At 46.5% G+C, this 72,089-nt stretch overlaps 1 protein-coding gene across 3 annotated transcripts; it reads left to right on the forward strand.

Annotated features, from left to right (window-relative positions):
• Positions 1-35,490: 35,490 nt before the first annotated feature.
• Positions 35,491-56,497, forward strand: LOC120990598 (zinc finger protein OZF-like). Of its 3 annotated transcripts, none has more exons than XM_040419517.1 (7): positions 35,491-35,545; positions 39,686-39,830; positions 39,914-40,002; positions 51,976-52,061; positions 52,549-52,669; positions 54,028-55,311; positions 55,814-56,497. In XM_040419517.1, exons 3-7 carry the CDS (start codon positions 39,933-39,935, stop codon positions 55,939-55,941), a joined length of 1,689 nt encoding a protein of 562 aa, XP_040275451.1. In that variant the 5' UTR covers positions 35,491-35,545; positions 39,686-39,830; positions 39,914-39,932; the 3' UTR covers positions 55,942-56,497. The 3 variants fall into 3 exon arrangements, with proteins under 3 accessions (XP_040275451.1, XP_040275453.1, XP_040275454.1); XM_040419519.1 differs by having other exon boundaries at positions 54,028-55,309; positions 55,811-56,497; XM_040419520.1 differs by having other exon boundaries at positions 54,028-55,302; positions 55,807-56,497.
• The last annotated feature ends 15,592 nt before the right edge of the window (positions 56,498-72,089 follow it).

The raw sequence follows: 72,089 nt of genomic DNA on the forward strand, positions 1-72,089 counted from the left end.
TCTTAGTTTGTGATCAAGCCAGTCGGATGTTTATTTTTGAGTTCCAGCTTTCTGCAACACCATCCGTGACACTTTACAGTAAGAGCAGTGAGACTATGGACTCTGTACTGTAAGAGCAGTGAGACTATGGACTCTTTACTGTAAGAGCAGTGAGACTATGGACTCTTTACTGTAAGAGCAGTGAGTCTATGGACTCTTTACTGTAAGAGCAGTGAGACTATGGACTCTTTACTGTAAGAGCAGTGAGTCTATGGACTCTTTACTGTAAGAGCAGTGAGACTATGGACTCTTCACTGTAAGAGCAGTGAGACTATGGACTCTTTACTGTAAGAGCAGTGAGACTATGGACTCTGTACTGTAAGAGCAGTGAGACTATGGACTCTTTACGGTAAGAGCAGTGAGACTATGGACTCTTTACTGTAAGAGCAGTGAGACTATAGACTCTTTACTGTAAGAGCAGTGAGACTATGGACTCTATACTGTAAGAGCAGTGAGACTGTGGACTCTTTACTGTAAGAGCGGTGAGACTATGGACTCTTTACTATAAGAGCAGTGAGACTGTGGACTCTTTACTGTAAGAGCAGTGAGACTATGGACTCTTTACTGTAAGAGCAGTGAGACTATGGACTCTTTACTGTAAGAGCAGTGAGACTATGGACTCTATACTGTAAGAGCAGTGAGACTATGGACTCTTTACTGTAAGAGCAGTGAGACTAAGGACTCTTTACTGTAAGAGCAGTGAGACTATGGACTCTTTACTGTAAGAGCAGTGAGACTATGGACTCTTTACTGTAAGAGCAGTGAGACTATGGACTCTTTACTGTAAGAGCAGTGAGACTATGGACTCTTTACGGTAAGAGCAGTGAGACTATGGACTCTTTACGGTAAGAGCAGTGAGACTATGGACTTTGTACTGTAAGAGCAGTGAGACTATGGATTGTTTACTGTAAGAGCAGTGAGACTATGGACTCTTTACTGTAAGAGCAGTGAGACTATAGACTCTATAATGTAAGAGCAGTGAGACTATGGACTCTTTACTGTAAGAGCAGTGAGACTATGGACTCTCTACTGTAAGAGCAGTGAGACTATGGACTATATAGTATAAGAGCAGTGAGACTATGGACTCCTTACTGCAAGAGCAGTGAGACTATGGACTCTTTACTGTAAGAGCAGTGAGACTATGGACTCTTTACGGTAAGAGCAGTGAGACTATGGACTCTTTACTGTAAGAGCAGTGAGACTATGGACTCTATACTGTAAGAGCAGTGAGACTATGGACTCTATACTGTAAGAGCAGTGAGACTATGGGCTCTTTACTGTAAGGGCAGTGAGACTATAAAACTCTTTACTGTAAGAGCAGTGAGACTATGGACTCTTTACTGTAAGAGCAGTGAGATTATGGACTCTATACTGTAAGAGCAGTGAGACTATGGGCTCTTTACTGTAAGAGCAGTGAGACTATGGACTCTTTACTGTAAGAGCAGTGAGACTATGGACTCTTTACGGTAAGAGCGGTGAGACTATGGACTCTATACTGTAAGAGCAGTGAGACTATGGACTCTTTACTGTAAGAGCAGTGAGACTATGGACTCTTTACTGTAAGAGCAGTGAGACTATGGACTCTTTACGGTAAGAGCGGTGAGACTATGGACTCTTTACTGTAAGAGCAGTGAGACTATGGTCTCTTTACTGTAAGAGCAGTGAGACTATGGACTCTGTACTGTAAGAGCAGTGAGACTATAAAACTCTTTACTGTAAGAGCAGTGAGACTATGGACTCTTTACTGTAAGAGCAGTGAGATTATGGACTCTATACTGTAAGAGCAGTGAGACTATGGACTCTATACTGTAAGAGCATTGAGACTATGGACTCTTTACTGTAAGAGCAGTGAGACTATGGACTCTATACTGTAAGAGCAGTGAGACTATGGACTCTATACTGTAAGAGCATGGAGACTATGGACTCTTTACGGTAAGAGCAGTGAGACTATGGACTCTTTACGGTAAGAGCAGTGAGACTATGGACTCTTTACGGTAAGAGCATGGAGACTTTGAAACTCTCTGCCTGAGGAGGTGGTGATGGTGAGTTCACTATAAGAGTTCAGGAGGGGCCTGGATGTATTTCTGGAGTGTAATAATATTACAGGTTATGGTTACTAGAGGGGGTCGTTGATCCAGGGAGTTATTTTGATTGGAGTCGGGAAGGAATTTGTTTCCCCTAAAGAGGGGGAAATTGGCTTCTACCTCACAGTTTTTTTGCCTTCCTCTGGATCAACTTGCAGGATAACAGACTGCACTGGATGGACAGATGTCTGTATTGTAGCTGCACTATTTGTCAGCACTGCACCCGGTTTAGGCTACTTTCACATTAGCGTTTTTTGCGGATCTGTTACAATAATACAACCGCTTGCATCCGTCCTGATTGGACCCGGTTGTATTTTGTCTTCTATAGCCAAGACGGATCCATCATGAACACCATTGAAAGTCAATGGAGGACGGATCCGTTTTGGACCGCTCGCCCATGACGGATGTCAAAAACGGAAACCAAAACGCCAGTGTGAAAGTAGACTTACACAGAGAGATGTGCGGCCGAAAAATGACGATAATAGGCGCCGGATGAATATACGATTATACCACAAATGAGTGACTGCAGCATCTTTACACCGGGCAATTATCAGGAACAGGCGATCGGACAAACATTCATTCCTGATAATTGTCTCCATCCTCAGCCTTAGGCCTCTTTCACACAACCGTATGGCTTTTTTAGTATTTTGCTGTCCGTTTTTCACGGATCCGTTGTTCCGTTTTTTGTTTTTGTTCTGTTTTTCCTTTCCGTATGGCATATACAGTAATTACATAGAAAAAATTGGGCTGGGCATACAATTTACAATGGATAGTTCCGCAAAAACAGAACAGATATGGAAGATATACGGAGTGCATTCTGTATGTGTTCCGTTTTTTTTGCAGATCCATTGACTTGAACGGAGCCACGGCACGTGATTTGTGGGCAATAATGTTCTATCTTTCAACGGAACTGAAAAACGGAAATACGGAAACAGAATGCGTACGGAGTACATTCAGTTATTTTTTGCAGAACCATTGAAATTAATGGTTCCGTATATGGACCGAATACGGAACACAAAAAACGGCCCATATACGGAACGCAAAAAACCTCTGGGACCTCTGAATCCACCTTCTCCATCCAGTATCACATACCTGTGGTGACATGGACTGGAAGGTCCTCCTCCACCTCACTCTTACACGGGGGATCGCCCATCATCCGCTCTTCTTCATCCTCCACTTTAATATCAGTCACATCTTCCTCCTGATTTGTCATCTGTAACAATTCAGTACAATACAGCAGACAGTGGGAAATCTAACAGATCCAAGTAAGAGACCCCCACCATCTATGACCCCTCTATGACTGCAGGAGCCCCCTATATAGATGTGTATAGGGCTCAGCTCCATCTACCTGATGGTTCTCTGGGAGCTTCTCCTCTGGACAGTCCTGGGAATACAGAGGACGGGGACATCTCTCAGGGGGATTTCTCCTCCTGGATTCATCTGTGGGACAATGAAAGAAGAGAATAATTAAATGTGATGATCGGATGGTGGTAGTAGTATCTAAGTGACCTTCAAAACAGACATGACAGCCCCCCTCCTTACACTGCTGATCGGTCCATAAATCCATCTCCTCTTCTGCTTCATCTTTAACCTCATCCTTAATATCAGCTCCATCTACCTGATGGTTCTCTGGGACCTTCTCCTCTGGACAGTCCTGGGAATACAGAGGACGGGGACATCTTTCTGAAGGATTTCTCCTCCTGGATCCATCTGTGGAGACATAAGCACACAGTGACTGAATACATGGCCTCCTGTAGATCTGTCTATAGATCAGACACTTCTCTCAGCTCCTTCACCTCTAGGTTTAGTGATTGGGGCCTAGATAACAATGTTCTGCTCCTCACCAGCTGAACCCCAAGCTAATCACCCACATGAAAACCGCAGTCCTAGAGCTACTCTTCCATCCAGAGACTTGGCTTTCCCTCCTTCCTCAGTGTAGAAGTCATGTCCTAGGATGGGGGGTCCAATGAGATCAGGAAGGAGGGAACCAAAGAGAAAACAGCAGGAGAACTGCCAATTCAGACACGTCCGATACAGTCTGTGTAGGAGGAGCTTAGTGTCTGGAGGAGGGGTACAGCCTGTGTAGGAGGAGCTTGGTGTCTGGAGGGGAGGTACAGCCTGTGTAGGAAGAGCTTAGTGTGTGGAGGAGGGGGTGCAGCCTGTGTAGGAGGAGCTTAGTGTCTGGAGGAGGGGTGAAGCCTGTGTAGGAGGAGCTTAGTGTCTGGAGGAGGGGTACAGCCTGTGTAGGGGCTTAGTGTCTGGAGGAGAGGTACAACCTGTGTAGGAGGAGCTTAGTGTCTGGAGAAGGAGTATAGCCTGTGTAGGAGGAGCTTAGTGTCTGGAGGAGGGGTCCAGCCTGTGTAGGAGGAGCTTAGTGTCTGGAGAAGGATTATAGCCTGTGTAGGAGGAGCTTTGTGTCTGGAGGAGGGGTACAGTCTGTGTAGGAGGAGCTTGGTGTCTGGAGGAGGGGTACAACCTGTGTAGGAGGAGCTTAGTATCTGGAGGAGGGGTACAGCCTGTGTAGGAGGAGCTTAGTGTCTGGAGGAGTGGTGCAGCCTGTGTAGGAGGAGCTTAGTGTCTGGAGGAGAGGTATAGCCTGTGTAGGAGGAGCTTAGTGTTGATAACCAATAACATTACCAGAAAGGGGAGTGACATGTTATACTGTGTAATCTCCATACATTACAGTATAGAAGTATTAATCTGTGTACATTATACACATGACTGTAATAACACCCCCCCAGTGCCAGCCTGTGTCCATATATATATATATAGACTCCTCTTACCCGTTAATGTGAGGGGTCGGTGGTCCTCCATCATGGCGTCCTCATACCAATCCTTGTGTCCTTCTATATACTCCCACTTCTCCATGGACATCCTGACACCTTAAAGGAACCTGACAACACAATGACACCATCATCACCCAGACCCCTCCAGCGCTGTCACAGAAAGTCCATAGTCTCATTGCTCTTACAATAAAGAGTCCATAGTCTCACTGCTCTTACAGTAAAGAGTCCATAGTCTCACTGCTCTTACAGTAAAGAGTCCATAATCTCACTGCTCTTACAGTATATAGTACATAGTCTCACTGCTCTTACAGTATAGAGTCCATAGTCTCACTGCTCTTACAGTATAGAGTCCATAGTCTCACTGCTCTTACAGTATAGAGTCCATAGTCTCACTGCTCTTACAGTAAAGAGTCCATAGTCCCACTGCTCTTACAGTAAAGAGTCCATAGTCTCACTGCTCTTACAGTATAGAGTCCATAGTCTCACTGCTCTTACAGTATAGAGTCCATAGTCTCACTGCTCTTACAGTAGAGTCCATAGTCTCACTGCTCTTACAGTAGAGTCCATAGTCTCACTGCTCTTACAGTATAAAGTCCATAGTCTCACTGCTCTTACAGTAAAGAGTCCATAGTCTCACTGCTCTTACAGTAAAGAGTCCATAGTCTCACTGCTCTTACAGTAAAGAGTCCATAGTCTCAATGCTCTTACAGTAAAGAGTCCATAGTCTCACTGTTTTTACAGTAAAGAGTCCATAGTCTCACTGCTCTTACAGTAAAGAGTCCATAGTCTCACTGCTCTTACCGTACAGAGTCCATAGACTCACTGCTCTTACCGTAAAGAGTCCATAGTCTCACCGCTCTTACAGTAAAGAGTCCATAGTCTCACCGCTCTTACAGTAAAGAGTCCATAGTCTCACTGCTCTTACAGTAAAGAGTCCATAGTCTCACTGCTCTTACAGTAAAGAGTCCATAGTCTCACTGCTCTTACAGTAAAGAGTCCATAGTCTCACGGCTCTTACCGTACAGAGTCCATAGACTCACTGCTCTTACCGTAAAGAGTCCATAGTCTCACCGCTCTTACAGTAAAGAGTCCATAGTCTCACCGCTCTTACAGTAAAGAGTCCATAGTCTCACCGCTCTTACAGTAAAGAGTCCATAGTCTCACTGCTCTTACAGTAAAGAGTCCATAGTCTCACTGCTCTTACAGTAAAGAGTCCATAGTCTCACTGCTCTTACAGTAAAGAGTCCATAGTCTCACCGCTCTTACAGTAAAGAGTCCATAGTCTCACCGCTCTTACAGTAAAGAGTCCATAGTCTCACCGCTCTTACAGTAAAGAGTCCATAGTCTCACTGCTGTTACAGTGAAGAGTCCATAGTCTCACTGCTCTTACAGTAAAGAATCCATAATCTCACTGCTCTTACAGTAAAGAGTCCATAGTCTCACTACTCTTACAGTAAAGAGTCCATAGTCTCACTGCTCTTACAGTAAAGAGTCCATAGTCTCACTGCTCTTACAGTAAAGAGTCCATAGTCTCGCTGCTCTTACAGTAAAGAGTCCATAGTCTCACTGCTCTTACAGTAAAGAGTCCATAGTCTCACTGCTCTTACAGTATAGAGTCCATAGTCTCACTGCTCTTACAGTAAAGAGTCCATAGTCTCACTGCTCTTACAGTAAAGAGTCCATAGTCTCACTGCTCTTACAGTAAAGAGTCCATAGTCTCACTGCTCTTACAGTAAAGAGTCCATAGTCTCACTGCTCTTACAGTATAGAGTCCATAGTCTCACTGCTCTTACAGTAAAGAGTCCATAGTCCCACTGCTCTTACAGTAAAGAGTCCATAGTCTCACTGCTCTTACAGTATAGAGTCCATAGTCTCACTGCTCTTACAGTAGAGTCCATAGTCTCACTGCTCTTACAGTAGAGTCCATAGTCTCACTGCTCTTACAGTATAAAGTCCATAGTCTCACTGCTCTTACAGTAAAGAGTCCATAGTCTCACTGCTCTTACAGTAAAGAGTCCATAGTCTCACTGCTCTTACAGTAAAGAGTCCATAGTCTCACTGCTCTTACAGTAAAGAGTCCATAGTCTCACTGTTTTTACAGTAAAGAGTCCATAGTCTCACTGCTCTTACAGTAAAGAGTCCATAGTCTCACTGCTCTTACCGTACAGAGTCCATAGACTCACTGCTCTTACCGTAAAGAGTCCATAGTCTCACCGCTCTTACAGTAAAGAGTCCATAGTCTCACCGCTCTTACAGTAAAGAGTCCATAGTCTCACTGCTCTTACAGTAAAGAGTCCATAGTCTCACTGCTCTTACAGTAAAGAGTCCATAGTCTCACTGCTCTTACAGTAAAGAGTCCATAGTCTCACGGCTCTTACCGTACAGAGTCCATAGACTCACTGCTCTTACCGTAAAGAGTCCATAGTCTCACCGCTCTTACAGTAAAGAGTCCATAGTCTCACCGCTCTTACAGTAAAGAGTCCATAGTCTCACTGCTCTTACAGTAAAGAGTCCATAGTCTCACTGCTCTTACAGTAAAGAGTCCATAGTCTCACTGCTCTTACAGTAAAGAGTCCATAGTCTCACTGCTCTTACAGTAAAGAGTCCATAGTCTCACCGCTCTTACAGTAAAGAGTCCATAGTCTCACCGCTCTTACAGTAAAGAGTCCATAGTCTCACCGCTCTTACAGTAAAGAGTCCATAGTCTCACCGCTCTTACAGTAAAGAGTCCATAGTCTCACTGCTGTTACAGTGAAGAGTCCATAGTCTCACTGCTCTTACAGTAAAGAATCCATAATCTCACTGCTCTTACAGTAAAGAGTCCATAGTCTCACTACTCTTACAGTAAAGAGTCCATAGTCTCACTGCTCTTACAGTAAAGAGTCCATAGTCTCACTGCTCTTACAGTAAAGAGTCCATAGTCTCACTGCTCTTACAGTAAAGAGTCCATAGTCTCACTGCTCTTACAGTAAAGAGTCCATAGTCTCACTGCTCTTACAGTATAGAGTCCATAGTCTCACTGCTCTTACAGTAAAGAGTCCATAGTCTCACTGCTCTTACAGTAAAGAGTCCATAGTCTCACTGCTCTTACAGTAAAGAGTCCATAGTCTCACTGCTCTTACAGTAAAGAGTCCATAGTCTCACTGCTCTTACAGTATAGAGTCCATAGTCTCACTGCTCTTACAGTAAAGAGTCCATAGTCTCACTGCTCTTACAGTAAAGAGTCCATAGTCTCACTGCTCTTACAGTAAAGAGTCCATAGTCTCACTGCTCTTACAGTAAAGAGTCCATAGTCTCACTGCTCTTACAGTAAAGAGTCCATAGTCTCACTGCCCTTACAGTAAAGAATCCACAGTCTCAATGTTCTTACAGTAAAGAGTCCATAGTCTCAATGCTCTTACAGTAAAAAGCCCATAGTCTCACTGCTCTCTGATTAGGGTTTGTCCGGGGTCAAAATGTTTTTTGATTTAAGTGTACTCAGTGTTATCAGGTGATTCTAGCCCCCCCCCCCCCCCCCGTTTATTTTAAAGTATTTTCGCCATTACTACACGGCTCCGATGGTCCCCCGCGCACTGTTTACATCTTGGTTTATGTCTTTGTCTACCTTCCTGCCGCTCTGCATTGTGGGTCCTAGTGCGGCATCACGTGCTTTCAGACGGCTCTCATCTCCGCTGTGACACCGCCCCCTGCCGCACAGCGCCACGTCCTCCATGTATCCGCCCCCTTTAATGATATTCCGCCTGCCGCCGCACAGTTTCGTCCCTCTTAGTAGCGCACCCTCCGGGCTCAGTCCGAGTATTGCTTCTATCTCCAGTCTGCCAATATGCCAGATTCCCTTACATCCTAACCAGTGGCACAGATGGGGTATTCCGCCCCCCGTGGACTGGTAGGACAGGTGGAAATTTTATTGACACTTAATAATTAAATGATTACCTAGACCCTCCCACCTCCAATAAAAGAGGGGGATCACCCCCAGTCCCCTTGTGTTTTTTTCTGTCCTCCGGACAGGTTTGGACTGGTGGAGATCCCCCTCTGGGGATCCCTGTTCTATTGAACCCGACACTTACCCCTTTGGGGTTAACTCGGCCATCTCTGGCGGCTGTCCCCAGTGTAATCTGAGGATGTCTGTGTTCGGCCCGCTCGTGGAGCGCTGGGAGCTAGGGATCGGCGGCCCCACGTGTTTCCTGTGGGTGCCGCCATTTTGGGAGTGACGTCTCCGGCTGTGACGTCACTTCCTGTTTCTTAGGAGGAAGTGTTTCCCTCCTTTAGAATGTATTTTTATCGCCGGTTTTGGCGAATTAAGTTATTAGTGGCTCCCCCTTTAGCCTTGTACTTGAATTTTTCTCTCTTTTTAGTCATTTTTATTGATGATTAGATTTTAGCACTAGCTCCTCTCCCTTTGGGCGGAGCCAATTTTTAGGCGCCAAGGTTGCTATTTAAATCCTGCACCAGCGGTCATTCGGCCTCCTGGAGCGCAGGTGTATGGGTATCCTATACTCTGTCTTGGATATTGGTGAAGCTTCCCTTCTTCCAAGCAGTTTTACTTTGATCAGCTAGTGCTGTCCTTTGCTATTTGACCGTTGCGGTTTTGCTTGAAGCAGGTCTCGGTTTTTCTGGGTAAAAGCCTAATTGCTTGGACTTCCTTTCCTCCTTCCAGACTCAACAGTTAATTCTGTTAGTTTCTTGCAGCCATGTCATCTACAGGGGACGGTGATCGGGACCTGGGCAGGAAGAGTTCTGGCAAAAGACTCCATCTTCAATGCCACAACTGTCAAATTGTCCTGGAGGATAATAATTTATTCTCGCGATATCCGCCCTGTAGAGCGAAGCTTCTTCCCCAGCAAGAACCTACAGTTCATGATGTAGTTGACTGGGCTACATGGAGTCCAACATGAACCAGGTGAACTCCTCCATAGAGGAGCTGAAGCAGGCCTTTAGATCTAAGCGCCAAAGACCTTCCTCTCCTCATCGGGCCATGGAGGTATCGGGGGCTCAGGATGCTAGAGATGGATCTATCTCCTCTTCCGAAGATGAGGATTGGTTTTCCAACTTCTTCCCTCCCGAGAAGGCCCAGCGGCTGCTGAGATCCATCGGTCGGGGGACCAGGATGTTGATCAGGGTGAAGCCTCTACCTCCGCCTCTAAGGGGCCCAGGGCCTTTAAAGCGAACGATTCCCTCCTGTCATTAATGAAGACGGAGTGGAACAAACCAGAAAAAGGTCCTGTGCTGACCAAAAGATTTAAGTCTGTCTTCTCGTTAATAGAAGATGTATTGTCCTCTTGGGGGCCAGTACCAAAAGTGGATATGGCCATTTCCAAGCTTTCCAAGAGGACGGATCAAGTCATCAGGATCTGATGGACCGCAAGGCTAATTGTGCCTTTAGGCGCATTTATTCCTATGCTTCGGCTTCTGCCTCGGTCCCAATAGCGTTCTCTGAAGAGGCAAACTTTCTTAAGGCCAGGTTCGCCCAAGTTCAGTCTGACCTGGACCAGGGGGTCTCTAGGGATAACATCTTGGCCTCTTGTAAGACGGCCGGTCTGGCCATTGATTTTTTGTGTGACGCTGCTCCACAACAACTAAAATTGACTTCCAAGACCATGGCGCTCTCAGCCGCAGGCAGGCGTCCGCTCTGGCTAAAACCCTGGAAGGCTGATACAACTTCCAAGCATAATCTCAGCACCATGGCATATGAACCCAGCAAACTTTTTTGGACAGAGCTTGACCATATTATGGAGGGACAGAGAGATTGGAGCTCCCGTAGAGGGGGCAATCCTCCAGGGCCTCTAATCATAGATCTGAGATATTTCAATCAGTTCATCAAACGCAAGCATTTCCGGATGGAAACTATCCAGTCAGTGACCAATCTTCTATTGCCAGGAGATTTCCTGGCAACCTTGGATCTCAAAGATGCTTACCTCTATATTCCCATCCATCCTGGGTCTAGAAGATTCTTAAGGATTGCGGTGCAGGTCAGGGGAGTCCTAAAACACTTTCAGTTTGTGGCCCTCCCGTTTGGAATTTCTTTGGCCCGGCACACATTTACCAAAGTGGTGGTTTCCATGGTGGCAGCTCTAAGACTTCAGGGTCTGAGCAACATTCCATACCTGGACGACTGGCTCTTCAGAGCTCCTTCCCAAGCGACCCTGTCCCAACACTTTCAATGGGCTGTAGCCTTCCTCCACCAGCTAGGATGGATAATCAACAGAGACAAGTCGCATCTCCTGCCAGCTACCTCAGTGAAGTTCCTGGGATTCGTGGTTGACTCAGTGGAAATTACTATTCATCTTACTCCCGAAAGAAGGCTATCTGTTCAGAATTTATCCCGCTCTCTCTTAGTACCTCAGAAAGTAACCATCCGTACTTTGATGAGAATGTTGGGACTAATGTCTTCAACCGCAGAGGCGGTTCCTTGGGCATTATGGCACCTACGTCCGCTACAATCGGAGGTACTAGCCAAGTGGAATCACAGTCCGGAGGGACTAAATTCTGTGCACTCCCTGTCTTACTGTGCCCGCTCCTTTCTAAGGTGGTGGACCCATCTGGAGGACGGCAAGTCCCTGATCCAACCCACTTGGATCATACTTACCACAGATGCATCCCTAGTAGGCTGGGGAGCACAAATTCTGGACAAGACAGTTCAGGAGATGTTATGGTCATCGAATCTCCTAGAAATCAGGGCGATCAAACTAGCCCTTCTTCATTTCGCTCCCTTCATTCAAGGCAAAGCGGTGAAGGTACAGTCAGACAGCATGACCGCTGTAATGTACATCAACAAGCAGGGAGGCACAAAGTCACCTGAGAGAGATAGGTGTGATATTGGATTGGGCAGAATTGAACCGTGGGAGTCCACAATATGGAGTCCACAATATTGAACCGTGGGAGTCCATCATATTCGTGGAGTCCACAATATGATTGCAGATCGCCTGAGCCGAGGTCTTCCAACCGGAGAATGGTCTCCATCCAGATGTCTTCAAAAAGATAACGCTCAGATGGGGCATGCCAGAGATCGATCTCATAGCAACAAGGTTCAACATCAAGGTGGAGAGGTACTGCTCCCTTTACAGGGAGGACAACCCGGTGGCAATAGATGCACTGTCAATTGCATGGAGGTTCAGGCTGGCCTATATCTTCCCTCCAATTTCCTTGATTCCGAGGGTATTGATGAAAATCAGGCAGGACCAAGCGTCAGTCATCGCCATCATTCCATACTGGCCGAAAAGAGCTTGGTTTACCCAACTCATTCAAATGAGTTGGGGTCAATTTTGGAGGCTTCCACCAGAGGGAGTACTGGTGTCGGGGGACACTCAGATCTCCTCAAATCTTCAAATGTTCAACCTGACAGCCTGGAGGTTGATCAGTCCCTTCCAAGAATAGAAGGGCTATCAGGGTCTGTCTTGAGAACCCTACAGCACTCCAGATCTGAGACTACTAACAGATCTTATTCAAGAATTTGGAAGATTTTCTCAAATTCGTGTTCCAGTCGTCAACTGTCATCCACTGATGTGTCCATACCTACCATCCTACAGTTCCTGCAGGATGGTCTGGATAAAGGGTTGTCACCTTCGACCCTCAGAGTGCAAGCTTCTGCGATCTCGACCTGTCTCAACAGCTCCATTTCTCAAGAACCCCTTATCAAGAGGCTCCTTAGGGGAGCTTCAAGGTTAAAGCCTACAGTAATCAGACTTATCCTGGTATGGGATTTAACGGTCGTGCTCAGGGGGTTATCATCCCCCCCCCCCCTTTGAGCCTTTAGAGGAGGTGGAGTTCAAATTTCTTGCCAGGAAAATTACTTTTTTATTAGCTATCACTTCTGCAAAACGAGTTGGGGAACTCCAAGTTTTTTCTGCTTTTGAGCCGTACACCAAGTTCCTGCAAGACCGGGTGCTGCTCAAGTTTCTACCGACCTTTATTCCAAAGGTGCCTTCATTCAGCAACATCAACCAGGTGATTTCTCTTCCAGTTTTGGCTCCTCTCCCCTCAGAAGAAAGAGGGCTCCATACCCTCGATGTCTCAGGATTTACTTGGAATGGTACCCACAAGGGTAGGAAAGCCTCTAAGCCCTCCATCAGTCGATGGATCAAAGAGGCAATTCAGGAGTCTTATGTGTCTCAGGGTTCGGAGCCTCCTGAGTTTGTGAAGGCCCACTCTACTCGAGCGGTGGCTACTTCCTTTGCAGAAAGAAGCTTGATTCCTTTACAAATCATTAGTCAGACCACACCTGGAGTACTGTGTACAGTTCTGGGCTCCAGTGAACAAGGCAGACATAGCAGAGCTGGAGAGGGTCCAGAGGAGGGCAACTAAAGTAATAACTGGAATGGGGCAACTACAGTACCCTGAAAGATTATAAAAATTAGGGTTATTCACGTTAGAAAAAAGACGACTGAGGGGAGATCTAATTACTATGTATAAATATATCAGGGGTCAGTACAGAGATCTATCCCATCATCTATTTATCCCCAGAACTGTGACTGTGACGAGGGGACATCCTCTGCGTCTGGAGAAAAGAAGGTTTGTACACAAACATAGAAAAGGATTCTTTACGGTAAGAGCAGTGAGACTATGGACTCTTTACGGTAAGAGCAGTGAGACTATGGAACTCTCTGCCTGAGGAGGTGGTGATGGTGAGTACAATAAAGGAATTCAAGAGGGGCCTGGATGTGTTTCTGAAGCGTAATAATATTACAGGCTATAGCTACTAGAGAGGGGTCGTTGATCCAGGGAGTTATTCTGATGCCTGATTGGAGTTGGGAAGGATTTATTTTCCCCTTAAGTGGGGAAAATTGGCTTCTACCTCACAGGGTTTTTTTGCCTTCCTCTGGATCAACTTGCAGGATAACAGGCCGAACTGGATGGACAAATGTCTTTTTTCGGCCTTATGTACTATGTTACTATGATTCCGCTGGATGTCATCTGTAGGTCGGCTTCTTGGAGCTCTCACTCCACTTTTATCTCAAACTATAGAGTAGGTTCAAGGATAGATAGCAATTCCTCATTTGGCAGGAGAGTATTATCTTCCGCCAGGCATGAGGGCCCTCCCTTGGGGGGTTTCTACTTGCTAATCCCCATCTGTGCCACTGGTTAGGACGTAAGGGAGTCGTTAATGTCTAACGATAATTTGTTTTCCCTTAGTCCTAACAGTGGCACACAAATATCCCCCCTCCCCTTAGTTATTGGTTGTTATACATTATTGTTGCCTATTTCTACTTGTAACTACACAAGGGGACTGGGGGTGACCCCCTCTTTATTGGGGTTGGAGGGTCTAGTTAATTATTCAATTATTAAGTGTCAATAAAGTTTCCACCTGTCCTACCAGTCCACGGGGGGCAGAATACCAGTCTAAGCCACTGGTAGGACTAAGGGAAAACAAATTATCCTTAGAAATTAACGACTCCTATACCTTGCCAGAATGATATACCGGATGTGAGGCGGACGCACCGGAATCGGCTTGAGGAGGGTGTGTGCTATGTGGTGTCCCCAATATCCCGCACTCAGCTCTGCCGTGTGGTGACCCAAATATCCCGCACTCAGCTCTGCTATGTAGTGTCCCCAATATCCCGCACTCAGCTCTGCTTTGTTGTGTCCTCAATATCCTGCACTCAGCTCTACTATGTGGTGTCCCTAATATCCAGCACTCAGCTCTGCTATGTGGTGTCCCCAATATCCCGCACTCAGCTCTATGTGGTAACCCCAATATCACGCACTCAGCTCTGCTATGTGGTGACCCCAATATCACGCACTCAGCTCTGCTATGTGGTGTCCCAAATATCCCGCACTCAGCTCTGCTATGTGGTGTCCCAAATATCCCGCACTCAGCTCTGCTATGTGGTATCACCCAATATCCCACCCTCAGCTCTGCTATGTGGTATCCCCCAATATCCCACACTCAGCTCTGTATGTGGTGTCCCCAATACCCCGCACTCAGCTCTGCTATGTAATATCCCCCAAATATCCCACACTCAGCTCTGCTATGTGGTGTCCACAATATCCCACACTCAGCTCTGCTATGTGATGTCCCCCAATATCCAGCACTCAGCTCTGCAATGTGGTGTCCTCAATATCCCGCACTTAGCTCTGCTATGTGGTGACCCCAATATCCAGCACTAAGCTCTGCTATGTGGTGTCCACAATATCCCGCACTCAGCTCTGCTATGTGGTAACCCCAATATCCCACACTAAGCTCTGCTATGTGGTGACACCAATATCCTGCACTCAGCTCTGCTATGTGGTGTCTGCGATATCCCGCACTCAGCTTTGCTATGTGGTGTCCACAATATCCAGCACTCAGCTCTGCTATGTGGTGTCCTCAATATCCCACACTCAGCTCTGCTGTGTGGTATCCCCCAATATCCAGCAGTCAGCTCTGCTATGTGGTATCTTCCAATATCCAGCACTCAGCTCTGCTAGGTGGTATCCCCCAATAACCAGCACTCAGCTCTGCTATGTGGTGTCACCAATATCCAGCACTCAGCTCTGCTATGTAATATCCCCCAATATCCAGCACTCAGCTCTGCTAAGTGGTGTCCACCAATATCCAGAACTCAGCTCTGCTGTGTGGTATCCCCCAATATCCCGCACTCAGCTCTGCTATGTGGTGTCCCCCAATATCCAGCACTCAGCATGCTATGTGGTGTCCCCCAATATCCAGCACTCAGCTCTGCTATGTGGTGTCCCCCAATATCCAGCACTCAGCTCTGCTATGTGGTGTCCTCAATATCCCGCACTCAGCTCTGCTATGTGGTAACCCACAATATCCAGCACTCAGCTCTATGTGGTGTTCCCCAATATCCAGCCCTCAGCTCTGCTATGTGGTGTCCACAATATCCCGCACTCAGCTCTGCTATGTGGTGTCTACAATATCCCGCACTTAGCTCCGCTATGTGGTGTCCCCAATATCCAGCACTCAGCTCTGCTATGTGGTGACCCCAATATCCAGCACTTAGCTCTGCTATGTAGTGTCCCCAATATCCAGCACTCAGCTCTGCTATGTGGTGACCCCAGTATCCAGCACTCAGCTCTGCTATGTGGTAACCCACAATATCCCGCACTCGGCTCTGCTATGTGGTGTCCCCCAATATCCCGCACTCAGCTCAGTATGTGGTGACCCCAATATCCAGCACTCGGCTCTGCTATGTGGTGTCCCCTAAAATCCCGCACTCAGCTCTGTTATGTGGTGACCCCAATATCCAGCACTCAGCTCTGCTATGTGGTGTCCCCAATATCCCGCACTCAGCTCAGTATGTGGTGACCCCAATATGCAGCACTCGGCTCTGCTATGTGGTGTCCCCTAAAATCCCGCACTCAGCTCTGCTATGTGGTGACCCCAATATCCAGCACTCAGCTCTGCTATGTGGTGTCCCCCAATATCCCGCACTCAGCTCTGCTATGTGGTGACCCCAATATCCAGCACTCAGCTCTGCTATGTGGTGTCCCCCAATATCCCGCACTCAGCCAGCTATGTGGTATCCCCCAATATCCAGCACTCAGCTCTGCTATGTGGTGAACCCAATATCCCGCACTCAGCTCTGCTATGTGGTGTCCACAATATCCAGCACTCAGCTCTGCTATGTGGTGACCCCAATATCCTGCACTCAGCTCTGCTATGTGGTGACCCCAATATCCAGCACTCAGCTCTCCTATGTGGTGACCTCAATATCCAGCACTCAGCTCTGCTATGTGGTGTCCCCAATATCCCGCACTCAGCTCTGCTATGTGGTATCCCCCAATATCCAGCACTCAGCTCTGCTATGTGGAGACCCCAATATCCCGCACTCAGCCTGCTATGTGGTGTCCACAATATCCAGCACTAATCTCTGCTATGTGGTGACCACAATATCCCGCACTTAGCTCTGCTTTGTGGTGACCCCAATATCCAGCACTCAGCCCTGCTATGTGGTGTCCCACAATATCCCACACTCAGCTCTGCTATGTGGTGTCCACAATATCCCGCACTCAGCTCTGCTATGTGGTGTCTACAATATCCAGCACTCAGCTCTGCTATGTGGTGTCCCCAATATCCCGCACTCAGCTCTGCTATGTGGTAACCCACAATATCCAGCACTCAGCTCTGCTATGTGGTGTCCCCCTATATCCAGAACTCAGCTCTGCTATGTGGTGTCCACAATATCCCGCACTCAGCTCTGCTATGTGGTGTCTACAATATCCCGCACTCAGCTCTGCTATGTGGTGTCCACAATATCCCGCACTCAGCTCTGCTATGTGGTATCCACAATATCCAGCACTCAGCTCTGCTATGTGGTGTCTACAATATCCCGCACTCAGCTCTGCTATGTGGTGTCTACAATATCCCGCACTCAGCTCTGCTATGTGGTGTCTACAATATCCAGCACTCAGCTCTGCTATGTGGTATCCACAATATCCAGCACTCAGCTCTGCTATGTGGTGTCTACAATATCCCGCACTCAGCTCTGCTATGTGGTGTGTACAATATCCAGCACTCAGCTCTGCTATGTGGTGTCTACAATATCCCGCCCTAAGCTCTGCTATGTGGTGTCTACAATATCCCGCACTCAGCTCTGCTATGTGGTGTCCACAATATCCCGCACTCAGCTCTGCTATGTGGTATCCACAATATCCAGCACTCAGCTCTGCTATGTGGTGTCTACAATATCCCGCACTCAGCTCTGCTATGTGGTGTCTACAATATCCCGCACTCAGCTCTGCTATGTGGTATCCACAATATCCAGCACTCAGCTCTGCTATGTGGTGTGTACAATATCCCGCACTCAGCTCTGCTATGTGGTATCCACAATATCCAGCACTCAGCTCTGCTATGTGGTGTGTACAATATCCAGCACTCAGCTCTGCTATGTGGTGTCTACAATATCCCGCCCTCAGCTCTGCTATGTGGTGTGTACAATATCCAGCACTCAGCTCTGCTATGTGGTGTCCACAATATCCAGCACTCAGCTCTGCTATGTGGTGACCCCCAATATCCAGCACTCAGCTCTGCTATGTGGTATCCACAATATCCAGCACTCAGCTCTGCTATGTGGTGACCCCCAATATCCAGCACTCAGCTCTGCTATGTGGTGTGTACAATATCCCGCACTCAGCTCTGCTATGTGGTGTCCACAATATCCAGCACTCAGCTCTGCTATGTGGTGACCCCCAATATCCAGCACTCAGCTCTGCTATGTGGTGTCTACAATATCCCGCACTCAGCTCTGCTATGTGGTGTGTACAATATCCAGCACTCAGCTCTGCTATGTGGTATCTACAATATCCAGCACTCAGCTCTGCTATGTGGTGTCTACAATATCCCGCACTCAGCTCTGCTATGTGGTGTCTACAATATCCAGCACTCAGCTCTGCTATGTGGTGTGTACAATATCCAGCACTCAGCTCTGCGGTGTCTACAATATCCCGCACTCAGCTCTGCTATGTGGTGTCTACAATATCCCGCACTCAGCTCTGCTATGTGGTGTCTACAATATCCAGCACTCAGCTCTGCTATGTGGTGTGTACAATATCCAGCACTCAGCTCTGCTATGTGGTGTCTACAATATCCAGCCCTCAGCTCTGCTATGTGGTGACCCCAATGTCCCGCACTCAGCTCTGCTATGTGGTGTCTACAATATCCCGCACTCAGCTCTGCTATGTGGTGTGTACAATATCCAGCCCTCAGCTCTGCTATGTGGTGACCCCAATATCCAGCACTCAGCTCTGCTATGTGGTGCCTACAATATCCCGCACTCAGCTCTGCTATGTGGTGTCTACAATATCCAGCACTCAGCTCTGCTATGTGGTGTGTACAATATCCAGCACTCAGCTCTGCTATGTGGTGTCTACAATATCCCGCACTCAGCTCTGCTATGTGGTGTCTACAATATCCAGCACTCAGCTCTGCTATGTGGTATCCACAATATCCAGCACTCAGCTCTGCTATGTGGTGTCTACAATATCCCGCACTCAGCTCTGCTATGTGGTGTGTACAATATCCAGCACTCAGCTCTGCTATGTGGTGTCTACAATATCCCGCCCTAAGCTCTGCTATGTGGTGTCTACAATATCCCGCACTCAGCTCTGCTATGTGGTGTCCACAATATCCCGCACTCAGCTCTGCTATGTGGTATCCACAATATCCAGCACTCAGCTCTGCTATGTGGTGTCTACAATATCCCGCACTCAGCTCTGCTATGTGGTGTCTACAATATCCCGCACTCAGCTCTGCTATGTGGTATCCACAATATCCAGCACTCAGCTCTGCTATGTGGTGTGTACAATATCCCGCACTCAGCTCTGCTATGTGGTATCCACAATATCCAGCACTCAGCTCTGCTATGTGGTGTGTACAATATCCAGCACTCAGCTCTGCTATGTGGTGTCTACAATATCCCGCCCTCAGCTCTGCTATGTGGTGTGTACAATATCCAGCACTCAGCTCTGCTATGTGGTGTCCACAATATCCAGCACTCAGCTCTGCTATGTGGTGACCCCCAATATCCAGCACTCAGCTCTGCTATGTGGTATCCACAATATCCAGCACTCAGCTCTGCTATGTGGTGACCCCCAATATCCAGCACTCAGCTCTGCTATGTGGTGTGTACAATATCCCGCACTCAGCTCTGCTATGTGGTGTCCACAATATCCAGCACTCAGCTCTGCTATGTGGTGACCCCCAATATCCAGCACTCAGCTCTGCTATGTGGTGTCTACAATATCCCGCACTCAGCTCTGCTATGTGGTGTGTACAATATCCAGCACTCAGCTCTGCTATGTGGTATCTACAATATCCAGCACTCAGCTCTGCTATGTGGTGTCTACAATATCCCGCACTCAGCTCTGCTATGTGGTGTCTACAATATCCAGCACTCAGCTCTGCTATGTGGTGACCCCCAATATCCCGCACTCAGCTCTGCTATGTGGTGTCTACAATATCCAGCACTCAGCTCTGCTATGTGGTGTGTACAATATCCAGCACTCAGCTCTGCTATGTGGTGTGTACAATATCCCGCACTCAGCTCTGCGGTGTCTACAATATCCCGCACTCAGCTCTGCTATGTGGTGTCTACAATATCCCGCACTCAGCTCTGCTATGTGGTGTCTACAATATCCAGCACTCAGCTCTGCTATGTGGTGTGTACAATATCCAGCACTCAGCTCTGCTATGTGGTGTCTACAATATCCAGCACTCAGCTCTGCTATGTGGTGACCCCAATATCCCGCACTCAGCTCTGCTATGTGGTGTCCACAATATCCCGCACTCAGCTCTGCTATGTGGTATCCCACAATATCCAGCACTCAGCTCTGCTATGTGGTGTCTACAATATCCAGCCCTCAGCTCTGCTATGTGGTGACCCCAATGTCCCGCACTCAGCTCTGCTATGTGGTGTCTACAATATCCCGCACTCAGCTCTGCTATGTGGTGTGTACAATATCCAGCCCTCAGCTCTGCTATGTGGTGACCCCAATATCCAGCACTCAGCTCTGCTATGTGGTGCCTACAATATCCCGCACTCAGCTCTGCTATGTGGTGTCTACAATATCCCGCACTCAGCTCTGCTATGTGGTGTGTACAATATCCAGCACTCAGCTCTGCTATGTGGTGTGTACAATATCCAGCACTCAGCTCTGCTATGTGGTGTCTACAATATCCCGCACTCAGCTCTGCTATGTGGTGTCTACAATATCCCGCACTCAGCTCTGCTATGTGGTGTGTACAATATCCAGCACTCAGCTCTGCTATGTGGTATCTACAATATCCAGCACTCAGCTCTGCTATGTGGTGTGTACAATATCCAGCACTCAGCTCTGCTATGTGGTGTGTACAATATCCAGCACTCAGCTCTGCTATGTGGTGTGTACAATATCCCGCCCTCAGCTCTGCTATGTGGTGTCTACAATATCCCGCACTCAGCTCTGCTATGTGGTGTCTACAATATCCCGCACTCAGCTCTGCTATGTGGTGTGTACAATATCCAGCACTCAGCTCTGCTATGTGGTATCTACAATATCCAGCACTCAGCTCTGCTATGTGGTGTGTACAATATCCAGCACTCAGCTCTGCTATGTGGTGTGTACAATATCCAGCACTCAGCTCTGCTATGTGGTGTGTACAATATCCCGCCCTCAGCTCTGCTATGTGGTGTCTACAATATCCCGCCCTCAGCTCTGCTATGTGCGCCCTCAGGGGTATGGAGATCTGATGGAACATTTCGCACGCGCGGTGTACGGTTTCGCACATGAAGTAGGTGCTTCTTCTCCTGCAGTGCAATTATCTCTGGGAACCCAGTGGGTGTGCGCTTGCGCAGTTCCATTCCCCCTCCTCCAGCTGATTCCGGTGCGTCTGCCTCACTTCCGGTACAGGAGTCTGGCAGAACCCCGCCCCATGGGCGTTCACTATGCTAATTATCATTGTGAACAAGGCCCTGCCCAGTGAGGTCACCGTTGCGGAGGGGCGTGGCTCAGCGCGATCTGTTGCCCCCGAGGCCCGCTCTGCAGAAGGGACCGGTACGTCACTGACTTCCTGCAGAGAATACGGGGGGCGGTATGTAGGAGACAAGCCCCTCCCCCCGTCCTGTGTACTGCGCGGACTGCAGCCACACTCACCTGGCCGGGATCTTCTCTGCAGCGCCCAGATCATTAGCTGTGAAGGACCTGTGGTGGTGATGTCACAGTCATGTGATCAGTCACATGAGGGGGCGGAGCTCTGTGATGTCACCGGTTTGGGCTGGTCATGCAGTTAACCCCTCAGTGACCTGAGTCTCGGTTGCAGAGTTCCTGGCAGTCGGCGAAGGACCCGGTGTCGGTGGGATTAGTGCTCAGACACGTGATCAGCATCTCTAGGGCCGCCTCCTTCCCCAGGACACACCCAAAGGGGCGTGGTTGTCATGATGGGGCTCCTAGAATTAATAATGCCCCCCCCCCAGTAATATTAGTGCCCCCAGTAATAGTAATACCCTCATTAGTGCCCCCAGTAATAGTAATGCCCCCATTAGTGCCCCCCAGTAATAGTAATGCCCCCATTAGTGCCCCCCAGTAATAGTAATGCCCCATTAGTGCCCCCCAGTAATAGTAATACCCCCATTAGTGCCCCCCAGTAATAGTAATGCCCCCATTAGTGCCCTCCAGTAATAGTAATGCCCCCATTAGTGCCCCGAGTAATAGTAATGCCCCCATTAGTGCCCCCCCAGTAATAGTAATACCCCCATTAGTGCCCCCAGTAATAGTAATGCCCCCATTAGTGCCCCCAGTAATAGTAATGCCCCCATTAGTGCCCCCCAGTAATAGTAATACCCCCATTAGTACCCCCAGTAATAGTAATACCCCCATTAGTGCCCCCCAGTAATAGTAATACCCCCATTAGTGCCCCCCAGTAATAGTAATACCCCTATTAGTGCCCCCAGTAATAGTAATGCCCCCCCCAGTAATATTAGTGCCCCCAGTAATAGTAATGCCCCCATTAGTGCCCCCCAGTAATAGTAATACCCCCATTAGTGCCCCCCAGTAATAGTAATGCCCCCCCCAGTAATAGTGCCCCCATTAATAGTAATGCCCCCCAGTAATATTAGTGTCCCCCAGTAATAGTAATACCCCCATTAGTGCCCCCCAATAATAGTAATACCCCCATTAGTGCCCCCCAGTAATAGTAATACCCCCATTAGTGCCCCCCAGTAATAGTAATACCCCCATTAGTGCCCCCAATAATAGTAATGCCCCCCCAGTAATATTAGTGCCCCCAGTAATAGTAATGCCCTCTCAGTAATATTAGTGTCCCCCAGTAATAGTAATGCCCCCATTAGTGCCCCCAGTAATAGTAATACCCCCATTAGTGCCCCCTAGTAATAGTAATGCCCCCCAGTAATATTAGTGCCCCAGTAATAGTAATACCCCCATTAGTGCCCCCCAGTAATAGTAATACCCTCATTAGTGCCCTCCAGTAATAGTAATTCCCCCATTAGTGCCCTCCAGTAATAGTAATGCCCCCATTAGTGCCCCCAGAAATAGTAATGCCCCCAATAGTGCCCTCCAGTAATAGTAATGCCCCCATTAGTGCCCTCCAGTAATAGTAATGCCCCCAATAGTGCCCTCCAGTAATAGTAATGCCCCCATTAGTGCCCCCTAGTAATAGTAATACCCACATTAGTGCCCTCCAGTAATAGTAATGCCCCCATTAGTGCCCCCCAGTAATAGTAATGCCCCCATTAGTGCCCCCCAGTAATAGTAATGCCCCCATTAGTGCCCCCAGTAATAGTAATACCCCCATTAGTGCCCCCAGTAATAGTAATGCCCCCCCAGTAATATTAGTGCCCCCAGTAATAGAAATGCCCCCATTAGTGCCCTCCAGTAATACCCCCATTAGTGCCCTCAGTAATATTAGTGCCCCCAGTAATAGTAATGCCCCCATTAGTGCCCCCAGTAATAGTAATACCCCCATTAGTGCCCCCCAGTAATAGTAATGCCCCCATTTGTGCCCCCAGTAATAGTAATACCCCCATTAGTGCCCTTAGTAATAGTAATTCCCACATTAGTACCCCTCAGTAATAGTAATACCCCCATTAGTGTCCTCCAGTAATAGTAATACCCTCATTAGTGCCCCCAGTAATAGTAATGCCCCCATTAGTGCCCCCCAGTAATAGTAATACCCCCATTATTGCCCTCCAGTAATATTAATGCCCACCAGTAATATTAGTGCCCCCAGTAATAGAAATGCCCCCATTTTTGCCCTCCAGTAATAGTAATACCCCCATTAGTGCCCTCCAGTAATAGTAATGACCCCCCAGTAATATTAGTGCCCTCAGTAATATTAGTGCCCCCAGTCATAGTAATGCCCCCATTAGTGCCCCCAGTAATAGTAATACCCCCATTAGTGCCCCCAGTAATAGTAATGCCCCCATTAGTGCCCTCCAGTAATAGTAATGCCCCCCAGTAATATTAGTGCCCTCAGTAATATTAGTGCCCCCAGTAATAGTAATGCCCCCATTAGTGCCACCAGTAATAGTAATACCCCCTTTAGTGCCCTCCAGTAATAGTAATGCCCCCCCAGTAATATTAGTGCCCCCAGTAATAGTAATGCCCCCATTAGTGCCCCCAGTAATAGTAATACCCCCATTAGTGCCCCCAGTAATAGTAATGCCCCCCCCCAGTAATATTAGTGCCCTCAGTAATATTAGTGCCCCCAGTAATAGTAATGCCCCCATTAGTGCCCCCAGTAATAGTAATACCCCCATTAGTGCCCCCCAGTAATAGTAATACCCCCATTAGTGCCCTCCAGTAATAGTAATGCCCCCATTTGTGCCCCCAGTAATAGTAATACCCCCATTAGTGCCCTTAGTAATAGTAATGCCCACATTAGTACCCCTCAGTAATAGTAATACCCCCATTAGTGTCCTCCAGTAATAGTAATACCCCCATTAGTGCCCCCAGTAATAGTAATGCCCCCATTAGTGCCCCCAGTAATAGTAATACCCCCATTAGTGCCCTCCAGTAATAGTAATGCCCCCCCCCAGTAATATTAGTGCCCCCAGTAATAGTAATGCCCCCATTAGTGCCCTCAGTAATAGTAAAACCCCCATTAGTGCCCCCAGTAATAGTAATACCCCCATTAGTGCTCCCAGTAATAATAATGCCCCCATTAGTGCCCCCAGTAATAGTAATACCCCCATTAGTGCCCTCCAGTAATAGTAATGCCCCCCCAGTAATATTAGTGCCCCCAGTAATAGTAATGCCCCCATTAGTGCCCCCAGTAATAGTAATACCCCCATTAGTGCCCTCCAGTAATAGTAATGCCCCCATTAGTGCCCCCAGTAATAGTAAAACCCCCATTAGTGCCCCCAGTAATAGTAATACCCCCATTAGTGCTCCCAGTAATAGTAATGCCCCCATTAGTGCCCCCAGTAATAGTAATGCCCCTATTAGTGCCCGCAGTAATAGTAATGCCCCCATTAGTACCCCTCAGTAATAGTAATACCCCAATTAGTGCCCTCAGTAATAGTAATACCCTCATTAGTCCTCCCAGTAATAGTAATGCCCCCATTAGTGCCCTCCAGTAATAGTAATGCCCCCCCCAGTAATATTAGTGCCCCCAGTAATAGAAATGCCCCCATTAGTGCCCTCCAGTAATAGTAATACCTCCATTAGTGCCCTCCAGTAATAGTAATGCCCCCCCAGTAATATTAGTGCCCCCAGTAATAGTAATGCCCCCATTAGTGCCCCCAGTAATAGTAATACCCCCATTAGTGCCCCCAATAATAGTAATGCCCCCATTAGTGCCCTCCAGTAATAGTAATGCCCCCCAGTAATATTAGTGCCCTCAGTAATATTAGTGCCCCCAGTAATAGTAATGCCCCCATTATTGCCCCCAGTAATAGTAATGCCCCCCCAGTAATATTAGTGCCCCCAGTAATAGTAATGCCCCCTTTAGTGCCCCCAGTAATAGTAATACCCCCATTAGTGCCCTCCAGTAATAGTAATGCCCCCCCAGTAATATTAGTGCCCCCAGTAATAGTAATGCCCCCATTAGTGCCCCCAGTAATAGTAAAACCCCCATTAGTGCCCCCAGTAATAGTAATACCCCCATTAGTGCTCCCAGTAATAGTAATGCCCCAGTTAGTGCCCCCAGTAATAGTAATGCCCCCATTAGTGCCCCCAGTAATAGTAATACCCCCATTAGTGCTCCCAGTAATAGTAATGCCCCCATTAGTGCCCCCAGTAATAGTAATGCCCCCATTAGTGCCCCCAGTAATAGTAATGCCCCCATTAGTACCCCCCAGTAATAGTAATGCCCCATTAGTGCCCCCCAGTAATAGTAATACCCTCATTAGTGCCCCCAGTAATAGTAATGCCCCCATTAGTGCCCCCCAGTAATAGTAATGCCCCCATTAGTGCCCCCCAGTAATAGTAATGCCCCATTAGTGCCCCCCAGTAATAGTAATACCCCCATTAGTGCCCCCCAGTAATAGTAATGCCCCCATTAGTGCCCTCCAGTAATAGTAATGCCCCCATTAGTGCCCCGAGTAATAGTAATGCCCCCATTAGTGCCCCCCCAGTAATAGTAATACCCCCATTAGTGCCCCCAGTAATAGTAATGCCCCCATTAGTGCCCCCAGTAATAGTAATGCCCCCATTAGTGCCCCCCAGTAATAGTAATACCCCCATTAGTACCCCCAGTAATAGTAATACCCCCATTAGTGCCCCCCAGTAATAGTAATACCCCCATTAGTGCCCCCCAGTAATAGTAATACCCCTATTAGTGCCCCCAGTAATAGTAATGCCCCCCCCCGTAATATTAGTGCCCCCAGTAATAGTAATGCCCCCATTAGTGCCCCCCAGTAATAGTAATACCCCCATTAGTGCCCCCCAGTAATAGTAATGCCCCCCCCAGTAATAGTGCCCCCATTAATAGTAATGCCCCCCAGTAATATTAGTGTCCCCCAGTAATAGTAATACCCCCATTAGTGCCCCCCAATAATAGTAATACCCCCATTAGTGCCCCCCAGTAATAGTAATACCCCCATTAGTGCCCCCCAGTAATAGTAATACCCCCATTAGTGCCCCCAATAATAGTAATGCCCCCCCAGTAATATTAGTGCCCCCAGTAATAGTAATGCCCTCTCAGTAATATTAGTGTCCCCCAGTAATAGTAATGCCCCCATTAGTGCCCCCAGTAATAGTAATACCCCCATTAGTGCCCCCCAGTAATAGTAATGCCCCCCAGTAATATTAGTGCCCCAGTAATAGTAATACCCCCATTAGTGCCCCCCAGTAATAGTAATACCCTCATTAGTGCCCTCCAGTAATAGTAATTCCCCCATTAGTGCCCTCCAGTAATAGTAATGCCCCCATTAGTGCCCCCAGAAATAGTAATGCCCCCAATAGTGCCCTCCAGTAATAGTAATGCCCCCATTAGTGCCCTCAGTAATATTAGTGCCCCCAGTAATAGTAATGCCCCCATTAGTGCCCCCAGTAATAGTAATACCCCCATTAGTGCCCCCCAGTAATAGTAATGCCCCCATTTGTGCCCCCAGTAATAGTAATACCCCCATTAGTGCCCTTAGTAATAGTAATTCCCACATTAGTACCCCTCAGTAATAGTAATACCCCCATTAGTGTCCTCCAGTAATAGTAATACCCTCATTAGTGCCCCCAGTAATAGTAATGCCCCCATTAGTGCCCCCCAGTAATAGTAATACCCCCATTATTGCCCTCCAGTAATATTAATGCCCACCAGTAATATTAGTGCCCCCAGTAAGAGAAATGCCCCCATTTTTGCCCTCCAGTAATAGTAATACCCCCATTAGTGCCCTCCAGTAATAGTAATGACCCCCCAGTAATATTAGTGCCCTCAGTAATATTAGTGCCCCCAGTCATAGTAATGCCCCCATTAGTGCCCCCAGTAATAGTAATGCCCCCATTAGTGCCCTCCAGTAATAGTAATGCCCCCCAGTAATATTAGTGCCCTCAGTAATATTAGTGCCCCCAGTAATAGTAATGCCCCCATTAGTGCCACCAGTAATAGTAATACCCCCTTTAGTGCCCTCCAGTAATAGTAATGCCCCCCCAGTAATATTAGTGCCCCCAGTAATAGTAATGCCCCCATTAGTGCCCCCAGTAATAGTAATACCCCCATTAGTGCCCCCAGTAATAGTAATGCCCCCCCCAGTAATATTAGTGCCCTCAGTAATATTAGTGCCCCCAGTAATAGTAATGCCCCCATTAGTGCCCCCAGTAATAGTAATACCCCCATTAGTGCCCCCCAGTAATAGTAATACCCCCATTAGTGCCCTCCAGTAATAGTAATGCCCCCATTTGTGCCCCCAGTAATAGTAATACCCCCATTAGTGCCCTTAGTAATAGTAATGCCCACATTAGTACCCCTCAGTAATAGTAATACCCCCATTAGTGTCCTCCAGTAATAGTAATACCCCCATTAGTGCCCCCAGTAATAGTAATGCCCCCATTAGTGCCCCCAGTAATAGTAATACCCCCATTAGTGCCCTCCAGTAATAGTAATGCCCCCCCCCCAGTAATATTAGTGCCCCCAGTAATAGTAATGCCCCCATTAGTGCCCTCAGTAATAGTAAAACCCCCATTAGTGCCCCCAGTAATAGTAATACCCCCATTAGTGCTCCCAGTAATAATAATGCCCCCATTAGTGCCCCCAGTAATAGTAATACCCCCATTAGTGCCCTCCAGTAATAGTAATGCCTTCCCAGTAATATTAGTGCCCCCAGTAATAGTAATGCCCCCATTAGTGCCCCCAGTAATAGTAATACCCCCATTAGTGCCCTCCAGTAATAGTAATGCCCCCATTAGTGCCCCCAGTAATAGTAAAACCCCCATTAGTGCCCCCAGTAATAGTAATACCCCCATTAGTGCTCCCAGTAATAGTAATGCCCCCATTAGTGCCCCCAGTAATAGTAATGCCCCTATTAGTGCCCGCAGTAATAGTAATGCCCCCATTAGTACCCCTCAGTAATAGTAATACCCCAATTAGTGCCCTCAGTAATAGTAATACCCTCATTAGTCCTCCCAGTAATAGTAATGCCCCCATTAGTGCCCTCCAGTAATAGTAATGCCCCCCCCAGTAATATTAGTGCCCCCAGTAATAGAAATGCCCCCATTAGTGCCCTCCAGTAATAGTAATACCTCCATTAGTGCCCTCCAGTAATAGTAATGCCCCCCCAGTAATATTAGTGCCCCCAGTAATAGTAATGCCCCCATTAGTGCCCCCAGTAATAGTAATACCCCCATTAGTGCCCCCAATAATAGTAATGCCCCCATTAGTGCCCTCCAGTAATAGTAATGCCCCCCAGTAATATTAGTGCCCTCAGTAATATTAGTGCCCCCAGTAATAGTAATGCCCCCATTATTGCCCCCAGTAATAGTAATGCCCCCCCAGTAATATTAGTGCCCCCAGTAATAGTAATGCCCCCTTTAGTGCCCCCAGTAATAGTAATACCCCCATTAGTGCCCTCCAGTAATAGTAATGCCCCCCCAGTAATATTAGTGCCCCCAGTAATAGTAATGCCCCCATTAGTGCCCCCAGTAATAGTAAAACCCCCATTAGTGCCCCCAGTAATAGTAATACCCCCATTAGTGCTCCCAGTAATAGTAATGCCCCAGTTAGTGCCCCCAGTAATAGTAATGCCCCCATTAGTGCCCCCAGTAATAGTAATACCCCCATTAGTGCTCCCAGTAATAGTAATGCCCCCATTAGTGCCCCCAGTAATAGTAATGCCCCCATTAGTGCTCCCAGTAATAGTAATGCCCCCATTAGTGCCCCCAGTAATAGTAATGCCCCCATTAGTGCCCCCAGTAATAGTAATGCCCCCATTAGTACCCCTCAGTAATAGTAATGCCCCCATTAGTGCCCTCAGTAATAGTAATACCCTCATTAGTGCCCCCAGTAATAGTAATGCCCCCATTAGTGCCCTCCAGTAATAGTAATGCCCCCCCAGTAATATTAGTGCCCCCAGTAATAGAAATGCCCCCATTAGTGCCCTCCAGTAATAGTAATACCCCCATTAGTGCCCTCCAGTAATAGTAATGCCCCTCCAGTAATATTAGTGCCCTCAGTAATATTAGTGCCCCCAGTAATAGTAATGCCCCATTAGTGCCCCCAGTAATAGTAATACCCCCATTAGTGCCCCCAGTAATAGTAATGCCCCCATTAGTGCCCTCCAGTAATAGTAATGCCCCCCACTAATATTAGTGCCCTCAGTAATATTAGTGCCCCCAGTAATAGTAATGCCCCCATTAGTGCCCCTAGTAATAGTAATACCCCCATTAGTGCCTCCAGTAGTAGTAATACCCCCATTAGTGCCCTCCAGTAATAGTAATGCCCCCCCAGTAATATTAGTGCCCCCAATAATAGTAATGCCCCCATTAGTGCCCCCAGTAATAGTAAAACCCCCATTAGTGCCCTCCAGTAATAATAATGCCCCCCCAGTAATATTAGTGCCCTCAGTAATATTAGTGCCCCAGTAATAGTAATGCCCCCATTAGTGTCCTCCAGTAATAGTAATGCCCCCATTTGTGCCCCCAGTAATAGTAATACCCCCATTAGTGCCCCCAGTAATAGTAATGCCCCCATTAGTACCCTTCAGTAATAGTAATACCCCCATTAGTGTCCTCCAGTAATAGTAATACCCTCATTAGTGCCAACAGTAATAGTAATGCCCCCATTAGTGCCCTCCAGTAATAGTAATACCCCCCCAGTAATATTAGTGCCCCCAGTAATAGAAATGCCCCCATTAGTGCCCTCCAGTAATAGTAATACCCCCATTAGTGCCCTCCAGTAATAGTAATGCCCCCCAGTAATATTAGTGCCCTCAGTAATATTAGTGCCCCCAGTAATAGTAATGCCCCCATTAGTGCCCCCAGTAATAGTAATGCCCCCATTAGTGCCCCCAGTAATAGTAATACCCCCATTAGTGCCCTCCAGTAATTGTAATGCCCTCAGTAATATTAGTGCCCCCAGTAATAGTAATGCCCCCATTAGTGCCCCCCTAGTAATATTAGTGCCCTCAGTAATATTAGTGCCCCCAGTAATAGTAATGCCCCATTAGTGCCCCCAGTAATAGTAATACCCCCATTAGTGCCCCCAGTAATAGTAATGCCCCCATTAGTGCCCTCCGGTAATAGTAATGCCCCCCAGTAATATTAGTGCCCTCAGTAATATTAGTGCCCCCAGTAATAGTAATGCCCCCATTAGTGCCCCCAGTAATAGTAATACCCCCATTAGTGCCTCCAGTAGTAGTAATACCCCCATTAGTGCCCTCCAGTAATAGTAATGCCCCACCCAGTAATATTAGTGCCCCCAATAATAGTAATGCCCCCATTAGTGCCCCCAGTAATAGTAAAACCCCCCATTAGTGCCCTCCAGTAATAGTAATGCCCCCCAGTAATATTAGTGCCCTCAGTAATATTAGTGCCCCCAGTAATAGTAATGCCCCCATTAGTGCCCTCCAGTAATAGTAATGCCCCCATTTGTGCCCCCAGTAATAGTAATACCCCCATTAGTGCCCCCAGTAATAGTAATGCCCCCATTAGTACCCTTCAGTAATAGTAATACCCCCATTAGTGTCCTCCAGTAATAGTAATACCCTCATTAGTGCCCACAGTAATAGTAATGCCCCCATTAGTGCCCTACAGTAATAGTAATGCCCCCCAGTAATATTAGTGCCCCCAGTAATAGAAATGCCCCCATTAGTGCCCTCCAGTAATAGTAATACCCCCATTAGTGCCCTCCAGTAATAGTAATGCCCCCCCAGTAATATTAGTGCCCTCAGTAATATTAGTGCCCCCAGTAATAGTAATGCCCCCATTAGTGCCCCCAGTAATAGTAATGCCCCCATTAGTGCCCCCAGTAATAGTAATACCCCCATTATTGCCCTCCAGTAATTGTAATGCCCCCAGTAATATTAGTGCCCCCAGTAATAGTAATGCCCCCATTAGTGCCCCCAGTAATAGTAAAACCCCCATTAGTGCCTGTAACGGACCGTTTCAGCAGACAAGGGGTTAAAATCCGTTTAGGCGATAAGCCCCTTTCTGAGAGACAGGCACAGCTACTGCAGGATACACCAAACTCCCGAACTGGATACAAAGTAGCACTCCAATCTGGAACCTCACGAATAGCTGCTAGCAGACGAACAGGGATCAGCTTACACTCCTGGCAATCGGTCTTCTAACAGCATACAGTGAATCCCCCCAATAACGAGACAAGGCTCCGTGTTGAGGGTCAAGCAGTGGTCTGACTGTACTTCACGTACAGCCTCTTTTATTCATAAACCACAAACATAGTACTGCCCACAGGGGTTTGAAATACAACCAATCAGTAATTAACAACACATACAATGTAACTACAGCAACGAATCGTTCACGCCCCCAGAGGACCAGAATGAAGACTGTGACATAGGACAACATATCCCCACAATGCATCATGGTTTCCTCCTCTCTGTCCCGGAGACAACCGAGGAGCAATCCAATTATCTCTGAGGACAAAGGGAGATCGCCAATACACATGTGAGGACAACAGAACAGACATCACCATTTAAACACACAATGGGACAACCCTTTTCAATACACATAGACATTTAACATCCCAAAATGGCACGAATTAGACAAGGAGTTCAAGTTAGTCCAAGTCCTTTGTGAACAAATGAGGCCTGGCTGATGAGAGGGCCCATAATCCTGGGGCAAGAGGCGGGCACGCAGCCCCCTCCAAAACCGAGTGGCGAGGTTGGTTTCGCCACATTATGTATTTATTTATTTATTAATAAACGGCTGCTGTGGCCGATTTAATCCAACCTGGACTGTGTGTATTCATTTAAGGGGCAAGAGAGGGTTGGGGGGAAAAAAGGGGGAGTTTATATGTGGGGTAAGTAGGCCCCGGGTAATGCACAATAACCCATTCATGACATTTAAACTAAAGCATTACACTAGAAAAAAACATTGCACTAGAAAGCATTACTATTCACAGTTCACAGCATATACCGTATTTTTCGCCCTATAGGACGCACCTAGGTTTTTGAGGAGGAAAATAAGAAAAAAAATATTTTGAACCAATAGGTGTGCTTTTGGTGGGTTTTGAACTAATTGTGGTCTGTGGATGGCGCACTGTTATGGGGGATCTGTGGGTGACGCACTGTTATGGGGGATCTGTGGGTGACGCACTGTTATGGGGGATCTGTGGGTGACGCACTGTTATGGGGGATCTGTGGGTGACGCACTGTTATGGGGGATCTGTGGGTGACACTTATGGGGGATCTGTGGGTGGCTCTTATTGGGCTCTCTGGATGACACAGTTATGGGGGGATCTGTGTATGACACAGTTATGGGGGGGATCTGTGGATGACACATATATAGCATCTTATGCTATGTGTCATCCACAGATCCCCTCCATAAGTGTCCCTGTAGTGAATGACCCTCAATACAAGGGCTGGGAGCCGGCATCTGCATTTATAATGACAGCGGGGCCTGTGCAGTGACTGTATTCTACTACACGGGCCCCGCTCACTGTATAATCGTATCTGTATTCTGTAATAGTTAATTATATAAAATAATTGTATATAATGTAATCGCATAATCAGCGCTACTTACAACTACAAGCGCTCGGTAGGTAGCAGAGAGGAGGGAGGACGGGCGCTGGCAGCGTGAGTCACTACGTCATGCGCCCATGCCGCCTGCTTCATTCATAAAGTGGGCGGCGCAGGTGCGTGACGTAGTGAGTGACGCGCCGCCCGCCCGTCCTCCTCACTCCTCTCTGCTACCTACCGAGCGCTTGTAGTTGTAAGTAGCGCTGATTATGCGATTACATTATATACACAATTAACTATTACAGAATACAGATACGATTATACAGTGAGCGGGGCCCGTGTAGTAGAATACAGTCACTGCACGGGCCCCGCTGTCATTATAAAAGCAGATGCCGGCCCCCAGCCCCTCCTCCCTCACAGCTGATACACCCACCGCGCGGCATCGCAGCGGGTGTATCATTGAAAATACGGCAAAATCAGCAGCATTCGCCCCATAAGACGCACTGCTATTTTCCCCCCACTTTTGAGGGGAAAAAAGTGCGTCTTATATGGCGAAAAATACGGTATATAGCAAGAGCAAAGTAGGAAGTGCTTCTGAGTATATATACACCCTGATCAGACACCACTGCAGACAAGAGATCATCATGGGGTCATGGATGCAGCAGTCACTTTCAGTCTGTGGTAGTTTCTATCCTAGGAAGGGGCAATAGTCTCCGAGCATTTAGGAGACTGATTGCTTTGGGGTAAAAGCTGTTCTTCAGCCTAGTGGTGCGGGCATGTAGGGCTCTAAGGCGCCTACCAGAGGGTAGGGGGATGAGAAGGCTGTGGCCGGGGGGAGTTGGATCCCGCAGATAATCTTTGCCCTGTTGCTGCAGCGAGCAGTGAAGATGTCCTCCAGTGATGGTGACATCTTCACTGCTGGTATCCGCTGCACTGAGCTCTGCTGCGCTGGGCTCTGCTGCACTGAGCTCTGCTGCGCTGGGCTTTGCTGCACTGAGCTCTGCTGCGCTGGGCTCTGCTACACTGAGCTCTGCTGCGCTGGGCTCTGCTGCACTGAGCTCTGCTGCGCTGGGCTCTGCTGCACTGAGCTCTGCTGCGCTGGGCTCTGCTGCACTGAGCTCTGCTGCGCTGGGCTCTGCTGCACTGAGCCCTGCTGCGCTGGGCTCTGCTGCACTGAGCTCTGCTGCGCTGGGCTCTGCTGCACTGAGCTCTGCTGCGCTGGGCTTTGCTGCACTGACCTCTGCTGCACTGGGCTCCGCTGCGCTGGGCTTTGCTGCGCTGGGCTCCGCTGCGCTGGGCTTTGCTGCGCTGGGCTCTGCTGCACTGAGCTCTGCTGCGCTGGGCTCTGCTGCACTGAGCTCTGCTGCGCTGGGCTCTGCTGCACTGAGCTCTGCTGCGCTGGGCTTTGCTGCACTGAGCTCTGCTGCACTGGGCTCCGCTGCGCTGGGCTTTGCTGCGCTGGTCTCCGATGCGCTGGGCTTTGCTGCGCTGGGCTCCGCTGCGCTGGGCTTTGCTGCGCTGGGCTCCGCTGCGCTGGGCTTTGCTGCGCTGGTCTCCGATGCGCTGGGCTTTGCTGCACTGAGCTCTGCTGCGCTGGTCTCCGATGCGCTGGGCTTTGCTGCGCTGGGCTTTGCTGCACTGAGCTCTGCTGCGCTGGGCTCTGCTGCACTGAGCTCTGCTGCACTGGGCTCCGCTGCGCTGGGCTTTGCTGCACTGAGCTTTGCTGCGCTGGGCTCCGCTGCGCTGGGCTTTGCTGCGCTGGGCTCCGCTGCGCTGGGCTTTGCTGCGCTGGGCTCCACTGATGTCTGTCTCTGCAATTTTTTTCAAGGTCCACATGACAGGAAGAGGACCTGCGCTCCAAGGTCAATCTCCAGCTCCCTCTCTCCGATACTAGGTGAAACAAGTCCGCCCTCGGCCTCCGGCCCGTCATGTGTGTTTCCAATGGTGGGGCAGTGCCACCCTAACCAATCCCTCTCTCACAACCCCTCGGTCAGGCTTTTCATTGGGGGCAGTGGCTGGCCAGCATCACAGCGCTCTCCCTCCTTCCTCCTCTGCCACCTGAAGTTGAGTGTGATGTGCGCGTCCCTCGTCTGTATTACCGGCAAACAATCATCCAAGGCCCGGTCCTGACCCGCGGACCGGTGGTTGGGGTCAGGGTCAGGTATCGGGGTCAGGGTGAGTATTTTGCCTCACACTGACTTTATTCAGATTTATGACTAAAATGAACACTGTGCACCCGGAGCGAACACTAATCCCACCGACACCGCGACCAAGACACGAGATCCCAAAACCATCACACGCTACACGCCGACCGCCAGAAACTCTGCAACCGAGACTCAGGTCACTGAGGGGTTAACTGTATGACCAGAACCAAACTCCGCCCCTCATGTGACTGAGCACATGACTATGACATCATCACAGGTCCTTTACCCAACACCTAATACAATCTGCAATACTGAGCTTCGCCCCTCATGGACTGATCACATGACTGTGACATCATAACAGGTCATTTACACACCATCTAATATATTCTCTAGAGTTGAGCTCCACCCCTCATGTGACTGATCACATGACTATGACATCATCACAGGTCCTTCACCTATTAGAATATGGGAGCTGCAGAGACGGGCCAGGACGGGTGTGTAATTATATGGCTGCTAGTCACCGCTCTTCTTTCTGTTATCAGTCAGGACCACAGAGCAGTATACAGAGGGGGTGATGGGCGTGTCCTGTGTTCTCTTTATGTCTGGTTGAAGGTGATGAGCGTGTACTAGTAGAGGGTCCAAGTGTTAGGATTATTAGGAGAGACTATGGACTCTATACTGTAAGAGCAGTGAGACTATGGACTCTTTACTGTAAGAGCAGTGAGACTGTGGACTATATACTGTAAGAGCAGTGAGACTATGGACTCTATACTGTAAGAGCGGTGAGACTATGGACTCTTTACTGTAAGAGCAGTGAGACTATGGACTCTTTACTGTAAGACCAGTGAGACTATGGACTCTTTACTGTAAGAGCAGTGAGACTATGGACTATATACTGTAAGAGCAGTGAGACTATGGACTCTTTACTGTAAGAGCGGTGAGACTATGGACTCTTTACTGTAAGAGCAGTGAGACTATGGACTCTTTACTGTAAGAGCAGTGAGACTATGGACTCTATACTGTAAGAGCAGTGAGACTATGGACTCTTTACTGTAAGAGCAGTGAGACTATGGACTCTATACTGTAAGAGCAGTGAGACTATGGACTCTATACTGTAAGAGCAGTGAGATTATGGACTCTTTACTGTAAGAGCAGTGAGACTATGGACTCTATACTGTAAGAGCAGTGAGACTATGGACTCTATACTGTAAGAGCGGTGAGACTATGGACTCTTTACTGTAAGAGCAGTGAGACTATGGGCTCTATACTGTAAGAGCAGTGAGACTATGGATTCTCTACTGTAAGAGCAGTGAGACTATGGACTCTTTACTGTAAGAGCAGTGAGACTATGGACTCTATACTGTAAGAGCAGTGAGACTATGGATTCTCTACTGTAAGAGCAGTGAGACTATGGACTCTTTACTGTAAGAGCGGTGAGACTATGGACTCTTTACTGTAAGAGCAGTGAGACTATGGACTCTATACTGTAAGAGCAGTGAGACTATGGATTCTCTACTGTAAGAGCAGTGAGACTATGGACTCTTTACTGTAAGAGCAGTGAGACTATGGACTCTATACTGTAAGAGCAGTGAGACTATGGACTCTATACTGTAAGAGCAGTGAGACTATGGACTCTTTACTGTAAGAGCAGTGAGACTATGGACTCTTTACTGTAAGAGCAGTGAGACTATGGACTCTTTACTGTAAGAGCAGTGAGACTATGGGCTCTTTACTGTAAGAGCAGTGAGACTATGGACTCTGTACTGTAAGAGCAGTGAGACTATGGACTCTTTACTGTAAGAGCTGTGAGACTATGGACTCTTTACTGTAAGAGCAGTGAGACTATGGACTCTTTACTGTAAGAGCAGTGAGACTGTGGACTCTACTGTAAGAGCAGTGAGACTATGGACTCCTTACTGTAAGAGCAGTGAGACTATGGACTCTTTACTGTAAGAGCAGTGAGACTATGGACTCTTTACTGTAAGAGCAGTGAGACTATGGACTCTATACTGTAAGAGCAGTGAGACTATGGACTCTTTACGGTAAGAGCAGTGAGACTATGGACTCTTTACTGTAAGAGCAGTGAGACTATGGACTCTATACTGTAAGAGCAGTGAGACTATGGACTCTTTACTGTAAGAGCGGTGAGACTATGGACTCTGTACTGTAAGAGCAGTGAGACTATGGACTCTTTACTGTAAGAGCAGTGAGACTATGGACTCTGTACTGTAAGAGCAGTGAGACTATGGACTCTTTACTGTAAGAGCAGTGAGACTATGGACTCTATACTGTAAGAGCAGTGAGACTATGGACTCTATACTGTAAGAGCAGTGAGACTATGGACTCTTTACTGTAAGAGCAGTGAGACTATGGACTCTTTACTGTAAGAGCAGTGAGACTGTGGACTCTATACTGTAAGAGCAGTGAGACTATGGACTCTTTACTGTAAGAGCAGTGAGACTGTGGACTCTACTGTAAGAGCAGTGAGACTATGGACTCCTTACTGTAAGAGCAGTGAGACTATGGACTCTATACTGTAAGAGCAGTGAGACTATGGACTCTTTACTGTAAGAGCAGTGAGACTGTGGACTCTACTGTAAGAGCAGTGAGACTATGGACTCTATACTGTAAGAGCAGTGAGACTATGGACTCTATACTGTAAGAGCAGTGAGACTATGGACTCTTTACTGTAAGAGCAGTGAGACTGTGGACTCTACTGTAAGAGCAGTGAGACTATGGACTCCTTACTGTAAGAGCAGTGAGACTATGGACTCTTTACTGTAAGAGCAGTGAGACTATGGACTCTTTACTGTAAGAGCAGTGAGACTATGGACTCTTTACTGTAAGAGCAGTGAGACTATGGACTCTTTACTGTAAGAGCAGTGAGATTATGGACTCTTTACTGTAAGAGCAGTGAGACTATGTACTCTTTACTGTAAGAGCAGTGAGACTATGGACTCTTTACTGTAAGAGCAGTGAGACTATGGACTCTATACTGTAAGAGCAGTGAGACTATGGACTCTTTACTGTAAGAGCAGTGAGACTATGGACTCTTTACTGTAAGAGCAGTGAGACTATGGACTCTTTACTGTAAGAGCAGTGAGACTATGGACTCTTTACTGTAAGAGCAGTGAGACTGTGGACTCTTTACTGTAAGAGCAGTGAGACTATGGACTCTATACTGTAAGAGCAGTGAGACTATGGACTCTTTACTGTAAGAGCGGTGAGACTATGGACTCTTTACTGTAAGAGCGGTGAGACTATGGACTCTTTACTGTAAGAGCAGTGAGACTGTGGACTCTTTACTGTAAGAGCAGTGAGACTATGGACTCTTTACTGTAAGAGCAGTTAGACTATGGACTCTGTACTGTAAGAGCAGTGAGACCATGGACTCTTTACTGTAAGAGCAGTGAGACTATGGACTCTCTACTGTAAGAGCAGTGAGACTATAAACTCTCTACTGTAAGTGCAGTGAGACTATGGACTCTTTACTCTAAGATCAGTGAGACTATGGACTCTATACTGTAAGAGCAGTGAGACTATGGACTCTATACTGTAAGAGCAGTGAGACTATGGACTCTTTACTGTAAGAGCAGTGAGACTATGGACTCTTTACTGTAAGAGCAGTGAGACTGTGGACTCTTTACTGTAAGAGCAGTGAGACTATGGACTCTATACTGTAAGAGCAGTGAGACTATGGACTCTTTACTGTAAGAGCGGTGAGACTATGGACTCTTTACTGTAAGAGCGGTGAGACTATGGACTCTTTACTGTAAGAGCAGTGAGACTGTGGACTCTTTACTGTAAGAGCAGTGAGACTATGGACTCTTTACTGTAAGAGCAGTGAGACTATGGACTCTTTACTGTAAGAGCAGTGAGACTATGGACTCTTTACTGTAAGAGCAGTGAGACTATGAACTCTATACTGTAAGAGCAGTGAGACTATGGACTATATACTGTAAGAGCGGTGAGACTATGGACTCTTTACTGTAAGAGCAGTGAGACTGTGGACTCTTTACTGTAAGAGCAGTGAGACTATGGACTCTTTACTGTAAGAGCAGTGAGACTATGGACTCTTTACTGTAAGAGCAGTGAGACTATGGACTCTTTACTGTAAGAGCAGTGAGACTATGGACTCTTTACTGTAAGAGCAGTGAGACTATGGACTATATACTGTAAGAGCAGTGAGACTATGGACTCTTTACTGTAAGAGCAGTGAGACTATGGACTCTTTACTGTAAGAGCAGTGAGACTATGGACTCTTTACTGTAAGAGCAGTGAGACTATGGACTCTTTACTGTAAGAGCAGTGAGACTATGGACTCTATACTGTAAGAGCACTGAGACTATGGACTCTATACTGTAAGATCAGTGAGACTATGGACTCTTTACTGTAAGAGCAGTGAGACTATGGACTCTTTACTGTAAGAGCAGTGAGACTATGGACTCTTTACTGTAAGAGCAGTGAGACTATGGATTCTTTACTGTAAGTGCAGTGAGACTATGGACTCTTTACTGTAAGAGCAGAGAGACTATGGACTCTTTACTGTAAGAGCAGTGAGACTATAGACTCTTTACTGTAAGAGCAGTGAGACTTGAGATGATTTTCCCCTATCTCTCACTGTTTTTCCACAGGATTACACAATAGTGGACATTGGGTATTACTCCCATCATCCATCTCCATGAGTCAGGTGGGTGGAGCCGGACTCCTCACCCCCTGGTACATGAGCAGAAGATCCTAGAACTCACCCACAAGATCACTGAGCTGCTGACTGGAGAGGTGACACTGCTGGGAATGCTGGGAGGTTCTCCAGTAACAGCGCTGGAGGGGTCTGGGTGATGATGGTGTCATTGTGTTGTCAGGTTTTTGTAAGTTGTCAGGATGTCCATGGAGGACTGGGAGTATATAGAAGGACACTTGATGAAGGACCACCGGCCCCACACATCACAGGGTAAGAGGAGAATATATTTTCAAAGATTTATCATTGTCTTTGTGCCTTTTAAGTGGTGGTAAAAAAATCGCATTTTGACCCTTACTAATACGCCTTTTTACTGACCTAAACAAAGGGGGTTTTAGCTAAACAGCTGGCTTTAATCAATCATTACATGTACACAAAATGGTGCATTAAAAACTATAACTTGTCCTGCAAAAAATAAGACCTCATACAAGTACATTGATGAAAAAACAAAAAAGTTTTAACTGATGGAATGCAATTTTTAAATAATGTGCTTGGTTCATAAAGGGTTAACTGCGACTTTTCAAGATATTGTCACATCTGCCATTTTTCACTTCAGAAAGGGGGTGTGGTCGGAGTGGGTAAGGGGGCGTCGCCAGATAAATTTATCTTCATCTACACCCTAATATCTAGAGTACCCCATGTACAGCGGGCTGTACTGACTCAGTAATATGCCGCTCCTCCAGACAATAAGCTCTGTGGTGCCCTGGAGCAGGGGGTACTTGGACGTTTGGACATTTGTGGACATTTGACTTTTTCCCCTATGTAAAGTTAAAACTTCTTACTTTATTTCTCTGTTTATTACAAACCGGATTCCAAAAAAGTTGGGACACTAAACAAATTGTGAATAAAAACTGAATGCAATGATGTGGAGATGGCAAATGTCAGTATGTTATTTGTAATAGAACGTAGATGACAGATCAAACGTTTAATCCGAGTAAATGTATCATTTTAAAGGAAAAATACGTTGATTCCAATTTTCACGGTGTCAACAAATCCCAAAAAAGTTGGGACAAGTAGCAATAAGAGGCTGGAAAAAGTAAATTTGAGCATAACGAAGAGCTGGAAGACCAATTAACACTAATTAGGTCAGTTGGCAACATGATTGGGTATAAAAAGAGCTTCCCAGAGAGGCAGTGTCTCTCAGAAGCCAAGATGGGTAGAGGATCACCAATTCCCACAATGTTGTGCAGAAAGATAGTGGAGCAATATCAGAAAGGTGTTACCCAGCGACACATTGCAAAGACTTTGCATCTATCATCATCAACTGTGCATAACATCATCCGAAGATTCAGAGAATCTGGAACAATCTCTGTGCGTAAGGGTCAAGGCCGTAAAACCATACTGGATGCCCGTGATCTCCGGGCCCTTAAACGACACTGCACCACAAACAGGAATGCTACTGTAAAGGAGATCACAGAATGGGCTCAGGAATACTTCCAGAAACCATTGTCAGTGAACACAATCCACCGTGCCATCCGCCGCTGCCAGCTGAAACTCTACAGTGCAAAGAAGAAGCCATTTCTAAGCAAGATCCACAAGCTCAGGCGTTTTCACTGGGCCAGGGATCATTTAAAATGGAGTGTGGCAAAATGGAGGACTATTCTGTGGTCAGACGAGTCACGATTCGAAGTTATTTTTGGAAATCTGGGACGCCATGTCATCCAGACCAAAGAGGACAAGGACAACCCAAGTTGTTATCAACGCTCAGTTCAGAAGCCTGCATCTCTGATGGTATGGGGTTGCATGAGTGCGTGTGGCATGGGCAGCTTGCATGTCTGGAAAGGCACCATCAATGCAGAAAAATATATTCAGGTTCTAGAACAACATCTGCTCCCATCCAGACGTCATCTCTTTCAGGGAAGACCCTGCATTTCTCAACAAGATAATGCCAGACCACATTCTGCATCAATCACAACATCATGGCTGCGTAGGAGAAGGATCCGGGTACTAAAATGGCCGGTCTGCAGTCCAGATCTTTCACCTATAGAGAACATTTGGCGCATCATAAAGAGGAAGGTGCAACAAAGAAGGCCCAAGACGATGGAACAGTTAGAGGCCTGTATTAGACAAGAATGGGAGAGCATTCCTATTTCTAAACTGGAGAAACTGGTCTCCTCGGTCCCCAGACGTCTGTTGAGTGTTGTAAGAAGAAGGGGAGATGCCACACAGTGGGGAAAATGGCCTTGTCCCAACTTTTTGGGGATTTGTTGACACCATGAAATTCTGATTCAACATATTTTTCCCTTAAAATGGTACATTTTCTCAGTTTAAACTTTTGTTCCGTGATTTATGTTCTATTCTGAATAAAATATTAGAAGTTGGCACCTCCACATCATTGCATTCAGTTTTTATTCACGATTTGTATAGTGTCCCAACTTTTTTGGAATCCGGTTTGTACTGTGTAACTGCAATTTATATGTATGATGTGATATATGTGTCCTGTTCATTATCACTGTAATTGCTGAGAGACTTTTTGGACTTTGAATAAGAAGCTGGTAATTTTCCACAGTTACCATAAGGTTTACAGAAGAGCATGTTTTGGAGGGAAAAAGCCAGACGTTGTTTACCACCAAAACCAAACAGACTGACCTTGTGAATGTCTGATTTTATCTCTGTCCTTATGTCTGGAAACTTGTTTTTGTTTGGAAAAAACTGCTGTGACATTGTCATTGAGTATCCTTGAAGCTGTAATGTAAGTCTATGAGAGACGGAAACTGTAACATTGTATCTGTTTGTGCTGAGTTTCTCCGCTCCACCCCTCCCACTAAAAGGTTCTAGTCTAGCTAAAACTGTATATATGGAGAGCAGTCAGAGCCCCTAGTCTTCTGCAGTTAGGGTCCAGTGCTTGGAGGCGAAGATTTATGCCAGCCTGCATAAGTGACCAGAAGAAGACGCTAAGATGGGGACGCTGAGCCACAGACCATGGGTCACCCGTTCTGTGACCAAGGAGCCATCTGGACTACTGAGCCACAGACCATGGGCCTTTGACCAGGGTACCAGCCTTCTGAAAGAGAGAGAAACATCTAGCTTAGGCCTGTCCTCAGCATCAAACCCTTCTTCTGCCAGGGAGGAGACTGGAGAAGCCAGCCCCATGCCTTACCAGTATTGTTTTGCACCTGAATTCCTCCAGTAAAGAAGCCTCCTAGTTTATTGCAGACACTGACTCTTTGGACTTATTTCCCATTGGGGTTCCTAACGCCTTACCCTCCCTTCCGGAGAGCAGTAACACGTGGTGACACCTCGACAGTGTCCAGGAGACCCAGCGTCGCGTTTGGACCACCCCAAACCCAGCCACTGCAGTTCCTCCTACACAGGCTGCACTCCATCTCCAGTCACTAAGCTCCTACTACACAGGCTGTACTCCTCCTCCAGACACTATGCTCTTCTTACACAGGCTATACCCCTCCTCCAGACACTAAGCTCCTCCTACACAGGCTGCACCCCTCCTCCAGACACTATGCTCCTCCTACACAGGCTGCACCCCTCCTGTAGACACTAAGCTTCTCCTACACAGGCTGTGCCCCTCTTCCAGACACTAAGCTCCTCCTACACAGGCTGTACCCCTCCTGTAGACACTAAGCTCCTCCTACACAGGCTGCACCCCTCCTCCAGACACTATGCTCCTCCTACACAGGCTGTACCCCTCCTGTAGACACTAAGCTTTCCCTTCACAGGCTGTGCACCTCTTCCAGACACTAAGCTCCTCCTACACAGGCTGTGCCCCTCCTCCAGACACTAAGCTCCTACTACACAGGCTGTACCCTTCCTGTAGACACTAAGCTCCTCCTACACAGGCTGTACCCCTTCTCCAGACACTGTGCTCCTCCTACACAGGCTGTACCCCTCCTCCAGACACTAAGCTCCTCATAGACAGGCTGTACCCCCTCCTCCAGACACTAAGCTCCTCCTACACAGGCTGTACCCCCTCCTCCAGACACTAAGCTCCTCCTACACAGGCTGTTCCCCTCCTCCAGACACTAAGCTCCTCCTACACAGGCTGTTCCCCTCCTACAGATACTAAGCTCCTCCTACACAGGCTGTACCCCTCCGCCAGACACCAAGCTCCTTCTACACAGGCTATACTCCTTCTCCAGACACTAAGCTCCTCCTACACAGGCTGGACCCCTCTTCCAGATTTTTTAGCGACTGTATCCGACGTGTCTGAGTTGGCAGTTCTCCTGCTGTTTTCTCTCTGGTTCCCTCCTTCTTGCTCTCATTGGACCCCCATCCTAGGACATGTTAGACACTGAAGAATGGGGTGAAGGCAGGTCTCTGGATGGAAGAGCAGCTCTACGCCTGGGGTTTCCATGTGGGTGACCGGATTAGCTTGGGGTTCGGCTGGTGAGGAGCAGAACATTGTAATTTAGGCCCCAATCACTAAACCTAGAAGTGAAGGAGCTGAGAGAAGTGTCTGGTCTATAGACAGATCTACAGGAGGCCATGTATTCAGTCACTGTGTGCGTGTGTCTCCACAGGTGGATCCAGGAGGAGAAATCCCCCTGAGAGATGTCTCCGTCTTCTGTATTCCCAGGACTGTCCAGAGGAGAAGCTCCCAGAGAACCATCAGGTAGATGGAGCTGAGCCCTATACACATCTATATAGGGGGGTCCTGCAGTCATGGAGGGGTCATAGATGGTGGGGGTCTCTTATGTGGATCTGTTAGATTTCCCGCTGTCTGCTGTATTGTCCTGAATTCTTACAGATGACAAATCAGGAGGAAGATGTGACTGATATTAAAGTGGAGGATGAAGAAGAGCGGATGATGGGCGATCCCCCGTGTAAGAGTGAGGTGGAGGAGGACATTCCAGTCCATGTGACCACAGGTATGTGATACTGGATGGAGAAGGTGGATTCAGAGGTCCCATCTTGGAGTTACACTAAGGCTGAGGATGGAGGCAATTATCAGGAATGAATGTTTGTCCGATCGCCTGTTACTGATAATTGTCCGGTGTAAAGATGCTGCAGTCACTCCTTTGTGGTATAATCCTGGAGCGCAGACACACCGTACTCAGTTCAGTGATGTAGAGATGAGAAAATAAAATTGGTCATATTTCCCTGCAAAGTTTTGTATAACACTCCGGAGACTCCAAGGATTCTTTCTCTCTCGTCTTTGTCTTTTTTAAATTTATTTATATAATTGTTTTCTTTTTCTACTCTCCATCACTCAGATTAGTTATTCCTTTAAGACTTAAACATTCAAAAAATGATTCCTTATTGGGGGCAGATACCTGCCGGTGTTTAGACACACACACATACAGTGGTATCAGACAAAGCATTGACTTGTTCTGAACAAGCGGTCCAAAAATTCTGCCTTTATTTGGAGCAGCAACTCTACAGCATGGAACTTGTTAGAGATGTGTGACTGTGCAGGGGTGGTGGCAGTAGTGACCGTGACAGCAGCAGTACAGCATAGACCCTGACAGACAAGGCAGGGCATATGGGGTTATGTAGGTGCATTAGTAGGGCCTGTAGGAGGAGCAGCAGCAATTCAGTATTGAATAAGATAGACAGGCAGACAGAGGCATCATTGGGCTGATGATAAATTGCCACCGTCAGCAATGGCAGATCTAGTCATCAGCCTCAGCCGGAAGAGTGTGAAAAAACTCACCGATCCATGCCTCATTCATAATGACAAGGACAATGTTTTGTACAATTCTGTCTGCATCAGTGTGACAATACCTGCTGCGCAGAATACTCCCCCTGACACTGGAGACACTGGGCCAATTCCACCCACTGTTCAGTCTGCCTCCCCAGAAGTCCATGGGGTCAAGGAACAGGGTATGTGCTGGAGAAAAAGCACAGTCCAGGTACGACGGATGATTGAATATTGGTTACCTTACGGTATAAACTTACACTGGCGCTGGTAGGTAGAAATATAACAAATTAAATACAGTGGCTAGATGAATATTCCGCTATAATAGAAAATGAATATCAATTGACGATGCAATGAAATAATCAACGTGATGGTAGTTACCTTTTCTTTAGATGTGGGCTGGAAAAACAATCTAGGTTCTTTGGATGCTTACACGGTTCCCGTTCCTGTGTATAGGGAAGTGTGAAGAGAGGCAAAACTTCACTGCTCACCTACCAGCATTCACACTGCTCCGGCCGGTAGCTGTGTGGTGCGAGGGAGCAGACTTAAGGTTCGGCGTCCAGGATCTTCTGTGCGTGTGACATCACCGCAAAGTACTACTGGTGCTCCCAGAGATCAAAGTTCATCCGACGCGTTTCTGAGCCGTCGGGCTCCTTCATCATTTTTAGTATGTGAGTGCGGGAGTGTTTTTGATTTTCTCTATAATTTTCTCTATAATATCTCAGGTACGACGGATACTGGTTGTTCCTGTGGTGCGTATTTGTTTGCTGATGTGCGCCATGTAGGGGTAGCACCTGAAAAAACTGTTCCATCATGTTCAGCAAACAGAACTGTTTGCTGCTGTGGCTTTTGCTCCTTTTTGTAGTGGTAGCTCTGGCAGTATAGCAGTGACTCGGAGCAGAAGGCAGAGAGGGGCCTCCTGGTCAGCTACGTGGACAACATCTGCAGCAAGCTGGGCACAGAGCGTGTCCTGGTAATACAACAAGTTTTCCCCCCTTTCGGTATCAGGAAAATATTCCCCCATTTTGCATTGATAGCCAGGGTCTCAAAGCATCGCTGTCCAGTAATCATCGGACTGCTTGATGTGAATGATACTCCTCTCAGCGTGTAAGTAACCAAACATACAGATTGCCATGCCCGATATTGTGTCCAAGGACCCAATTCTTTCAGAATCCGCCTGCACTACTATGATTGGTCACGGCCATGTCTGTCGTAATGACTGTCAGTCTCAGTCTATGGCTCTACCTGTAAAAACACCATGTCCCCCTGACCCACCAACTACCCCTCCAGTCGTCGAGCCTCATCCTCCTTCACTTCCTCCCCCGTGCAACCTCATCCATGTGGGTCCACAACAGCCAGTGGGCCGTGAGCAGGATGGAGAAGATCAGTGTATGTAGAAGTCAGTGGCCAGTTTGGAAAATATTGGTTCAGCGCTCTCCCCGCGACCACTGAGGAAGAAGCATTGCGCTTCGAAACGCGTTTGGTATCCCTGCAGTACAGGAAGGATTTATATATTCCAGCAGTCCTCATAATTCTACAAAAGGACCGTACAGAAATTTCGACATAGATCGATCCACCCATACGGCAAGCCGCTCGGCACCCCGGACATCACCGCATCTACCCTGGTGCACAAGATATCGCTGCAGCTCCCGCTCACGTGGGACGCCACGCTACGAGCAGGTAGAGCACCGCAAAGAAACCTGCAACACCGCAGCTGAGTACTACAAGACGGGTAAAGTAATTCTATATACGGCCTGTACATATACAGAATTCATTTACACCGGTAAGCAAGAAACACCTACATATTGGACAATCTTTGAGCTTACAATTTTTGAACTCGTATATCGCAGCTTATATCCACAGCTGATATCGATAAAGAGCTGGATGTTTACAAAGTGCCGTTAATTATTTTAGAACGGCCTATACAACCATATATATACGGCTTGTCCACTATTGACTAACTTATATACATTTTCCCATTAATAGCAGGAGCGCCATTTTTTGGGGCAGTAATTGAAGGACCGCTACTGTAAGACTTCTGAAAACGGAATCACTAGTTATTTCATACAGTGGACCCTACATAGTTTTTAATACATCTATTTTAGTTTCTGTATTTTTTTATATTTTTTTTTATCTTTTTAATCCTCATAACCTTCTATTTATATTTTTTGAGTGGATCAACTAATATAAGGTTATAAATTTTAACTATATGTCGAATCACGTCTAATCGAAATAAATATCTATTTGTACCATATCCATTGTAGTTTTTATACAGCCAGAGATATTAGAGTGCCCCCACATCTACAATCCCTGTTCTATATTCCCCGTCCCTTGTTGCATCCGTGTGCAGTTTTGGGGGTGAGGTTGATCATGCTGCAGTTGTCCCTACTGACACATTTTGTGGCCTCTTTGAAGTGCGTCTGGACCCAACAGGTGTCTCTGATGAGCTGCAACTGCCTGAGCTCCCTGCTGAGGCGGTTTGGTGCATGGCTTTCTGCTGTGCAGTGTTGAATTCCAGCGAGTTGGAACATGACAGATCAAGTGTTGTAAAGGCAGACTCTTCTGTCGCTGCAAGTCCAGGAGAGCATTTCTTACCACATGAGAACATCTAAAATGTGCCGACACTCTTCTGGATATGGCCACCTTCTGCAAGCCATGATACTTTTTAAAAAAGCGTTGCCTGACTAAATTGATCGCATGTGCCATGCAGGGAGCTTGTGTTATTTCCAACTGCAGCACAGCCATGATGTTCCTGCCATTGCTGCTGATCACTTTGCCCAGTTGTCGTTGTCAGCCGGACATCCAGTGAGAAATTTGCTGCTTGATGCAGATTAACAACTGATCCGCTGTGTGGCTTCTCTCACCCAGGCTGATCCATTCTAACACAGCATGGCAACGCTTCACTTTACACGTGTGGTAGTGGGAGCAAGGCTCTGCGCTGTTTTTCTTGGGGAAGACATGGAGGAGGATTTGGATAAGCGGCTGGTGTGGGAACCAAAGCGACACAAATGTGGAAGTGTCAATAGGGCCTAGCCTTGTAGTTGTGGTGCTGCGTCGCCACTACTGATCAAAACATTGACCCAGTGGTCCATGAAAGACATGTGCTGTCCCTGCTCGTAACAGCTGCTCCACATGTCGATGGTGGTGTGCACCTTGCTGCACAGTGACAATTCCAAGGAGTGGCCCACGTTCTCCGCCAAATGACCATGCAAGGGAGAGATGCCATAATGAAATACACAGTGGTTTGCAGCTAGGTATCTTCTGTCGAGGTTGAGCGCATGCCATCAGCTCCCTAAAGGCAGTGTAATCCACTAGGTGGTGCGACAGCAACTGCACCGCCAGCAACTTTTCCAGGTAGGAGTTCAGTTTGCACACAGATTACTGGGCACATATAGTTCTTTGCTCTCCACACATTTCATTATCTGGGACTGTAACGCTGGAAAAAAAAACAACCTTTTAGGGGAAAAAATGAGCAACTGGGCCACATCTGTGGTCAAAATATACCATGCTAGCAGTAAAATAAGCTTTGTACTTTGCAGCAGGTTTTTGAAAATGCACAATTGGACATTTCCTCCCACAATATATGCTGACTGTGACGATGGAAAATGTGTAACAGAATTTTGGGCAAAAATGTCTGTGACCATAAAAACCCCTGCTGGTGACATATAGAAACTTTTTGTTGTCTGCAGTGTGGAATGGGTTAATATTTTTTATATCTGCTAGCCTTCACAGATGGCGGGGAGAAGACCCTGCAGTCGTCATGTATTACCATTCCATCTGTCTAGAACAATAGTGTGACCCCAGGAAGAGTGTTAATGCAAATTTTTGGGGGAAAATATTTTAGCCACCTTGGGGTTATTTATGATCTAGAAATACGGCTATATTAGGCCTATTTCTGGTGCACATTGTGGCGACACAATCTATGACTTTTTCCTGCTCGCCCCAGGTCTAGAAGAAGTGGACGTGGCGCGGGGGCAGGCCCGTCTCATTCTTCATTTTCTACGCCTGTTTTAGTTGTAGAAAATGGTCTAAATCTACGCCAGCAAGGGAGCATCTTACATTTAGGACTGGCGCTGGATGCGCCGCAGTTATGTAGACGCTGGCACCTCTTTATAACTCCGGCAGATCCACCGCCAGGCACAGGGGTTTATTAAGACCGGCGTCTAAAATGCCAGTCTTAATAAATGACCCCTCATATGGGCAAGTAATTAGGTGTAAAGAAGACAAGCCATGAAGGCAATCGTCAACATCAGTACAGAAAAGGCCCTACGAACACCATCTGCTGCCGACTGAAGCTTTGTAGCCAGGAGGTCCCTTTGCGTTTTCTCGGACAGAAGTCAATAATACACATGGGGCTCCTTCAGGGTCATAAGGGTAGGATGGGGACAAGAGATGAACTAATTGGTTTTGTTGCAGATTTCACAAAAGCTCTGCTACCAAACAAGTCCAAAGTTTTGGACAAGTCATTCAAGATGGCACGCATGCCATATAATAGTGGGAAAAAGGCATGGAGGATGAGGATGGATGCTCACATGACCCTGGGAGGGGGCTTGCTGACAGCCTGTGAGTCAATCGGGGGGCAGGATTGCAGTGGGTCCTTGAGTCTGTGGGCTTGCTTGGAAGCCTGGGACATCATTCCGAGCACAGCTTTGTCACCACCAGACATCTGAGAAGCTCTGACAGACGTCCTTCAGAACCTCCTCCTTGAGGTTCCTTTTGTTTTGCTTTCATTTTCTCATCTCGTTAGCCTCTCTCAGCTGTCATGTAGTTGCACTGATTGCATCCCTTTAAATCCCTTCCCATACTGCATCACTTTGCGGTTTATATAACTTCCTGGAGTATATGCATGCTGGATGCTACTACTGAGTCTTCTACAGATAAGTTTTGTTTATTCATTTGTATTTTCCTGTTTGCTGGATCCCAGGAGACCCTGACTCCCTCCGTATCAAGTGTAGGGAGCCGGTGGTCGTGTCCCTTCACTATTATAGGGTGTTCAGGGGTTATTCAGTCGAGGTACGAGGATATGCGATCTTCTACCATTGAGAATTTTGCATAGGCTGAGCAGTTAGGGAGAGAGCCAGGTCTGTTGCAGGGCTATCCCTTTGGTTCCTTAGTATTGGATCCAGTCAGCCGGATCTTCCTTTTGTGTCTTCTAGTTTGCTGTACACCTTCCGTGACAAGCTTGCACTGCGAGAGGACGTGCATTCAATGTGTCTGAACTGTAGACACAAGGCAGGGGTCTTCTGGTCTGCTAAGGATAATGTAGGGACATAGATTGGATCAGTAGGTTTATCAGGCAGGGATACTTTACAGGGTCACTTACACTAAGGGCAGCTTCATAGCCGCAGTCCTGCGCTGCCTGCAGAGGCATCAGATTTCCAGCACTAAGCTAATTTATTTTTAAAAAAGGCAGGTCCAGCAACACCGCATACATAGTGCTGGCTACACTGCGCAAGCGTGCAAGTTTATAATTAACCAGTTCAGTTCCCTTCACCGCTGTGCTCATACCAGCGCCTGGCACTTCTGTTAATCAATGAAAAACCAGTTTCAATTTAGCTGCCAATTATAATTGTGCATTCCAGAACTTCAATACACCATCAAAGACTGGAGCGGCGTTTATAATAAGAGCGGGAAGTCCATATGTGAATTATAGGAAGATGTCTACTGAGAGCAAACTGGGCTTCCAGCCGAGCCTTCCTCCTCTCCACTGATTGTATTACAACTCCCACCATTCTATAGAACCCTAGAAGCAGATGATTAGAAGTAGCTTGTAGAACTTCTCAGCTCAACCAGTAGTTTCTCATTCACATCTCAATAGCATTACTTTCTCTCCATCCCAGGATATGCTTTCTACACGGAGGTAGGAGAGAAAGCCAGGTCTCTAGATGGAAGAGCAGCTGCACGTCTGGGGTTTCCATGTGGGTGACTGGATTAGCTTGGAGTTGAGCTGGGGAGAAGCAGATCATTCATCACTAAACCTAGAAGTGAAGGAGCTGAGAGAAATGTCTGATCCATAATGCAAGAAGAGAAGAGAAAAAGGGAGCATAAATGGGGATGAGGAAAACAGGGACAAGAGGAACGGATAGAAAAGGAAGGGAAATGGAACTGGGGATATAGGGTGGGAGGGGCGCCAAAGGATGCCAAAAAGATAAACAGGAAAAGAGACGTAAATAAGTAGGCTGCTCACACTCAATTGAACAAAAGGTTCATACAGCGGTGCGACTCACGTGTCGCAGTGGACAAGGATTCAAGAAAAAATAGAACTGGTGAAGCACCAGGGTATGAAAAGGAGAAAGGCAGAAGATAGTAGCCCCCAAAGGTCTAGAGTCTCCCTAAGTGGTGTAAAGGCAAAAAGCCCCCAAAGTCCAATGTGAGGAATCGGGGAAAAAGGAAAGTCCCCGATTCCTCACATTGGACTTTGGGGGCTTTTTGCCTTTACACCACTTAGGGAGACTCTTGACCTTTGGGGGCTACTATCTTCTGCCTTTCTCCTTTTCATACCCTAGCGCTCCACCAGTTCTTTTTCTCTCTGATCCATAGACAGATCTACAGGAGGCCATGTATTCAGTCACTGTGTGCTTGTGTCTCCACAGATGGATCCAGGAGGAGAAATCCTTCAGAGAGATGTCCTCTGTATACCCAGGACTGTCCAGAGGAGAAGCTCCCAGAGAACCATCAGGTAGATGGAGCTGAGGTCTCACCAGAATCTGACCAGAAAGTGATTGAACCAAAGATCATTTTACATTTTTCTGGTTTAGGATGAAAATCTGATTGATATTAAGGTTGAGATTAAAGATGAAGCAGAAGAGGAGACGGATATATGGACCGATCGGCAGTGTAAGGAGGGGAGCTGTCATGTCAGGGTCACCTGGATACTACTTCCATCATCTCATCATCACATGTAATGATCTCTCCTGTCCTGTCCCTGTGTGTTGCCTACAGATGGACTTATAGAAAGAAATCCCCCCGAGAGATGTCCCGGTCCTCTGTATTCCCAGGACTGTCCAGAGGAGAAGCTCCCAGAGAACCATCAGGTAGATGGAACTGAGCCCTATACACATCTATATAGGGGGTCCTGCAGTTATAGAGGGGTCATAGATTGTGGGGGTCTCTTATGTGGATCTGTTAGATTTCCCACCTTGCTGTATTGTACTGAATTGTTACAGATGAAAAATCGGGGCGAAGATGTGACTGATATTAAAGTGGAGGATGAAGACGAGCGGATGATGAGCGATCCCCCTTGTAAGAGTGAGGTGGAGGAAGAAATTCCAGTCTATGTGACCACAGGTATGTGATACTGGATGGAGAAGGTGGATTCAGAGGTCCCATATTGGAGTTACATTAAAGACCTTTTACATGAGGATGGAGGCAATTATCAGGAATGAATGTTTGTTCCTGATAATTACCCAGTGTAAAATGCTGCAGTCACTCCTTTGTCGTATAATCGTATATTCATCCGGCGCCTATTAACTTCATTTATTGGCCGCACACGTCTCTGTGTAAACCGGGTGCAGTGCTGAGATATAGTGGAGCTGTATGGGGAGGAATGATCATAGTGTTAGAGAGCTCAGGATGTGCAGAACCTTTATGCTAACCAGCCAGATGAATGAGGAGTTAGGCACCGGCTTGTTACTGTAGGCGTGAACACATGAATGTTCAGACATTAAACCTGAAGAATGCCTCGTAATTGGTTACGCCCAGAAGAATATTACTTCTAGATAAGAGATGGAATAAATAAATGTATATAAAGTGTAAATGACAGTGTTCCTCGTGTCTGACCCTGAAGGGGGCTGGAGGCTGTTCAGTAGGGGAGCCCATTTCTCCTTTCATTTGAACACTCTCCTGGCCCTTGGTATATTTAGTTTTGGGTCAGACACCCCCTTTAATTAGACTAGTTTTCAGTATCTGATTAGGCAGAATAAATAATTGAATATAAATAGTATACATAGCCATAAATCTTAGAGGATAAAGGGGCAGTAGGTTAATGGATAGTACAGTAATAGTATCACTGGTCATCCTACATCTGATCGCCCCCTCCCCTTCTCTCTGGCACAGCAGATCACATTCCCATCTTCTTCCAAAACTGGCAGAGGTAGTAAGGGTTTAAAGGTAGAGAGGGGCGATGAATCGATTTTCCATTGTTATGGATCAGGCATGGAGTAGCGACTGCACTCCCAAAGAGTATCATGGAGGGATTCACAATACCCACTGGGAGTCGTGTGGTAGCCGCGCTATACCACCGAGTGCCTGATATCAAAGCAGGCAAGATCGTGACGCTGGAGGGACACTATAAGTCGCCATAAGATGACTAGTTGGCAGAGGACAGGCTGGATTGTAAGTCACTGTTTTGTTAGTTCATTGGGTCTAGATTTTATGTAATAAAAGTGATCACTGAGTGTAAAGCAGAATCCTAGACTTTAACTCAAAGTATCAATGACAAACCCTGGAGTGGATTCTAATGAAATAGGACCCATAAAAGAAGGACTTGCTTCTCTTTCCTGTTGGACCCACTGGTTTGGGGTCATAAAATACACCTTAAACTGTTTGAAAACCAGCCCTTGCATTTCCATTGTCATAGAAATGTTAGAAATTGTTGTCTTTGTGGCTTGAAAACAAATCATGAAATCCATTTATAATCGTTACAGGAAATCCCAGTAAGAACATCGTATTATCTCTCCATTATAAAGTAAATGTTGAAGGTATCGTGCAGCGCTCTTCAGGAGAAATCCTCACTACCCATAATGTACACCCAGGACCTCACAGTACAGATCTATTGCATAATCCTCCCGATCACGAGGAACCTTCTGACCAATCACAGATTGCTACCACAAGTACCAGGGAGAATGGGCGTGAAAGGTTTCAATGTGATGAATGTGGGCAACAGTATTCATGCATATCAGTCCTTGTCAGACACAGAAGACTTCACACTGGAGAGAATCTGCATTCATGTTCTGAATCTGAGAAATGTTTTACTACTAAGAGCTATCTTCAGATTCATCAAGGAATTCACACAGGGGAGAAGCCATTTATATGTTCTGAATCAAAAAAATGCTGCACAGATGAGTCAAGTCTTTGTAAACATGAGAGAATTCACACAGCAGAGAGCCCATATTCATGTTCAGAATGTGGGAAATGTTTTAGAAGTAAATCGTATCTTGTTAGACATAAGAGAAGTCACACAGGAGAGAAGCCGCATTCATGTTCAGAATGTGGGAAATTTTTTATTCTGAAATCACAGCTTATAGTACACGAGAGAAGCCACAGTGGAGAGAGGTCATATTCATGTTCTGAATGTGGAAAATGTTTTACTGATAAATCTAATCTTAAAAGACATGAGATAAGTCACACAGGAGAAAAGCCACATTCATGTCCAGAATGTGGAAAATGTTTTAGAAGTAAATCGTATCTCATCATACATAAGAGAAGTCACACTGGAGAGAAGCCATATTCATGTTCAGAATGTGGGAAATGTTTTATGCATAAATCAAGTCTTATAATACACGAGAGAATCCACACAGGAGAGACACAATATTCATGTTCAGAATGTGGGAAATGTTTTATGCGCAAATCATATCTTATAACACATCAGAGAAGTCACACAGGAGAGAAGCCATATTCATGTTCAGAATGTGGGAAATGTTTTAGAAGTAAATCATATCTTGTTAAACATGAGAGAAGTCACATAGGAGAGAAGCCATATTCATGTCCAGAATGTGGGAAAAGTTTTATTCTTAAATCACAGTTTATAATACATGTGAGAAGCCACACTGGAGAAAAGCCGTATTCATGTTCAGAATGTAAAAGATGTTTTACTGATAAATCTAATCTTGTTATACATAAGAGAAGTCACACAGGAGAGAAGCCATATCCATGTTCAGAATGTGGAAAATGTTTTACTGATAAATCAAATCTAGTTATACATAAGAGAAGTCACACAGGAGAGAAGCCGTATTCATGTTCAGAATGTGGAAAAAGTTTTATAACTAAAGCCAGTCTTCAGGTCCATCAGAGAATACACACAGGAGAGAAACCATATTCATGTTCAAAATGTGAAAAATGTTTTATGCATAATTCAAGTCTTAAAATACATGAAAGGAGCCACACAGGAGAGCAGGTGTATTCGTGTTCAGAATGTGGCAAATGTTATTTTCGTAAATCAAGGCTTATAATACATGAGAGAATTCACACAGGAGAGAAGCCATATTCATGTTCAGAATGTGGGGCATCTTTTATTAATAGATCAAGTCTTAAAATACATGAGAGAATTCACACAGGAGAGCAGCCATATTTATGCTCAGAATGTGGGAAATGTTTTCTACATAAATCAAGTCTTGTTATACATAAGAGAAGTCACACAGGTGAGAAGCCATATTCATGTCTAGAATGTGGGAAATGTTTTAAAGATAAATCAAATCTTGTTATACATAAGAGAAGTCACACAGGAGAGAAGCCATATTCATGTTCAGAATGTGGAAAATGTTTTACACAAAAATCACATCTTGTTAAACATCAGAGTAGTCACACAGGAGAGAAGACGTATTCATGTTAAGAACATGTGAAATGTTTTATGCTTAAATCAAGTCTTAAAATACATGACAGAAGTCTCAAAGGAGAGAGGCCGTATTGAAATAGCAATAATAGAGTTAAACATAGTTATAAAGCTTGCCGTATAGTGACAAGTTTATCATGTGCCAGCCATGAATTAATTATGCAGGATCATGTGTCTTATTTAGATTGTGTCTATATGTATATCCTGTTACACAATGTATGTGTCCTTTAAGTCAGCAGGTTACTGGGAATGAACCGGACATTTCTGCTAACTGATGAGGGCTGCATTTACATGTTGTGCGATTGCTTGTCCGCATAAAAAATTTTTTTTGGACGGCAGATCGCTCTTTGGACAGCACGGCCTCCTGCACAAGAAGGATGACATGATCACCTGATAAACAAGCAAATCAGGTGATCACTGGCACCTAGTACTCAGGCAGATTATCGGGAACCTCATCCCAGATAACGTTTTCTATATTTGTTGGTGGCCAACCCCTGAGTGTCTTCCAGTAATCAGAACCGTGTGATCTTCTCTTTTGATATAAATAAAGGGGCTGAGAAGACCTCCTCAGACTTGATTATTCGCCACTCTAGTCTCTGCATATTACTTTCTCCTAGGCTAATTTAGAACTGCTGAGGCAACTGAGGGAAGTCTTTTGGCAGTTACTCTGATATTTCTTTGTGTGATGAATCCTGCGAGCTGATGAGACCCAAGGAGCGATACCAGAACGTCATCCTGGGAGACGCTTAAAATGCAGTCAGTAAGACCACGGTTTCTTACAGCAAGCTCCTCTTGTCTTGTATCGCTATCCGGCTAATCACTCTGAGACTGTCCTGACTCCAGAGTCTTGCCTGGATGTCTTGATCTTTGTGTGGGTAGAGACTGTGGATGTGTAGTGCTACTTGGTGGAAAGATAAGGGACACAGATATATAGTAGGTACTTAGAGTGTAGAATCTATATGCAGACCCATCCCCATAGCCATGAAAGGCTCCACAGCATCCCGTAATAGTGTTTGTAGAAGCAGGTCAGTTTGTCAGCATGCAATGAATTTTGAAAGTGAAACCTGGGGATCATAAAGCTAACACAAAGTAAGCCAGTGTCTGCCAGGACTGAGACTTTTCTGTTTGACCTCTTCCTCCTGTAACCCCTCTTAGGTAGATACACTATGAACCAAGGGCAGTGCATTATTCTTCAGACTGTTTGTGTTGTGGCTATTGTACAAAATGTGGAAAGATCAGAGGAAGGGCTATCCTGTCTGGGCATTCCCATAGACCTTTAACTTTGAGGTCCACCCCCTGCTCTCTGATGAGGTCTCAGATTACAGATGGAGCTGTACCTAGGATATCATAAGAAGCAGGTGAGTCTGAGGTCAGTCTTTGTGAAGTACCTCTCTCCTCCAGCTCGCCCCATGGAAGGCAAGCAGAGATTGATTTGCTAGGGCCATAATAAGTGCACACATTCCAAAGGCTCCTGTTGAGGAGGAGGACAGTTTGAATGTGGCTCAGTTGGGCCCTTAAGAGTTTGGAGAAGATCACAAAAAGGCATCAGAGGATGAGGAGATAACTGCTGTGAATGTGGGAGGTAATGTAGTGCTCGGCACTGCCCAAACCCCAGCTCTAATGGCTGTGGTTGGTTTATCCCATCCCTAGTAGACCTTAAACCCAGCCCCGCACCCAGTTTCCAGTGCAGAACACAACCTCACAATTGGAATTTAGCAATCCAGTGCCCACACCTATCCCATGCATGAAATCTATTGATGACACTCCACACCATATACACTTCACACTCCCAAACGGGGAGGACCTATCATGACTTTTAGTGAAAATTATTTTTCTCATTGTTTTTCAAAGCGCTCTGTCTCCTCATGCAGTTTCTGGTTGTCTTTTCCTCTGATGAACCCTGAGGAATAAATGTAGCAGCGCTTAACACAATAGAGTGTCTAATAGTCAAACTGGAAATAGCGAGGAGGGAAGTTTTATTCCTGATGAGACACTACTTACAACAAGTTTGGGATATTTGGCTTGTGGGTGAAATTTCAGGATGAACTTAAAATGCCCTCTAACCTTTACAGGATAACTTAATGTGACCTTCTCTAAACTTCTGAATGCATACGTCCAACTGTTCCATGTTTCAGGACTTTTTGCACAACTTGCTGTTCTCTAACCTCTAAATTCACAACAGGTGTTTGATCCATGAATTGCCCAATAAATTTTCTGGTTCAATTAGAATTGGTGTTTAAACAGTCCTCCTCATCATGCTGTTTACATTTTGACATCATGAGACAAAGACGACACCTACAACAGTATCTCATCATTGGAAGGCTTCAAGCAGGATGTTCTCAGACGGAAGTGGCCACTGAGGTTAGAGTGTCACACAGTGTCATCAGCAGGTTGTATCAGAGATACAGAGAGATTGGAAGAGTCACAGAAAGGCATCAAAGTGGACGTCCTTCGGCCACATCCCACACTGAGGACCCTTTCATTGTGAAAAATGCCTTGTGGAACCACATGATGAATTCCACAGTACTCCAGGCACATTTAAGGGAGGTGAGAGGCATCCAAGTGTCACGTCAGACTATTGGAAACCGTTTACATCAGCGTGATCTGAACGCTCATCACTGGTTGTCAAGCTGTAATTAATGCTCAAGGCCACATGACAAGTTTTTGAGACGCTGACATTTTTGTGGGGGTATACCCAGCACTGGTGGTGGCTTTTGTTTCTATAAATTGTTTGAGATTAGGAAATCTCCATTGCTGCTTCTACGTAAATGCCCGACTTTCATCATGTAATATCACTGGAGTGGGAACTTTTTACATTTTGCATATATTTCACCCAAAAGCCAAATATTCCTACCTTTTTGTGAGTAGTGTATGTTTAGTATGGGTCTGATTTTAAAGGGGTTGTCTGAGCTACAGAAAAAAAATGACATGGTGGTCAGGAATATATACATTAGATAAGTGAGGTCTACAGGTGAAACTCGAAAAATTAGAATATCGTGCAAAAGTTCATTTATTTCAGTAACGCAAATTAAAATTTGAATTTTGTGAAAACGTTCAATATTCTGGGCTCAAAGTGTCACACTCTAGTCAGCTGATTAAGCCATACCCCCTGAGCAAAGGGGACCTGAGATTGAGACTTTGGGGTTTCATAAACTGTAAGCCATAATCATCCAAATTATAACAAATAAAGTTGCATTACTGAAATAAATGGACTTTGCAGGATATTCTAATTTTTCCAGTTTCACCTGTAGCTAAAGTAGAATGCTATTTACACACGTACCTAGTACTGCGCTGCCCCTTTGTTTTCCTTCGAGGTGCAGAGCTGTGGGGGCATGAAGCAGCGGTGAATATTTGGGGGTGTTGGGTAAGACTGCATTTGCCCTGTCTTGGTTCTCTGACACAGATCCATCTTCTCATACTGCAGCTCTTCCCAGTAGTCCCTGACCTCCACAGACCTGTTTCTTCTGCCATTTACATCTTGCTGCCGCTTCTATTTATACAGGCAGAGTTTCACCTGTTCCAGTCCAGTAACCCCCCCCCCCCCCCCAGTTAGCTTTCACTGTGACTGGAATTCCTCTTCCGTTTATTGGGTTATAAGCCATTCTGCCTCTAGTAACATGCAGAGGGCGTGGCTTTTTGCAGACAAGCACAGCCCACCTTTCAGACCTCAGTGCTGATGTTCCTGTGGCCCGTACACACTGGCAGCTGGCAATCTAGCCTCTGAGGATGAATGAACTGGACATGCCTGACCGTTCTCAGCTAAGGATGGATGGAACATGACAAGACAGCTAAGACTGCAGATATTCAGCAGTGAGGACTGTCTCTCCAGCAAGCACAGCCTACCTTTCATACCTCAGTGCTGATGTTCCTGTGGCCCGTACACACTGGCAGCTGGCAATCTAGCCTCTGAGGATGAATGAACGGGACATGCCTGACCGTTCTCAGCTAAGGATGGATGGAACATGACAAGACAGCTAAGACTGCAGATATTCAGCAGTGAGGACTGTCCCTCCAGCAAGCACAGCCCACAGATCCGTTCTGCAGCCCTAGACTGGTGCACAGAACGTCATCAGAGCAGGGAAAGAAGCTGATTTCCCAGTGCAACGTGCCAGTCCACAGGGGTAGAACACGTGAGGTGCACGGTGGGCCGGAATGTACATACAGTTCATCGGTTACTCACGGTTTAGCAGACGCCTCCCTGGGCCGGCAGTGCAGTGAAGGGGAGAACAGCACTGGATTCTCCGGGGCACACTCGGTTGCAGGGGACACCGGCCAGGTGGTGGTTGAGGTGCCCTTGTTGGTGAATGGTTGTTGAGTGCCTGGGCGGCTGGGCCCCTGGTTTGAATAATGTTGTGACGCCAGCACCTTTATGGTGCAAGAGGTTGAGGGTAATAGTGGTATGGAATTGTATAATATATATAGTGGGCACTCAATATCTGGTGCTATATATCAGATATACTACATAGCAGGTACGACACATTTAATCAAAATCCATCAATATGGAAAATGCAATATGACAAATACTATACACGTTCAGATTATATTCTCACTTATTTCTATTGTAGTGCCTAAAAATTAGTGGAAATTATTACATGCATTATTCAAAAGGAGATAATATTCATAAATTAAAACAATTTAAAATTCATAAATATTTCATAAACCTAAAGGATTTCATATATACTTGGTATAGTGCATTCAAATGATGTCCCGTTATTGCACTTTAGTTTCAAAAGTCTCAATATTATAGCTCACTGATAGATAATTGAATCTACAATCGCGGTCTTATGGTACACTAGTGGGTTTTCGTGCATTATAATTTACTCACTGCTTGTTGTCCAGTTTTCTGTTTCTGACTGTGGCAGCGTCCCACCACAAGTCTGTGCACTCACCCAACTTCTTTTAGTCGATGCCGTATGGCTGCCAATAGTGTATCTCCAAGATGCCGTTGTGGTGATCTAGAGACTCCTTCAGACTTTCCGCTTGGCGTTCCACGTGTTGCAGGCGTATCACGTGTCACCAGCGTGTCCCGTATTTAGGGCGTCAGAGGAACCATGTGATCTACAGCTTCTTCGGTTGACTTTGTTACAGTTCTTTATGTTTTATCGGGGGCGGTACCAACCTCCGTATGCGCGGTTTTTCGTTACTTATTCGTAACAATCAGCTGATAACTCCGGAACAATTGGGTGTCTTTTCAATATAAGGATCTCTTCCACTCGCTATGCGCGTTTCGAGGTCTCGGACCTCTTCCTCAGTAGCTGAGCGGAAAGTCTGAAGGAGTCTCTAGATCACCGCAACGGCATCTTGGAGATACACTATTGGCAGCCATACGGCATCGACTAAAAGAAGTTGGGTGAGTGCACAGACTTGTGGTGGGACGCTGCCACAGTCAGAAACAGAAAACTGGACAACAAGCAGTGAGTAAATTATAATGCACGAAAACCCACTAGTGTACCATAAGACCGCGATTGTAGATTCAATTATCTATCAGTGAGCTATAATATTGAGACTTTTGAAACTAAAGTGCAATAACGGGACATCATTTGAATGCACTATACCAAGTATATATGAAATCCTTTAGGTTTATGAAATATTTCTATGAATTTTAAATTGTTTTAATTTATGAATATTATCTCCTTTTGAATAATGCATGTAATAATTTCCACTAATTTTTAGGCACTACAATAGAAATAAGTGAGAATATAATCTGAACGTGTATAGTATTTGTCATATTGCATTTTCCATATTGATGGATTTTGAATAAATGTGTTGTACCTGCTATGTAGTATATCTGATATATAGACCCAGATATTGAGTGCCCACTATATATATTATACATATGCAACCTATCATTGTGGTTAGGGTGAACCACATATAGTGTGAGCACCTGATCAGAGTTTCTAGAGGGGTGAGCACCTATATAGAATTTCCTAATAGTGGTGTGGAGTTGGAAGAATGAGGCAGGTTTAAATCCAACGGTAAACTTCACTTTAACCAGGTTCTTGATAACAGTTTACATGCAGTTAGGATGTGATGAATCCTAGTAACAGGCTGTGCTGGTAGTAATGTGTCAGGCTAGGGTGGTAAGTTATGTACTCACTGAAAAGACAGCTCTTGACCTTGCTTCAGTCTTAGTTGAGGTAGTCCCAATCCTGAGCTTCTACACAAGTGATATGACAGAATCCTTATCTGTCTTCAGAATAACGGTGAGGCTGCCGGAAGCTAATGAGTCCTACACCTAGATACAAAGGCGCCTAGAGCCTACAACAATGGCTTTGTCCTTCCTTTGTCTTGATCCACTAAATATCAGAAATCCACTTGTTGCTCCTGAGGAATAAAGGTAGACTTCCCTCCGCCTGTCTTCCTGGCATAGATCCTGAGGTGTATGATGGCTTCTCTGGGCTGTGAAGCTCCAGAGAGCTGGGAGGAAAGTGGACCTCTCCTTCCCCCTGTAGCTCCTCACTCCATCTCCTTAGAGAGAACCCACAATCTCCCTAACTAGGCCTGAACTACACGATTTATACTGTGGTGATACCCCCATCTAGTGGTGGATGTATGTAGTGCACCTCACAGCCTGCTAAATAGGAACATCACAGGATGATGCAATACAGCATGATATATAGATGATAAAAAGCATTTGCAGTTCCCACATAAGCTAGTGGGACGCTGCATCAGGTCATGGGAAGTAAGCCAAAGGGGACACTGCGGAAGAAGTGAATCAATTGAAAATTCATTACTTTTGTTTAGATAGAAACATATACAAAGAATAACTCTGACAACCACTGCATGTGGGACCAATAAGATGAAGGAAGGGCTTGTTATATTTGGGAAGTCCTAGTGCTGGAGCAGATACAATAACCTGTTTGGAGGCTGGAATAGCATCTTGTTCTTCAGGGGTTAATGAGGTCATCATATCAGGGTTGCAGTAGAGAAGAGGCTTTGGGAGTCCACTCTCTCTAATATCTCACCTTTTCTCCTCCCTCCTCTCTACATCACTTGTCACGAACCCCTGCGGTCTTCTGAGGTGTAGTCTCTTCTTCTGAGTCCGTCCTAATTGACTCTCTGACTATGCACTGGTCCTAACGAGATGTCCTCACATATAACAGACAAGGACCCTTTTTCACACATGAAAATATGCCCCAGAGCACAAGGAAATATGCCCCAAGTTTAGTGGCGAGTACATCAGGGCCTCTTTCTTCTCCTCTACAAATAATAAGTCATGAGCTGCATTTCCCTTCTAGCTAATCATATGGGAGATCAGCAAGCAGCCGCCAGGAGTTCCTGACGTCCATTAGGTACAGCTGAGAAAATCATAAAATGCTTACATATAGCAATACAAGTGTACAACGTGTGCTTTAAAATTTTACAATCCAGAGGGCAGCGGTTTAAATCTCTGAGGCAAAACAAGTGAAATACTAGTCTGAAATCTTTGTCAGGGCATCTCCAGACAGTGTTGGTTTGAGCTATAATCTCAAAATAGGTCTTACATGTGTTTTACACATGAGAAAGATGTTTTCTGAATTTGTATATTTAAATGCACATAAGACATTAGGCCCAAATCTGTTAGTGGCACCGATACTGCAGTATATCCAAAAGTCAATTGTCAGTAGCAGTGTCTTCAGTCTGTTTGTGAAAAGGGACGGACATTTTATAGCTCCTCTCTGTCTTTAACTTCCAGAAAACAGACTTGCAAACCGTTCCATATTTTGTGTGACTGCGTACGTTAGGCCCAAAAATGTCTGGGATATGGAAGGTTCCATACAAAAGACCCAGGTCCAGGTCTTGTCCTCACAGAGCCGGAATGTGGGTATTAGCAGCACCAGCAATCCGGCCAGAAGTAGTAGTAGGCCGTAGTTGTCCCTGCTGGCTTTGGAAAGGCACAACATTTTCATTGAGGAGAAAGAGGATGAGATTGTGGATTGAATGGCTCACTTCTCCTCTCAGTTTCAGAAGGATGACGTGGAGGTGACTCCAGAGTCTGACACCATGCCGTGGAGCCAGGAGACAAGGCGTTCCACCTGCTCCTCTTTGCAGCCCCAGAGAAGGCTTTAAGTGGAGTCCTTTAAGGCACTTTCTTTTTTTTAAGAGGCAAGAAAACCCCCACCACAACCTACGTCAGACAGTCAAGAGAGTCCCCCCCTTGATAACTTGTGTGAGAGCAGTCAGCATTTGGACTGCCCTGAGAAGGAGGTTCAGGAGGAGGCTAGGGACCCCATGCATAGTTGTGTTGGTGGTGGTAATAGTCGTCCCCATTGCCACGGTATTGGCGGTGGGGGCAGCCACCCTGGCAGTCAGGGCGAATGCAGAGCAGGGAATTAGGAGAGGGCCATGGACCCCACCATGATATCTCACAGTCTGATAATATGGCAGGGAGAGTAAGGACTCCAAAGATGATTGTGTGTTGGACAGGACCTGAGAGTCGGATCAGGGTACTGAGGAGGAGGCAATACAAGAGGAGGGGAGTGACGGCAGCAATAAAGAGCAGAGAACTGCTAGGGCCATATCTGCTTCGGCAAGTGGTGATGCTGTTGACACTGTGAGTGCATTAGGCCCAAAATGTGCCAGAGGTAACACAAACTCGGCTGCCTCTAACTCTACGTGCGTATCTCCTGTTTGCCAGTTTTTCTCCACGCTGCTGGAAGACAAAAGCATTGCCTTATGCAAGCTGTACAAGATTAGAATAAGACGTGGGCAGGCAAACACAAATGTAGACACCACAGCTCTAATGAACCACATAAAGCAGCATCACCCCATCCCATGGGCAAAGGAAGCAACCAGCTACCACAAGAGTCCTCTTCTTCTCCTGGACGCCCTTGGGGAAACTAGGCCGCATCCACAGGCAGTACGGTGTCCGTTACATAATCATCATCCCTTTCTGCTTCTCCTGCTTCCTCCTCCTTTCCATCAATGCGTGGCCAGGAAAAAACTCTACACACCCAGCAATCCACTGGTACACAGGGTTAATTCCCACCTGGCAAAGTTGCTGGTGGTGCATTCACTTTTGTACCATTTAGTTGAGTGTGCTACCTTTACGGAGCTAATGGCGTGCGCTCTGCCTCGCTGGAAGATTCCTAGCTGGCATTATTTCTCCCAAAAAGCCATCCCTGTACACTCACATGGTGGAGAACGTCCGCTGCTCCTTGTGGAACAGCTCTTATGGGCACTGACAGTACATGTCTTTCATGGTCCACTGGGCCAGTGTTTTTTGTGCAGCACCCCAGCAACAAAGCCAGGTCCTATTGACCACTCCATGACTACGTTGGCCTGGTTCCCACACCAGACACTTATCCGTCTCCTCCTACATGGACACGTTCCCGTCCCCAACAGTGTTGGAGCGGTTTGGCCTGGGAGAGAGTAGCCACACCAGTGAGCAGTTGTTAAAGTACATCAAGCAGCATCCCCTTGGCTTTCACCCTCCATCTGGACGAGGTGGTCAGTGACAATGGCCTCAACAACGTGGCCTTGCTGAACTTAGGTTGAAAAACACATGACCTTGCATGACTCAAGTCATTAACCTAGTCGTGCAACGCTTTTAAAAAAAAGTAGGAGACTGTCCTCGCATTCCAACCTTTCTTACGTGAAGAACACTCTGCTGGACTTACAACAACAGAACAGTCTTCCACCACTTAATCCGCAAAGTTCCTACTTGATGGAATCTAACATTGCACATGCTAGAGCATCTGCACGAGCAGAAGAAAGCCATGAATGATTTTGTCATGCATTAGACAGCCTCATCAGGGAGCATCTGTTGTTTCGGGGTCAGGCAGTGGTAGTTCATCTGAGACATCTGTCTGTGCTGAACCCCTCGAAGAAGCCACAAAGTTTCACGATCACCAGTAATAACAGATCAACAATACCAACAATCACCACCAACACACACGTACAATCACCAAATAGAACAATACGAGCCACAACAGAGGGTCTGGCCTCTACAGAACAACAGACAGCACTATACACCCAAACACCTGAGAGAAGGGACGTACAGACAACAATACAAAGAACAGAAGTCAGACCCAAAAGAAAGACACGAAGATCCCAAAGAAAAAAGAGGAACTCACAACAGACACAGATAAATATGAGTAACCCAGAAGCTATAGTGAACCTCAGCTCAGTGGTCCTGGCTGATTCTCAGACAAGACTACTGAACAAGGGCTTGAAATTCGCACCAACAGCGAAACTAAATAAGTTTGATACATATGTAGGGGTGGAGAAATTCGTGAGGAAACTCTGTCTGAAAAAATATATTTTTTAAAATCCTGTGTTAATGAATTCACATGAGTGTGGGGATGCAGAAGTCAAACAGACAGATTTAAAACCAAAGTCTAAAAAATTTCCAAGACAGGAAATTGGCGCAGAGATAGCCACCTTTAGAAGAAACATAGAGACTGACTTGAGAAAGATACCTAACAAACAAATGAGGAGAAACAATCTAACCACACAAGAGATTAATGCAATTAAGGAATTGCAAAAATATAACAATCTTACTATCCGCCCCGCGGATAAAGGTGGAGCAATTGTCCTTCTAGAAACAGTCAAGTATAACGCGGAGTGTCTGAAACAACTTGCAGACAAAATGACATATAGGAGATTGATAAAAGACCCAACAGAGGAATTTTCTGATATATTAAGTCAATACTGTAAGAAAGGCCTTGAGGATGGGCTATTACCTAAACAGGAATCAGATTTTATTCTAGGGACACAGCAGAGGTTACCTGTGTTCAACTGCCTGCCAAAGATACACAAAAATATGACTGACCCACCAGGCCGCCCGATAATCTCGGGTTAGACCAACTAATCCAGCCAACGGTGAAAAACATCCAAGCCTACATTAAGGACACCACTCAAATTGTCCAAATCCTGGAGAATTTGAAGGTGGAGCCTCACTGGCTGATAGGGACCTTGGATGTCCAATCACTCTATACCGTGATTGATCACGAACAGGGTATAAACAGTATGAAATTACAATTGAAGAACATTGGAAATTTCAAGGATAAACAAATTGATTTCTTGGCAGAAGGTGTGAGACATATACTAACACACAATTATTTTTTCTTTGAAGGGGCTTATTATCTCCAGACACGAGGCACTGCCATGGGCACCAGATTCGCCCCAGCTATGCCAACCTCTTTATGGCCCAATGGGAACAGGAGACCATTACACCCAGGCTGGGGTCGGATCTGGTGTTCTGGCAACGCTACATCGATGATGTAATTTTTATTTGGCAGGGATGTGCAACTAGTCTCCATACCTTCTTAGAAGAAATTAATAAAAATAAATATAATCCCAATTTCTCCTCTAGTATTAATCAGGATTATACAGAGTTTCTGGATATACGCATCACTACTCAGATGGACCACTATACATGTACCACCTTCCAGAAAAAGGTAGCTAAGAATAGCTTCATCCTCTTTTCCAGCTGCCACTTGCCATCTTGGCTACTGAATATACCTACTGGCCAGTTCCGTATGATCAAAAGGAACTGCACAAATCAGGAAAGATTTGAGGAGGAAGCTATAAACATGAAGGAACAATTTCTGGCTAAAAACTATCCAGATATAGTGGTCGAAAATGCTCTGCAAAAAGTCAGAGAAATGGATAGAAACCAGTTTTTTTTCGAAACCAATCAAAAGAAAGTGGACAAAACAATTAGTGAGAATAAATTCTGCATAATATTGCCTTATAACACACAGTACAAGAAAATTGAGCGAAGTATTAAAAATCACTGGCATCTGATCCAGAAGGATAATATCATAGGCCCTCTAGTCCCGCCAGTACCGGAGATAGTGTATACTAAAGCCCCTAACCTGGGTCTGAAAATAGCACCATCTATTAAATATCAGAAAAAGGGAAACCGGATCCATCAACAAGTGGCTAAAAAGTAGTGGGTTCCACAGATGTGGGTGTTGTGTTAACTGCAGAAACACGTCCTTTGCCAGAAAGACCACGCGAGTTAACTCAACACAAAACACGTTTTCGGTGGAGATTAAAAATCTCCTCACATGTAACAGTTCTAATGTTATTTACATAATTGAATGTTCATATTGGCAGGACTAAAAGGCCTTTAAAAGTCAGGATAGCGGAACATATAAATAATATAAAAAAGGGCTACGATAAACACGTCCTATCCAAACACTTCAAATTAATGCACAACCAGGATCCTAAGACTCTGACATTTGCAGCATTCGAACAGATAGAGCGCCATTGGAGGGGAGGAAACCACATCGCACGAATGTCTAGGGCTGAATCTAGAAGGATTTTCGAGTTCGGCAGCTTGGCACCCGCCGGGCTAAATGCCGAACTGGAAATATTTGGGTTTCTATAGTGGGGTGGACGCCTTCGGCTCACGAGGGGCAGTAGTCTGGCTGTTTATCAGCACTAGGGCCCCCCCTGGCCCGGAGGCCTCCGCCCCTACTCCATCTACCTGTATATACCATCTATAAATGAGCAGCAATTCATACCTATGACATTCGAGTGAATGACCCCCAATGGAATTATGGACTGGTTGTATAGCATATTCTATGCTACTTATCCTGCACTACATAGCATATTCTGAGAGAGGCAGGAGTAGACATCTGGGAGTGAGAGTGAAACTATCTCTGCGCCATTTTCAATATCATGATGGCGTAATGTACGTCTATAATGAGAATTTGTTTGCATAAAGTTTTTAGACTATTTTTCTATTTTTATATATTTTTTAAACATATACAAACGGAGAATAGAAATGTGATAGCACTCTGCATCCAGCATTCTGCCCTGCCTCCATGCTGGATGAGGCATTGGTGCACATTTTGGCCAAAGCGTAATAAGCCACTCACCACGTCAAGGTCGCCTCTATTGAGTGGTCCCTAACACTAGTTCCTACCTGTTTATGGGCCATGACAGCCACACAAAGTCCAGGGAATGCAGGTCAGCGTGCACGCCAAGCACACTCTGCTTTTAAAACCAGCCTCCAGGACAGATTGACTGGTCAGGTGTGCATGACTCCATGGAGATCGCCATGTCTCCAATATATACTACAAAGAAAAAATGTGGGGGATTGAGTCAGCACAACCTGTATGTAGGTGCACATCACTATGGCGAAATAAAATTTAAAAACTTTTTTTAAAATATTTTATGAATTATCATTTAATAAAATATGTATTCCTAATAAAGATTATATATAGGGAATTTATGATATAAGAGAAACTAGTCCATAAGGAACAAATAATAGTATATAAAAAAAATGTATAAACGCACTGTATCCCCCTGGCTTTACACAACAATATACAATGAACATCAATACCCACAAATGGTGGAATAAGGGAACATAAGCCGAGGGGATGTATTTTATACCCAGATATTCAGCTCTTGGGATATTTTACCACTGGGTAAAGTATTACATTATTGGATACAAATATTTACATAGTATGAAAACGCAATCAGTCACAATGAATATAATGTATAGGTAATATTCCTTTTGAACCTAAGATTCTGCAGAATAAAAAACGCATGAATACATAAAAAACCGCAGAAGAACCGCAACACATGGAAAAGCCGATCTGATGATGCCAGATCCTCTGGATCCATTCTGGATTTACTATGGAGTTCTTCTGGAAGGTAAAGGAATAAAAGCCGGCCAGTCAGTCAGATCCAAGAAAGCCACTGAGGAAGAAGGTGGATAACCTTCGAAACGAGTCTGGCGTGGAGGAATTGGACCTGACAATAACCGGTTAACTTGAAATATAAAGCCTGATATCATCTGCTGTATAAAGAAAGCGCTTTCAAAGAAAAGGAACCGCAGCCCCTCTGGACGCAGTGCGGCAACCTACGGGCAACACCAGGGAGCTGGTGTAACTCAACCATCGGCGCTGGGAGAGGCACGTGGGACACCGATTCCAATCAAAGAAACCTACTGTGAACCTGCGGTGAGATAGAGACCGATCTCTCACTGCCAGACCGGACCGCACCGTATGTCTCACTGCCAGACCGGACCGCACCGTATGTCTCACTGCCAGACCGGACCGCACAGTATCTCCACTGCCAGACCAGACCGCACAGTATCTCCACTGCCAGACCGGACCGCACAGTATCTCTCACTGCCAGACCGGACCGCACAGTATCTCCACTGCCAGACCGGACCGCACCGTATGTCTCACTGCCAGACCGGACCGCACCGTATGTCTCACTGCCAGACCGGACCGCACAGTATCTCCACTGCCAGACCGGACCGCACAGTATCTCTCACTGCCAGACCGGACCGCACAGTATCTCCACTGCCAGACCGGACCGCACAGTATCTCTCACTGCCAGACCAGACCGCACAGTATCTCCACTGCCAGACCGGACCGCACCTCCACTGCCAGACCAGACCGCACAGTATCTCTCACTGCCAGACCGGACCGCACAGTATCTCTCACTGCCAGACCGGACCGCACAGTATCTCCACTGCCAGACCGGACCGCACAGTATCTCCACTGCCAGACCGGACCGCACAGTATCTCTCACTGCCAGACCGACCGCACAGTATCTCCACTGCCAGACCGGACCGCACAGTATCTCTCACTGCCAGACCGGACCGCACAGTATCTCTCACTGCCAGACCGGACCGCACAGTATCTCCACTGCCAGACCGGACAGTATCTCTCACTGCCAGACCGGACCGCACAGTATCTCTCACTGCCAGACCGACCGCACAGTATCTCTCACTGCCAGACCGGACCGCACAGTATCTCCACTGCCAGACTGGACCGCACAGTATCTCCACTGCCAGACCGGACAGTATCTCCACTGCCAGACCGGACCGCACTGTACCTCTCACTGCCAGACCGGACCGCACAGTATCTCCGCTCAGCAGTAAGGCAACATTGCAATCTATTGCCAAGAGGTAAGCTTACCCTGAACTCGCACCACGTGGGACGCGGACTGAGCGTGAGTAATATAATAATACTGCTCCACTGCCAGACCGGACCGCACCGTATCTCTCACTGACAGACCGGACCGCACAGTATCTCCACTGCCAGACCGGACCGCACAGTATCTCCACTGCCAGACCGGACAGTATCTCCACTGCCAGACCGGACCGCACAGTATCTCTCACTGGCAGACCGGACCGCACAGTATCTCCACTGCCAGACCGGACCGCACAGTATCTCCACTGCCAGACCGGACCGCACAGTATCTCCACTGCCAGACCGGACCGCACAGTATCTCTCACTGCCAGACCGGACCGCACAGTATCTCCACTGCCAGACCGGACCGCACAGTATCTCCACTGCCAGACCGGACCGCACAGTATCTCCACTGCCAGACCGGAACGCACAGTATTTCTCACTGCCAGACCGGACCGTACAGTATCTCTCACTGCCAGACCGGACCGCACTGTACCTCTCACTGCCAGACCGCACAGTATCTCCGCTCAGCAGTAAGGCAACATTGCAATCTATTGCCAAGAGGTAAGCTTACCCTGAACTCGCACCACGTGGGACGCGGACTGAGCGTGAGTAATATAATAATACTGCTCCACTGCCAGACCGGACCGCACCGTATCTCTCACTGCCAGACCGGACCGCACAGTATCTCCACTGCCAGACCGACCGCACAGTATCTCTCACTGCCAGACCGGACCGCACAGTATCTCCGCTCAGCAGTAAGGCAACATTGCAATCTATTGCCAAGAGGTAAGCTTACCCTGAACTCGCACCACGTGGGACGCGGACTGAGCGTGAGTAATATAATAATACTGCTCCACTGCCAGACCGGACCGCACCGTATCTCTCACTGCCAGACCGGACCGCACAGTATCTCCACTGCCAGACCGGACCGCACAGTATCTCCACTGCCAGACCGGACAGTATCTCTCACTGCCAGACCGGACCGCACAGTATCTCTCACTGCCAGACCGGACCGCACAGTATCTCCACTGCCAGACCGGACCGCACAGTATCTCCACTGCCAGACCGGACCGCACAGTATCTCCACTGCCAGACCGGACCGCACAGTATCTCTCACTGCCAGACCGGACCGCACAGTATCTCCACTGCCAGACCGGACCGCACAGTATCTCTCACTGGCAGACCGGACCGCACAGTATCTCCACTGCCAGACCGGACCGCACAGTATCTCCACTGCCAGACCGGACCGCACAGTATCTCCACTGCCAGACCGGACCGCACAGTATCTCTC

The sequence above is a fragment of the Bufo bufo genome, chromosome 2 (assembly GCF_905171765.1).
Source record: "Bufo bufo chromosome 2, aBufBuf1.1, whole genome shotgun sequence".
Lineage (NCBI taxonomy): Eukaryota > Metazoa > Chordata > Amphibia > Anura > Bufonidae > Bufo > Bufo bufo.

Bases quoted from the DNA above. Each gene is read 5' to 3' on its own strand.
- LOC120990598 (XM_040419517.1), top strand. From the start codon at position 39,933: ATGTCCATGGAGGACTGGGAGTATATAGAAGGACACTTGATGAAGGAC. The intron at 40,003-51,975 runs GTAAGAGGAGAA...GTGTCTCCACAG, and splicing joins CCGGCCCCACACATCACAGG to ATGGATCCAGGAGGAGAAAT. The intron at 52,670-54,027 runs GTATGTGATACT...TAATCGTTACAG, and splicing joins TCCAGTCTATGTGACCACAG to GAAATCCCAGTAAGAACATC.